The sequence below is a fragment of the Haliotis rubra genome, unplaced genomic scaffold (genome assembly GCF_003918875.1).
Source record: "Haliotis rubra isolate DU_JTF1 unplaced genomic scaffold, ASM391887v1 Scf307, whole genome shotgun sequence".
In the NCBI taxonomy this organism is placed as follows: domain Eukaryota; kingdom Metazoa; phylum Mollusca; class Gastropoda; order Lepetellida; family Haliotidae; genus Haliotis; species Haliotis rubra.
In genome coordinates, this window is record NW_025766977.1 from 926974 (window position 1) to 999062 (window position 72089).

At 40.6% G+C, this 72089-nt stretch overlaps 3 protein-coding genes across 3 annotated transcripts; 2 read left to right on the forward strand and 1 right to left on the reverse strand.

Annotated features, from left to right (window-relative positions):
* Positions 1 to 2431: 2431 nt before the first annotated feature.
* LOC124282918 lies at positions 2432 to 3460 on the reverse strand. Its single transcript, XM_046718965.1, has 2 exons — positions 3101 to 3460; positions 2432 to 2761 (listed from the first exon to the last, which is right to left on the reverse strand). The coding sequence occupies exons 1-2, from the start codon at positions 3456 to 3458 to the stop codon at positions 2565 to 2567; spliced, it is 555 nt and encodes a 184-aa protein (XP_046574921.1). The 5' UTR covers positions 3459 to 3460; the 3' UTR covers positions 2432 to 2564.
* A 9191-nt stretch (positions 3461 to 12651) lies between these two features.
* LOC124282942 (E3 ubiquitin-protein ligase TRIM56-like) lies at positions 12652 to 49165 on the forward strand. The gene is made up of 3 exons (XM_046718994.1): positions 12652 to 12723; positions 15928 to 16219; positions 48270 to 49165. Exons 2-3 carry the CDS (start codon positions 15928 to 15930, stop codon positions 49163 to 49165), a joined length of 1188 nt encoding a protein of 395 aa, XP_046574950.1. The 5' UTR covers positions 12652 to 12723.
* A 15895-nt stretch (positions 49166 to 65060) lies between these two features.
* On the forward strand, positions 65061 to 69564 carry LOC124282943 (E3 ubiquitin/ISG15 ligase TRIM25-like). The gene is made up of 6 exons (XM_046718995.1): positions 65061 to 65147; positions 66362 to 66653; positions 67382 to 68303; positions 68530 to 68554; positions 68845 to 68988; positions 69088 to 69564. Exons 2-6 carry the CDS (start codon positions 66362 to 66364, stop codon positions 69562 to 69564), a joined length of 1860 nt encoding a protein of 619 aa, XP_046574951.1. The 5' UTR covers positions 65061 to 65147.
* Positions 69565 to 72089: the final 2525 nt, after the last annotated feature.

Consider the following 72089-nt stretch of genomic DNA (forward strand, 5'->3'; position numbering starts at 1 on the left):
GACTCACTCACTAAACACACACACACACACACACACACACACACACACACACTATATATATATATATATATATATATATATATATATATCGGCTCCCTCGGGTGTTTCTGTATCAGGAGGAAGCATGGCTGCCTTTATTACGTGTTTATTGCGATTTTACAAAAACATTTTTCTTCAATTTTAATCATGTAAGGTGACTATCGGAATGGTTTACCCCTATGGAAAAATAGCTGTTTCTTAGTATTCTCCTTTAGACAAAGGTAATTAGAACTAAAGCAAATATTACATACAAGGGGCTGTTAACAATGACAGAATATCACTCCACCTTGAGAAACAAAACACATCAATGGATTAATTAACAAATTTAATTAATTTCACATTATAGTGGAGGAACCCCTATGTGCATATCATATTCAACAATTAAGCCAAAGGTGACATGCACTGATACCAGTAAGTGTGTCTTTATTGACTATGGCCATGCTAGGCCTTGCATATGTTACCAGTAGTTTACATGATATTCAAATGTTACTCAATGACGACAAAGCATCATTTTTCTTCAGTCACAGAGTTCATTAGATATACTTATATACTGAGTCAAAAAAGAAACTTCACATTCTTTCTTCAGGGCACTATAAAAGAACAAGAGATGGTAAGATGGTTAAATTGTTATTATTTCATTGCTGAGATCTGTGTGATGTAGTCGATACACTGACAGTGCCATAATCAGTTCCATTAGGCTACACCGCCGTTCCAAAACATGGGTATACAGAATGTCAAGTCACAAGAATAAAAATGCGAAATTTCTCAGTTCAATATCGTGTATGGCCGCCCCGCGCATTCACCACTGCCAAACACCGTCTCCTCATCGACTGCCTGATGCTTGTGAACACGTGATTGGGGATTCTGCGCCATTGCTCTTGCAAGGCAGTGCCAAGTTCCTACAAATTCTGAGGTTGGTTCCTAAGACCACGAAGCCTTCTCCCAAGTGCATCCCAAACGTGCTCTATTGGATTAAGGTTAGGGGACCTCGATGGCCAGTCCATGACGTTGATGAAGCGTTTTGAAGGAGATTTCGTGTCAACATCGTGGTATGCGGCCGAGCATTATCATGCTGGAACTGTAGACCTGGCCCATGAGCCGCCATGAAAGGAACGAGTTCAGGGGTGAGCACCTGGTCGCGGTAAGCAGCAGCTGTGAGGTTTCCACGGATGACCCGAAGTCGGGAACGGTTGTTCCAACAGAAAGCACCCCACACCATGCAACTTCCGCCCCCGAATCTGTCGACTTCCTGTACACAACATTGGGCATACCGTTCACGACGTCGTCTCCAGACTCTATGCCTGCCGTCCGCGAATCTGAGGGTAAACCTGGATTCATCGCTAAAGACGACTCGATTCCAGTCTCTCTGGGTCCATCGGAGGTGACGTTGGGCCCACAGCAGACGTTGACGTTGATGAAACGGCGTCAATATCGGCCCACGATATGGACGTCGAGAATGGAGATTGGCAGCCCGCAACCGATTTCGAATGGTTTGTGAGGACAGTCGACCTCTGAACATCTCAGCCCTGGTTCGTGTAGCCGGCAGAAATCTGTCACGTAGGTGACGTAGGACGATTTGACGGTCTTCTGCTCGTGACGTCACACGTGGACGACCCGACCTTGGGCGATCAGAAGTGGTGCCAGTTTGTTGTAGACGACCTCGCAAGTCATACACTGAACAACGGCCGGATCCCATTGCTCTTGCGACGTCAATAACTGATCTTCCCGCTTGCAACATGCCAACGGCACGTTCACGTGGCACATTTGACAATCGTGGTATTTCAAGTACCGTTAGAACTGTGGTTTAAAACTTCGATGAGAAGATCACGTGATCAACTGCACGTGCTAAACCTGATTTGGCACTACTGTCATTTGCACGACGAATGGATGGGTTTGAGTGGGTTTTGCTAACGTTTTTCTAGAGTCGAAAGATACGGATCCCATTTCGGATGCATAGATGTATCATCAGAGAAAATGTTTTCATTATTTTTCAAATTACATTTTGTGAAGTTTCTTTTTACACTTGTTATACCCAGCCACACTATATGTTACTCACACTTAATGAAGCTATACAGTAGGTATACCCAGCCACACAGTATATTACTCACGCTCAATCACACTATACATTACACACCTTGGGATGATATGGTCTTTACAATAGATAGCTGTTTATTTTTCATATCAACCTCTTGTGACGTTATCAGAGGCTGGTTGGCTTTAAACCCCGGATGACGTTACGAGATCAGTCTAAACAGCCTGACAAACGTAGCCTCGTCCGGATACATAAAAATTCGACTACGCCTCAGTTTTGTATCCTCCCTCTGTTAAAGGTACGTCAGGATTTCTTGAATATTACTCTCGGCTTCGCCTCAGTTTTGTATCCTCCCTCGGTTAAAGGTACGTCAGGATTTCTTGAATATTACTCTCGGCTTCGCCTCAAGCAATATTGAGTTGAAGTAACATTGAGTTGAAGAAACGACACACTTCATATTTTCTTTCTTGATCACTACATTGATGGTGCAATTTTATGCCAAAACGATTCCGCCTGGCATTGATGGAGGAACATCACTCGTGCATCTGATGTCGCTCGGGGCTGCGGTATCAGTCTTCTCACTCACATCTATACTACAGTCAGTTGCTGTTGCACTGGCCGGAGAAATGTTAATCACGGCGCTGACCTCGATCTTCTGGCCTTTTGATGTCCGTCTGTAGTTACGACAACCTGCAAAATAAAGAGTTGGATGATAATTTGTAGTATTTGTGTTATTCAAGATATGTCAATTAATTTTGATAAATGATTTATTACAATGGATTTTTCTATGCAATTTGTGACAAACATGAACATGACTAAACGATACGATATGAACATATTAACTCAGTCCACATACGCCCATTTATAAAATTCAAACAAGTTCATTGATACTTATATTTATTTATTTCCGCCTCCCGATAAAAAACCCCCAAATCTTAAATAGTAATTTTCAAAAAGTTTCATGTTGTCAATTCAAAAGGATTTAGCATGAACTGTGTACATTTGTTAATCAAACACGAAACAACTTACCTTGGACACTCCTGTGCCCAGTTCGTTCCATTATGTGTTGTTCGGGGATCCCTTTCTCGTAGAGTTTGGTTGCTGTTGTCACCCTCACGAACCTAATCAACCAGAATGATAGTTGTGCGTCATCCATGACATCAAGCATGGTAAGAATCTTCTCTTCTTTAAGGCGTTTGTTATTCCTCCAAATAGTCCAGTCGCTGAAGGTATTAACCACCCATTTGTTCCTCCGACGTGTGTTCTTGGGTACGGCGTGCTGTGCGCGCTCTTCAATATCCAAGTCAGTTGACAGGAACTTGTAACGGGTATTTTCAACGGTGTCTTCATCGTCACTAATATCGGAGTAATTAGACGAAATATCCATGCTTTTGGTAGTCTCCGGTCCAAACACTTGATTTAAATGCTCAATATTCTGTCTTGCTGCAACCAGCTCATCATTCGACTAAGTCGACATCTTGCATACGAGTGATCTTGACTATTCTAAACACCATGTGCTCCCAACTGAGTTGTATTTCTGTGATGTGTTTTTGTTTTCGTTTCGTTTTAAAAAGTTGTATTTCGTTTAGTTATAGAAATGTAAACAACCTAAAACTATTATCCCATAATTGCAACATTTGTTTTCTTTCAAAATGGAAATTACATGATAAAAACTCCCCAAATGTATAACTTATGGCGGTACTAGCAAAGTGCGAGAAATATCCCAACGATGTTTAAAATAAACTATGTCTGAGCGCCAGCACACACCCGCAGTGTTGACGCAGTGCTGTCACTGCATGATGTGCACGTGAAATTGCTGACGTTTGTCATGGTGAAATTGACATAACCCTGGCTGCTTCTGCTTTCAAACTTGCAAATAAGTAAAAGTATTTAGACTGATTTTAGAAAAGTCTAGTCAGTCGTTAACCGCAATGTGTAAGTCAAATAGCAACTCATCCCGCGGTTCATATGTAAAAGAACACCCTCGCTCCGCTCAGGCGTTCATTTTACCTATAAACCTTGGGATGAGTTGCTATTTACTACGTAGCTATACCCAGTCACGCTATATATCTTGTGATCTGTCAACACCAGGTCAGTCAGTCTGCAGTTTACAGGTCATGGTAAATATAGTTACTTATCTTATCTTCATATGGAATAATAAGTTGATCGAACATCAGTGATCTATACAATGACATTGCAGGTGAAAACTTGAATTTCACCTGAGATGTGATTGCATACATACACACACCCACGTCCATCTACACAAACGCCGAAAGGGTACAAGACGCCGTCCACAGAAGTGAGTATGTTTCTGACAAACTTTCCCGACTCAGTCAGATGAGCAACAGTGTGTTGATCGTAGTCAGTTACCAGGATGTCACCTGTGCTGGTACTTGTGATGCCACAAGGACTTCCCAGTCTCAGTCCTGTCGCAGGGTAGGTAAACACAACGTCCCCTTCAGCTGTAAGGCACAGGACACGCCCGGTACTGTCATCTGACACCAGGATGTTTTTTTTTCTTGTTGTACAAAGAAAGTTTGGACCGTGTATAATTTCCACCCCACTATCTACAAGGCTAATTGACCTTAGTACGTTTCCTGTCATGTCCAGAATATCCACACATCTTTCAGAACCTGCTGCTAGTGTTGATGGTGTCAGACACGTTATACCCCTGTACTGCTTGATGGTTGTGATGGTTGACATCAGAACAAGTCCAGGGTTGCTTCGCACTGTTACAATCTGACTGATGTTCGGCACAGTGACAGCCACCTGGTTGTGTTTCAGCCTTGTTACACCCAGCGGTCCACCTTCCAGTGTGACACAGGAGCAGCCTTCAGGTCCAGTACGTTACCAGTGTCTTGTGACACAGGAGCAGCCTTCAGATCCAGCACGTTACCAGTGCCTTGTGACACAGGAGCAGCCTTCAGATCCAGTACGTTACCAGTGTCTTGTGACACAGGAGCAGCCTTCAGATCCAGTACGTTACCAGTGCCTTGTGACACAGGAGCAGCCTTCAGGTCCAGTACGTTACCAGTGTCTTGTGACACAGGAGCAGCCTTCAGATCCAGCACGTTACCAGTGCCTTGTGACACACGAGCAGCCTTCAGATCCAGTACGTTACCAGGGTCTTGTGACACAGGAGCAGCCTTCAGGTCCAGTACGTTACCAGTGTCTTGTGACACAGGAGCAGCCTTCAGATCCAGTACGTTACCAGTGTCTTGTGACACAGGAGCAGCCTTCAGATCCAGTACGTTACCAGTGTCTTGTGACACAGGAGCAGCCTTCAGATCCAGTACGTTACCAGTGTCTTGTGACACAGGAGCAGCCTTCAGGTCAAGCACGTTACCAGTGCCTTGTGACACAGAAGCAGCCTTCAGATCCAGTACGTTACCAGTGTCTTGTGACACAGGAGCGGCCTTCAGGTCCAGCACGCTACTGGTGTTTTGTGACACAGGGGCAGCCTTCGGGTCCAGCACGCTACCGGTTTCTTGTAACACAGAGGCTGCATTTAGGTCCTGCATTCAATCATAATAGACAACAATCTCACCCAGCTGTAGATCAGCCAGTGCTCTACTTAGCTTGTCTGTGTTCTGTCTGAACATGATTCTGACTATTCTTCCAAACTCCTTCTGGTCTACGTCTCCATCAACCTCCACATCACCGGCCTCGCACCCCTGATACATCTCATACACATCCATGTCACACTCAGATTGTAGAGCCTGGTCGATCAGCTCAGTCTGTTGTTGGTACATCTGTACTGACATTTCGCCCGTCTTCAAGTCAGCTGCCAGTTGTTCAATGTGCTTTTCCGAAACATCTTTCAGTTCATCTAGCAGTTTATTTTCCATTTGTGTTATCTTCTCTCTCGCTTTGGTTCCAAAAGACTTGATGTCCTGTTCCATTTTTCGATATCGATGTTTTGCAGAAATTATGTTCACTGTAACAACATCAACTTTTGTTTTCATTTCCATTTGCTTCTTTGAAATAGTTTCCTTCTTATTCAACAGCTGTGACTTCAATGCAGGTAATTCCGACTCCAGTGTGACAACTGACTGACATTTCCTGTGATAGATAACACAACAGGTGTGACAGGTGACTTTCTCGCAATCTTTGCACAGGAATTTGATGCACTCATCTTTGTGTTCATTACACATCACTTTACGTCTCCTGGAGATATTGACCTCAGACCCAGAGAGATCAAGTACGTCATGGTGACGAGTGGCTGGAAAACGTCTGTGTGCCCTGGCACATGCTTCACACAAGGCGTCATTGCGTGCCGAACACCACACAGTCGCAGGAGTTGTCTCCCCTTCTCCCCGACAGCATGTGCAATCGTTTGCCTCTGCACGAAAAACGGATAGATTGATGAAAAGAAACCAGCAATGCATATTGCCATATTTTATCACATACACCTGATGTGAATGAGTATTTGTCATATGCTGATTTACCTAAACCTTAATATCTGTCAACTTTGTCACACATAAAGAAAATCTCAAAATTTGTAAACATTTCACATATGAAGAATATTTGACAAGTATATATCTAAATGACTGTAATGTGAGTGAATAGTTTGACCCTATCATTTTCATCTGATTATCCTACAGATTTCAGAAGTGACAATCATGCAGCGGCGCAGCATTCAAGGGTATACATCAGGTAAAAACAACTGATTAAAGTAGCTATCGGTACTCTTTATGTTTACAATTACACGTTGTTACACTGAAGGGAACATACGCAACAGTGGAACCTAAGAAGAACACTTTTTGCATGTACCTCATGATATTTACAAAAGCAAAGTCACTATCATCATACAGCCACCCCACGCTATCCCTTACGTAACTTTAAAACAATCAGCGAATATTTGTGTTTATCATACAATGGATAGTGTTCTCGGGAGGATAAAGCCAACGAATATTTTCGGTATCAGTTGGGGTCATATACGGATATCGATGCAAATTAGAGAGGTCATATGCACATTTTAGGGACTACTTTCACAGTGTAAACAATCATGGCGTCAATGGTCGGCGGTCGTGTCCGGATTGACGGTCGTGGTAACGGAACTGTCAGTGCTTTGATCCAAGAAAATTCGTGCCTGGTTATTATTCATGGAGTAGATTACAAAGCGAAGATAGAAATTCATAGGTTTACAAAGATACCAACATCAGTTCCCCGACCGACTGTTAGTGTTAGCGAGAGAATGGCACCAGGAATCCAGGTGCACAACGCGAATATTAAAGTGTATTTGCTGTTCAAAAGGTTAATTAAAGGTTTCTGAAGTTCCACGCGAGTTTGTTGGCAACAATATACGTGCTTTAACATAAAAACTGACTAGGAACTATATGACGTAACGCAGTCAAATGAGTGTCCAGTAGAAAATTGCGTCACCGAGCTTGTGACGTCACGTTTTACTACGCACATATTTGTGACGTCATAGATATGTGGGCACATTTCATGATTTGTGGTAAATTAAATCGTATTTTTTTAAACTATAAAGTAAGAATGACATTGTATTATAAAAAAGGTTATCACACTCGTGTGTTTTGGGATGGTTGATATCCTGCATTAGGAATAACCATTGTATTTAGCGAGCCTTGGCGAGATAACCTATATGTCTTTCTTATCTATTCATGTTGGAACAAACAAGCTCATTGAATGTCGTTTATTACATAGCCGGTTTGAGTATGGTTTGTAGTATTACCTAATTGCTAAGAAGGAAAGTAGCTTGATAGCAAATGTACTCAATGCTGTCTGTATCTACCTTTACATCCGGGGCCAAAAGAGTCCACCAGTCCTTGGATGACAAAGCTCGGTTTGACGTCATCCGCCCACTCATCTATTGGTCTCTCGGGGGCACTCACTTTCGTCATTTTGCTGCAGAAACGACACAGCAGAGACTTGGCACTGATGGCTTGTGGTTTGGTTTTGGTATAGTTGACGACACATTTCCGACAGAACGTGTGATAACAGACAAGGGTGCATGGATTGTCAAACATCTCTGTACATATGGTGCATGTGAGGAAATATTCCTGCAGTTTCTGAGACGTCGCCATCTACAAACAGAAGATGCACGTGAAATACAGAAAAATATCTACACGATAGTAAGTGTTTATTTCAAATTTGTAAATATACAAGCGGTTCCACTGATGAATATATGCATGGCATTTGTTCTGGAGAAGTGGGGAGAAAGTAAACGTCAAAGATCAAGGCCTTCTGCAATCAGTATCTTGTGTGCCCACCCTGGGAAAGAACAGCCTGATATCTCTTCCGAAAGAATCCATGAAAGTACTAATTCGGGAATGGTCGTCCACTTGGCCGCGACTGTGGTTGAAGCTGTCGCTCATTCTGTGTTTGTCTGGGTTGAGATTTGGTGAGGAAAATGGTCTGAATATGTCGTGTTGGTTAAGCTGTGAATCGTTTGGCTGTTTGGTCTGGTGATATCATGCTGGAATCCACGAACATTAATCAGATTGATTCTGGCATTGTGTATAATTGGTGTCAACATAATCACTCTACTTCCGCTAAACACGTGGACGTTCAAGGGGACGTCTAAACATCTTCAATCTTCACCATGGGGCAAAATACGTGACTTATGCACATGGCAACAATGACGTTGTAGATGATGAATCTTTACAAGCAACACAGCATAGATGCATTATGTTTAACCAATCAATCCATTGGCCATTTTCCATCTGATAAAATGTGATACGAAATAATAAGCTTCTTATTTCTTTTGACGTGTCTCTCATGGAAGTTATCACCACAGTCGCATTTAACAGAGCCATATACGTGTATTGTCACGCAAGCAAACACTGCACTTAACCTATTTGCATTAGGTAAAATAGACCTGCCCAAATAAACGCAACATCACTAGCCAGTATGAATCATTGCAGGCTTGGTGACAGCCATGGTAGTTTACAGACTGGAGGCAATGTGCCGTTATGCTCACAGATCGACCCACCTCAGATTAGACTGTAGATATCCATACACCTGTATATGACGACAGCAGAGAAGGCAACACAGCAGAAGGAAGGACTCGAATACAAATTATAAGATCATTACCATCTTGTCGATTCTAAATTTACTAATGATGTCGTTATACCTGTCGCTGGTCATTGGTAGAATTGTAGTGAACCGAGAATCTGGCAAATATCACCCGCATGCCAACTTACCTTCACTTCCTCGTTCCCCCCAGTAGGTGTAGGGGGAGATTGTACCACGTGACGAATACTGGTTAGAGTCAGGTTAGAGACAGGACAACTACCCGTGGTTGAGCTTTTGGTTCTAGGGTCTTTTTGCCAGGGGTCCGATGTGTCACGGGAACAACACGATAATGTAATGTTTTGTCATTGCTTTCATTCTGTGTGTCTATTCTTCCGAATATTTTATATCCTGATTTCAGAACTTTGGTTAAACTGCATTCCTGAATATTTCGCGAAATCCGTAGAACATAGTGCCGTGGCGGGGTGGAGGAGTAGCCCAGAGTAGGCGACGTCGGGTCGGGTTCGAATCTCAGCATGGGTACAAAGCCCATTTGTGGTGCCTTTTAGCCGTCAGACTGAGCCATTCACTCAATCACCCAATCAGAGTAAAAGATAAACATGTTTTTTTTAAATTGTTTAGGTCCCTTCCTAGGAAAGTTGGAAAAGGCATTTCGTAATGATTAAAAAAATATATTATATGTGACACCAGAGCTGATAAGAAAAGTTATACAAGTGTGTTGTTTGTCAAGAAAGTCCAATTTCCACTGTTAAGATTTCCTGTCGACTGTGGTAACACGGACCTCGACCCAGATTGTTCCTCCGTACAATACTAGGTGCATTTGCTCAGAGCAGTTCATAAAAAGAATATGTTTAGTACAGGCAACTGTCTCGTGTAAGTATGTTACAGATTGCATGCTTGGGAAGCACACATTCGAACTATTCCCTTTGTGATCTTGTAAACAACGTTCCAATGGGTTGTTCAAACCTGATCTTTACTGATATCAGATATCTGTGCAGCCATAGAGAGGGTACAGCCGGGGTTACCCTATCTCTGTACACAATTTCGATATTGAGACCAACCGACTGTTTCGAGATGTGTTTTTGATAGATCTGTACTGCATCACACGTTATATGCTTTAGCAAAGTATATATATATGTGTCGTGGTCTAACCACAAATTAAGCATTATTTATTGTCTCTGTAATTCATCTGCTATTGCTGACAGATTTCATTAGCTCGTTCTCGTTCATATACAGAACCACAACCAAAGTTCGTCAATCCACATTAATATCATTTTCCTAACCCGTATGAATTTAAGAACCTTCTAAGCTCAAACGATGTGTCCGTATTAAAGAAGCTGTGTGCATTTGCTGCAGTTATAAATTGTACTCTTGGACCAAACTGTCGTTAACTGTCATGTCGGTCATGTTGCTTGTAATACTGCTGTTTGAAAATATGCTCTTGTACCACCGTTGCAGGTTTTTGAGAATAGTTCAAGCTTTTAAACTGTCTTTGAAACCTATTGCCACAGTTTGTATCTGGATCAAACTTCCCTTACCTTGTGCTTCTTCTGTAACGAAAAAGCATGAATTGAATACTTGATTTTCCGCCATGTTACTAGGCCGCCTTTTCTGCTCAAGTCGAGTATTTGTTTCTATTTAGCGTCTCCATTTAACACTGGCGCAATGTCCCCACATGCACCACCAATAAATTCTGCACTGACCGTTTTGTTATTGAATGTGTCAGAGCACAGTGCAAATGAACTACTGCACAGTGGTTGTTTGCATATATCGTCTACAGGTAACAGGTTGGGATTCAACAGTCGACTAAAATACTTATCAGAAAGAGAATTCACCAGAAGCTTGAATTTATTCCTTGGCCTATGGACAAACCAACGCTGTATTGGAATCAGTTATTCAGAGACTTTCACCTTTTTTAAGTTGAGTGCAACTCGCTGCTCACAGTGATTTTGGTATCAAGGGGGATAACTCTAATTGGGGACGTTATGAGCGGAAGTTGACGGTTAAAAGAAAGCCAAGCGTATTTTGTCTTGAAAATAGATAATTTTGAAGATTTATTTTGCAGTAAAAAGCAGGTTAAAGTCTGTATTCGCCAGGAAAGTTTCACCTAACGTTTCAAATCACTTTAATCTATTACTGCACTAGGTTATGCTTGAGTTTCAACGCAGTTACATCTTTGTCTCATGAATGTTTCATCAAGTCGCATGTGACTTTCATGTATGTGTTGGAACCGTGTTGTAACAGTGGAGTTCTGCATTAAACAATTTAGACTTTGAGTTGATATTCCATGAATACGAAGAGGCTGAGCCATACACCCACATCGCAAAACAATACAAACGCATTGTCCACTCCCTCATTCAATCAACCACTTCACCAACCAAACAATCTCTCAATCAACCATCCTCTGGACCAACAAACCTTCAACCTATAAACCTTTCAACCACCGAAACACTCACAAATTATCAGGAATTCAGCCATTTCAACACAAATAACCAGGAATGATAAATTCACAAAATTTCAAAACCTTATTTCAAAAGTGACTTCTTTTTTCGCTAGCTTTGCATAGATGTTATGCAGGTCACAGGTTGGGATTCAACAATCAACTAAAATACTTACCAGAAAGAGAGTTCGGCATGGATCCCCAATCAAGCCTTGGGTCTAGTTTTAGTGAGCCTGATCTTTATATCGATCCAGGAGCCTGTTTTCCGTGAATGTTTCGTTAAGATGCGTCTCCAACCATAATTATGGAAACGTGTCAGTGAGACACCACATGTGTCCACAGTTGTATTTAAGACAACAGGTGATAAGGCGAGTTGCTGCAGTCTTTAGAGGATAATGTAATTTGATTTGACTGTTGGAAAATAGGTCTATGGAATTTATTATAAGAGAACAGTGTAGTAATCATGTATGGATGGGACTTGGCGTGGACAGAATATAGGAAGAGACCCAAATAGCCAAAGTTAAAAGTCGAAATGAACATTGACTACATGTAACAATGCAGATGAGTCAAGGTACAAGATGTGTCAAGGTCATGCCAGAATTCTGCTTTGCCCAATTATGTGGTATCTCGTGCATGTGGGTTTCGCCCAGTCTAGGACCTGTTTCAGTGCAGATGTTAATTATAAATTGCTTTCATCACGAACTAGGATTGATGTTCTTTTGCTCTGTAATATAGTAGATCGTCAGCATGATAAAGACACAGACACAGATATCAGGTACTAGAAACAGATCACCCCTGAAGACACCAGAAATGGGCTCCACACATTTTATCTACGTGGGGCTTCGAACCCGACCTCGGGCGTGACGGGCCAGACCTTAACCACTATGCTTATCCTTCCCCCTCCACGGCCTCTATGTCCTACGGTATTCGCGAAACATTCAGGTGTGAAGCTTAAAGAAAGGTTTGAAATCAGGTTACATACTCCTGTATTCGAATGAAACGATGCGCAAAATGAAAGCAACGACAAAGCGATGTGTGCAATATCGTGTTATTCCCGTAACAGCTCCGACCCTTGCCGCCTACATGCTTTCCCTTAAGCAAATATATTCGCAGCCTTGAGCTCAATAACGGGTGGTTGGCGTGCTCGGTGATAACCCGTCGCTAACCAGTCCAATGTCACTCTACACCGACTCGGTGGAACGAGGAAGTTAAGGTAAGTGGGCGTGCTGGCGATAGTTGCCAGATTTCATGTTTCATTTCAATTCTAACAATGTTAAGATAGAGAGACGTCAGTACGCCGTGATTGAACGACCAGGTGTGAAATAATACGGTGGTAATAGTCTAAAATTTCAGCCATGGTGTTGTTTTCCCTGTGTATGACCTTCCCACTGAGGGAACCGACTACCCTCATCTCAAACAAGTTGGTGTGTAGACTTACCGATACACTGGCGTCAGCTAATTTCTATGTCTATCATATGTACGTATAACACAGTTTTGAGACAGTATGGGTGTATAGTGTCAAGTGTAATTGCATTTGTTGGGGGGAAACCTCCTACAGCTTGCTTTCGTTTTGGAGATGAGTTTTGCAATCTTTGTCAGTACATCATATACGCGACAATAAACGTAAATGCACCAATTGGAATAATACTAATATGAAAAGCCTTTACAGGGGGACAAGACCAAACTAAAATATTATAGAATCTGAACGTAATAAAGTTTACATGTTGTATAGGGGTGACACCATACTTGGGTTGTTAGGTGACGTCATGGAAAACCCATTCTTATCAGTATGCACGTGATTCTCTATATCAATTTATCAATGGTTATTTACACAATATTGACAAGAGTGATTAATTTTGTCTTCTTTATCAATAGTAATAGATAAGACGATACGGGAATGTGAGAACAAGTGACAACATACAAATGAATCATTATTATTATAGGATATTTATATAGCACACATATCCACGCAACTAGTAAATGCACAAGGCGCTGGAGTGTTCCCTTGATCAACGGATGTCTTTTTTCTGGCATTGTTTTAACCAACTCAACTCCCCGGGGAGTATTCAACTCATGCAGCCTGTTACCTCACAGGGTACTGTCGCGTTTGGGTGTTAGTAAACCCTACCCCAGTTACCTATTGATTATGGTCGTTCCACATTGTCAGGGGAGATTTAAGCTCCAGCTCTGCACTCGCTTGGTCCATGGGGAATGCTCAGCCAAGGAGTGAGGGGTCGGACGACCGTGACTCCTAACTAACTACATCACATTCATGTACTGGCTTACATACATTCAAGGATAAACGCAACACCAAGTTCTATACTCACATAGGTTTACTGTCTCTCAGTTCATATATCTCAGTACAACTCCAACACAAGACAGAGCAGGCTCGTATCCTACGGGGAACTTAGTAAAGTGGATTGGCTTCTGAAATGTTGAGCTAGTACTCTCCGCTCTCTCTCTGCGACCAAACATGTCTTTGTAAATGAGACGAGCCTGACCTTATCTTGATCACATATTTCAACATATTGTTTTGATTCGTTAATAACTGTATCTGTCCTTTCACTCATGTGTATTATAATTAGAGGGGTCTCGGACAGCACCGTTCAGTGACTCTCCCCTTTTCACTGATTTGCTACTTCCGTCTCCGCCCTTCAACTCATGTATTTCGTAACCTTCCTCTTACGACCTTGTCGTGTCCTTGCCTCAAGAAAGTTTTAGCCAAGTTCATATCTCAGTGTTTATCTTTCTCTTATTCCCGACTTTCTGTCTCTATTATGTGTTTAACCGTTCTTAGTCATGAGCCAAAGGTTATCAGTTCTGAGTCATATTGGTAATCGAAATACGGAATCTGCTGTAATTTTCATACTGCTTTAGGGATGCATTTTCACCTTATAACAGTACCCATTTCAAGCTGGGTGAACTGGGCCCCCAATTCATGTAGTCACAGTATTTTGTCCAATGATGCTGCACGTTACTATACCCGCAACTTGGTGTCTGTATGTGTTCGTGTGTCCACCATCTGGTCACCTGTCATCGGATGATATTTCTATATCAACATAAGAATGATGTAAATCACATGACGTATTACTATGACAACTTTTGTCTTTTTGTTCCCTCATAATGTCATGTGTTATGCAGTATAGTTTCTTTATCTTTAACCACATGGGAACAATGTGTGGAGTCCATTTCTGGCGTACCCCGCCCTGATATTGATGGAAAATTGCTAAAAGCGGCGTCAGAATACACTAAACTCAATCAATCAATCAATCAATCTTTACCTTTAACAGGAAATTGTTTAATCCAGTTTTACTTATTTAGTACAAAAAGAGGCGTAACTTTGTCAGTGACCACATCCTCCTCACACTGTTCATGAAATTCATGTCACTTGGAATTTGAGGATTACTTCTCACAAGTTACTTACTTACCAAGTTCTGACTGTTTTTGTCAGGTGTTGTTACAGAAACAAAGACACGCAAAAGTAAACATAAATCATCAAGTAAATTGATTGGCTGTTCAGACGTTAAAACAAACATAACTAGACACACTTGGTACAGCGAGGTCAGGGCCTCATCAACATTGGTTCCCCGTCAAAACCTAGCAGCCGGGAGATACGTATATACTCAGAGATAACTTTGAAGATGACTAAATACAGTTACTCAAACATTTCAACCTACATAGACTGGGTTGTCGTCTCAGTTACATTATTTTCATGTCGTCTTAGGTTAAACTTCTTTTCAATAAATGAATTGGTAGAGGATAACGATATGGTTGGATTATCCATTGATGAGGTCTTAGCAACCAGAGTATAGGTCACGTGAGAGGCTTATCTATTGATGACGTCACGTGTTGGCGATTAAATAATCATTAATCAAACTCATCATTTTAAATAGGCCATACATGCCAATATAGACATAACTTGGTAATCCGTGTGAGAAGTAATCAACTTACTCCAAGTTATTTCAAGAATTTCATGAACAATGTGATGGTGATGTGGTAACTGATAAAGCTGCCTGTCTTTTGTACTAAATCCGTAAAACTGGATTAAACTAGTTCTTGTATAGGTAAAGAACCCCTGGGGAGCAAGGGTAAAACCATATGTGTCACGTGTGCTTCACAAGATACTGACTGCAGGTGACCTTGTCCTTTGACGCTTGAGTTTTGCCCATATATCTTACAGTAAATATAAAAAAAATAAAATATGTATAATGTCTGATTCACTCAGTGATTATACATAACCGCTGAAGTTTTCAGGGATTATACATAATCACTGAGAAAAAGACTAAAATTTTAGACATTCATCTGCGACGCTTGTCATCTGTGGAAGCACTGGTATATTTACAAATTTGAAATGAACACTTGCTATCGTTTATATATTATCATTATCATGTATTACATCTGCATCTTCTGTTTGCAGATGGCGACGTCTCAGAAACTGCAGGAACATTTCCTCACATGCACCATATGTACAGAGGTGTTTGACAATCCGTGCACCCTTGTCTGTTATCACACATTCTGTCGGAAATGTGTCGTCAACTACACCAAAACCAAACCAGAAGCCATCAGTGCCAAGTCTCTGCTGTGTCCTTTCTGCAGCAAGATGACGAAAGTAACCTACCCTGAGAGACCAATAGATGAGTGGGCGGATGACGTGAAACCGAGCTTTGTCATCCAGGGACTGCTAGACTCATTTGGTCCCGGATGTAAAGGTAAGGATCAATGGTAAACTGGTACTGCAATGCACGATGGTCTATTGGATGTGTCTTGCACCACACTCAAAAGAAAGGAAGGATAGACACGTGTAAAATCTGTTAAATATTCGTCTGTGGTCGTCGTATAAAGTTTGTAGCCGTGCCATGTTCGACTCTTAACCTTTGCGAAGGCAACACACTCCCTTACTCAATGTAAAAATAACTGATCTAAATCTACATGTAATTGCAAATACATTCATTATTTACTGATGCAAATTTGAATTTGTACCACCACAATACTCATGAATGTAGTGGTCCTGCATAGCTGTTTTCTAAATATCTTGGTTGAAGTTAAAAGGTAGGGTATTTAGGGTTCAAGTGATACCTCATTTTTCATTATGTCAAACTAGTCATTCAAGTTCCCGAAATCTGAAGTCAGTCTTGCAGATATCTTTGTAATATATATCGTGTTGTGAGGTAGCTTACACTAAAATTGCAACAACAATTCATAAACCACAACAAATTGTGCAATTACGTACACAGATAGAGTGAGTGAGTTTAGTTTTATGCCGCCTTTGGCAATATTACAGCAATATCACGGCGGGGAAACCAGAAATAGGTGTCACTAATTGTGCCCATCCGGGAAATCGAACCCGGATTTTCGGCGTGACGATCGAACGCTTTGACTACAAGGCTGGCCTACCGCCCTTAAATAGCTAGACGTGAGAACAAACACGCGATGATACGATGCTGAATGCTTTTCATTCAACCTTGGTTTTTTTGTCCAGATATGAAGAACTGCACGTGCTGTCATCGCGAAGGGGAGACAACTCCAGCGACTGCGTGGTGCTCGGTATGCGATGACGCCCTGTGTGACGTATGTGCTAGGGTGCACAGTCGCATCTCATCCACTCGTCATCACCATACAATTGACCTGACTAGTGAGGCCATTATCCCCAGGAAACGAAACATCAAGTGTAAAGAACACAAGGATGAAAACATTAAATTCCTGTGCAAAGATTGCAAGAAAGTCACCTGTCACACCTGTTGTGTTATCTATCACAGGAAATGTGAGTCAGTTGTGAAACTGGAGTCGGAATTACCTGCATTAAAGTCCCAACTGTTGAATAAGAAGGAAACTATTTCGAAGAAGCAAATCCAAATGGAAGCAAAAGTTGATGCTGTTAAACTGAACGTCGATTCTGAAAAAGATCGATATGCAAGAATGGAACATCACATCAAGTTTTTTGGTACCAAAGCGAGAGAGAAAATAGCTCTCATGAAAAATATACTTCTAGATGAACTGAAAGAAGTTTCTGAAAAGCACATCGAACAACTGACAGCCGACCTAAAGTCGGTTGAAATATCAGTACACATGTACCGACAACAGACTGAGCTGATAGACCAGATTCTACAATCTGAGTGTGACATGGACGTGTATGAGATGTATCAGGGATGTGAGGCCGGTGATTTGGATGCTGTCGGAGACGAAGACGAGAAGAAGAGGGGTAGAATAGCCAGGATCATGTTCAGACAGAACGAAAACATGCTGAGTAGAGCTCTGGACGATCTACAGCTGGGTGAGATAGATGTCCAGTATGACGGTATGCTGAATTTGGAGACAACCCCTGTATCTCAAGACACCAGTAACATTCTGGACCTGATGGCTGCTCCTGTGTTACAGGGCATCATTAGCGTTAAGGTAGCTGGAGATGAGAATCATGTATACCCTGTTGACTGTTGTCTGAATGGTACAGACACAGTGGTTGTAACAGACTTCTACAACAAATGTGTGAAGTCCTTCTACACCAGGAACAAACAGCGACATCACCGCAAGCTCCCACTGGGAAGTGGACCGTGGGGTATAACAAGGCTGAAACACAACCAGGTGGCTGTCACTGTGCTGGATACCAAACAGATTGTAACAGTTGAAGTGAACCCTGACCTGGTGCTGCTGTCGACCATCACAACCAGCAAACAGTACTGGGGTATAACGTCTCTGACACCATCAACACTAGCAGCAGGTTCTGATAGATGTGTGGATATTCTGGACATGAGAGGAAACGTCCTGAAGTTAATTAAACCTATAGATAGTTGGAAGGATATCATACATTCTTCTGAGTTTCTTTATACAACAAGAACAGGAAACATCTTTGTGTCGGATGGCGGTTCGAGGCGTGTCCTGTGCCTGACAGCTGATGGGGACGTTGTGTTCACCTACCCTACACCAGGACACACAACACTGGGATATCCACGTGGTATCACAAGTATCAACACACTGTTGTTCGTCTTACTGAGTCAGGACAGTTTGTCAGAAACATACTCACTAAAGATGATGGTGTATTGTCCCCGCACGGAGTTTGTGTAGATGGACACGGCCGTGTTTATATTTGTAATTACATTTCAGGTAAAGTATTAAGTTTCAGTAACACAATTTAGACCTTTGATTCTTTCTCAAGTGATCATTGCATCTGTAAATTACAATTAGCTACATTTAAAACGACCTCCTGATCGCAGATTGACTGAGCTGGTGTTGACAAATCATCACATGTAAAATACTGTGTGTCTGAGTATATCTAATATATAGTGTGAATGAGTATTTCTGACTGTTTAGTGTGACTGAGTATATCTCATGTATAGCGTGACTAAGTATATCTAAAATACTGTGTGACTAAGTATATCTATCTAATATACTGTGTGTCTGAGTATATCTAATGTACAGTGTGACTGAGTATATCTAATATACTGTGTGTCTGAGTATATCTAGTATACTGTGTCTCTTAGTACATCTAATGTACAGTGCGACTGAATATATCTAATATACTGTGTGTCTGAGTATATCTAATGTTCAGTCTGACTGAGTGTATCTAATGTACTGTGTGTCTGAGTATACATTTACATTTCAGGTAAAGTATTCAGTTTCAGTAACACAGTTTAGACCTTTGATTCTTTCTCAAGTGATCATTGCATCTGTAAATTACAATTAACTACATTTACAACGACCTCCTGACCGCAGATTGACTGAGCTGGTGTTGACAAATCATCACATGTAAAATACTGTGTGTCTGAGTATATCTAATATATAGTGTGAATGAGTATTTCTGACTGTTTAGTGTGACTGAGTATATCTCATGTATAGCGTGACTAAGTATATCTAAAATACTGTGTGACTAAGTATATCTATCTAATATACTGTGTGTCTGAGTATATCTAATGTACAGTGTGACTGAGTATATCTAATATACTGTGTGTCTGAGTATATCTAGTATACTGTGTCTCTTAGTACATCTAATGTACAGTGTGACTGAATATATCTAATATACTGTGTGTCTGAGTATATCTCATGCATAGCGTGACTAAGTATATCTAATATACTGTGTGACTAGGTATATCTATCTAATATACTGTGTGCCTGAGTATTTCTAATCTACAGTATGACTGAGCATATCTAATGTACAGTGTGACTGAGCATATCTAATGTACAGTGTGACTGAGTATATCTAGTATACTGTATGTCTGAGTATATCCAATATACTGTGTGACTGAGTATATCTAATGTACAGTGTGACTGAGTATATCTAATGTACAGTGTGACTGAGTATATCTAATGAACAGTGTGACTGAGTATATCTAATATACTTTATCACTGAGTATATCTAATGTACAGTATGACTGAGTATATCTAATACACTGTATGGCTGAGTATATCTAATGTACAGTGTGACTGAGCATATCTAATATACTGTGTCTGAGCATATCTAATGTACTGTGTGACTGAGTATATCTAGTATACTAAGTGTCTGAGTATATCTAATGTACAGTGTGACTGAGTATATCCAATATACTGTGTGACTGAGTATATCTAATGTACAGTGTGACTGAGTATATCTAATGTACAGTGTGACTGAGTATATCTAATGAACAGTGTGACTGAGTATATCTAATATACTTTATCACTGAGTATATCTAATGTACAGTATGACTGAGTATATCTAATACACTGTATGGCTGAGTATATCTAATGTACAGTGTGACTGAGCATATCTAATATACTGTGTCTGAGCATATCTAATGTACTGTGTGACTGAGTATATCTAGTATACTAAGTGTCTGAGTATATCTAATGTACAGTGTGACTGAGTATATCTAATGTACTGTGTGACTGAGGAGTCTATCCTAAAACTGAGAATATATAATATACTTTGAGACTGGGGAAAACTGATATTAAGTGCCAGTTAGTATCACGTGAATACCCATTGAACTTGTAACGTATACAATTCAGAATACGTTTTATAGTGGTGTATTAGTATATGTAGCAGGACTGAATCAATGAAGGCACACTTACTGGTATCGGTGTGTGTCATCTTTAGCTTAAACTTAGAATGCAAAGCATAATGTGTACTTAGGGCTACTACACTGTTTGTGAAATTACTTAAATATCTAAATTAATCCATTTGTATATTAGGTTCATCAAGGTGGACTGATATTCTGTCATTGTGAACAGTTCCGCGTATGTGACATTTGCTTCAGTGCTAATCACCTTTACCTCAACTTGGAATTGATGTCAGATTCCAAGCCTGTTCTTTGTACCTTGAATTATTTTGCATCGTTATAGATATTCATATTTCGTGAATATAACTTTGATTAATGTATGTAAATGCAAACCTCCTCGCCATTTTGAGCAGCCCGGAGAAAATGTTTAATTCCACGTGGGTAGTACTAGTACTGCTTTCTCCAGCAGTAACAGAGACTTCTGTGTGTGTGAAGATGAATTTACAAGATTTGTGTTCCGTGTGATATGATTTACTACTTCTCGATCATAAGCTGCATCCAATTAGTAGATCAGCGCGTTTCCAATAACCGAGATCAAGAACTTCCTGTTAAACGACTATTCTCAATTGCCTGTCAAAGGCACTGCTCTGTTCCCAAAGTGTGTCTGCGAGTAGTTACACAGAAAAACTTTTTTCCATGTTTATAAGTGCAATCTAGCAGTGTTTTGTATCTATTATTGGGATCTGGAGCTGAAATTGTGTTTCGTTATCACCGTTTGCTGTTGGGTTAACGGGTGACAGGGTTATCAGGGTCACGTGTATCCCTGTGATCTTGGTATGGGAGTTCGTTGTGCAGAGCTGTGTTTATTAGGAGCCGTAAAACCCGGTTCGGTCTGGGTATCATCAAGATTCAAGATTCACTACCATACTAATCTTTGTATAGCGCCAATATCCAGCTCAGCTGCTCAAAGGTACTTTGTTTTTCCCTCTATCATTGGATGTCAATGTCAATGGCACATCGTATTTTTCAATCTCAACTCCCGGGGGGAACATACAACTTTTGCAGCCATTTAGGCGCAGTGTAGACATTACTTGACTATGATAAAGGGACAGTATGACTTAACCTCTATCCATCGACTATCCATGTTTAAGAGGCACAGTGTGGCGTTGTAATTGTGAAGTGAACATTACATTTAAGCTCTATCCACCGACTGTCCATGTGTCAGAGATGCTATGTGACTGGACCAGATAATCCAGTGATTGACTTTGTGACCATCGCTCCATACCGCTCCAGAACACCTGGTCCGTTAATCGCCTCTTCACAAATTATGTTGCTGGGTTGATGATCCAAGTCCCCATGGGTCCTTACAAATTGACTGCAGTTTAAAAGATATGTGAATGGCACCGTCGAAGGTATATTTTGACTGAGCAAATAAATGACGAAATTTACCAAACATATCCCTGGCCTTCTACTATTTGTCATCCACTGCCATACAGAAGGAACAGTTGTTGCATGTTGTTTCAATCATGATCAATACAGCTGTTTTCGGTATGCCTGAAAAGTATTTTCATGCGTTCAAAGCAGTTCAACCTTGATTTTACACCAGTCAATCACCCAACCAACCATTCAACCAATAATCACTTAGTCAACCATCCAACTAGTTAACCATTCAACCACCCACACACTGACTAAACCAACCACTCACTCAACCATCCAAGTACTCAACCACTCAACCACCCACACACTAACTCAACCAGCCAGGAACTCGGCCACCCAACAACTCAACCATATCAACCGCTCGGCCAGAGACAAGACTTCAAAACTTCCTTTCAAAAGTGATTTTCCTTGCCGCTAACTTTGCATAGATCTTGTCCAGGTCACATGTTGGGATTCAACAGTCAACTAAAATACTCACCGGAAAGAGAGTTAACATGGACACACAATCAAACCTAGGTTCTAGTTTCATTGAGCATGATCTTTATATCTGTCCAGTTGCCTGGTTTCCATTGAATGTTTCGTTAAGATGTGTCTCCTGCCCACAATTATGGAGACGTGTCCGTGAGACATCATTACATGTGTCCACAGTTCTATTGAAGAAAGCAGCTGATAAGACGAGTTGCTGCAGTCTTTAAAGAATAATGTAATTTGATTTTAGAATGTGTCGGAAAATAGGTCCATGGAATTAATTCTAAGAGAATGGTGATACAGTTCAGTGGGTAATGATGTATGGAAGGGACTTGGCCTGGACAGAATGTTGGGAGAGGCAAATAGCCAAGACATGAAAGGGGAAATGAACATTGATTACATGTAACATTGTGGATGTGTCAAGAATTGTAAACCTAACCCTCGACCAAGTGTATTGAATTCTGTGGAGATCTCTTCTTTGAGTGGCATTTCTGAAGGTGGGAACTACAATGTAGACACACGTTATGGATAACATCATCTTTCATTTGACTTCCAATACAGATTCTTTTACTGTTGTCTAGCAGTAATGTTTCACAAAGTAAAAATAATTTGTACAGAAACGTCGCACTCACGAAATAAAGAACTTGTTATCCATACAGTTTGTCAATATTTGTGAGGATCACAGTAAAAGGTGTGACCAAATCTTATTCCAAAGTATATTCTTAATGAAGGAACTGACAGACTGACTTATCGAGCAGTCGAAGGCACCACTTTTTGAAGTGAAGGATTATGTCATTTCACCTGTAAAGATCTGCTGTTTGTTGGTTCAAATTTGTTGTGCAAGGCAGATACTGAAATTACTGTCATAGTTGCCAATTACGCAATAAAAATTTCAGTTTGCCAACAGACAACCAGATCGTCAAAAGACTTGCAAAGACTCTCCACATGCAAACTTTGTTATTACTACCAGTAGTTTGGATTGGCCATGGGTGGACCAATTCGCTGAACAGAGTTACATCCCTTGGACATGCCAGAATTCTGCTGTGCCCAATTATGTGGTATCTCAGCTCCCATTCCCGTGCGTGTGGGTTCCACGCAGTCTATGACCTGTATCAGTGCAGATGTCAGCTAAAAATGCTTTCATCACGAGCTAGGTTTGAAGTTGTTTCGAACTGTAATGTTGTAGATCGTAGGCAACACGAAGCCACAGATTTATTATTCCATATGGGAAGGAGGACACAGGGTAGTACTTTTCCCATTCGTGACCAACTCGTGTTCCTACGAGACAAACCGAATAGCCTCTCGTGTCCTTCGGGAAGGATTTCACATTGGCGCATAAACATCAGAACTACTTTAAACAGGAACGATAACACTATTCCTGTTTCATTCCATTGGTACTTAATATCACCCAAGCACACACTGTATTGCTGTTTTTCTATTTGCATATTTACTTTAAAGAATTAAACCTCTTTGATACAACTAAAAGACGGAGAAAAACATATTTGTTAAAGACACATTATGACGTAATTATTACCAGCTGTTCACCTTATGTTTCTAGTTGTATTTCTAAATAGGGTTGAATAATCACAAATAATCACACAATCGTATAATTGTAAGAAAAGATTCAGAATACGTTTTATTTCCGTGACACCTCCGTCCCCTATCGCCAAGATGCCCTCTCCAAAGGAAAATATATTCACAACCCAGAGATCAATAACGGTTGGCTTCCTCAGCGATGAGAAGTTGCTGACCAGTAGCTATTCATCACGGGGTCCAGTCTCCCTCTACACCGCCTGGTTGGAGTGAGAGTGAGTGAGTTTAGTTTAGCCACACTCAGCAATATTCCAGCTATATGGCGGCGGTGTGTAAATAATCGAGTCTGGACCAGACAATCCAGTGATCAACAGCATGATCATCATTCTGCACAATTAAGAACCGATGACATGTGTCAACCAAGCCAGCTGGCGAGCCTGACAACCTGATCCCGTGTGTGGTAATCCAGCCACGGTGTTATGTTTCCTGTGTGTGGTAATTCAGACACGGTGTTATGTTTCCTGTGTGTGGTAATTCAGCCACTGTGTTATGTTTCCTGTGTGTGGTAATTCAGATATGGTGCTATGTTTCCTGTGTGTGGTAATTCAGATATGGTGCTATGTTTCTTGTGTGTGGTAATTCAGATATGGTGCTATGTTTCCTGTGTGTGGTAATTCAGCCATGGTGTTATGCTTCCTGTGGGTGGTAATCCAGCCATGGTACTATGTTTCCTGTGTGTGACCTTCCCCTTGCTGTGTTGACGTGTCGTCAACTACACCAAAACAAGACCGGAAGCTATCAGTGCCAAGTCTCTGCTGTGTCCTTTCTGCAACAAGACGACGAAGTGCACTCCCTTGAGAGACCAATAGATGAGTGGGCGGATGACGTGAAACCGAGCTTTGTCATCCGGGGGCTGCTGGACTCATTTGGGCCCAGATGTAAAGGTAAGGCTGAATGCTGAACCGGTACTGCAATGATGGGCTATTGGATGTGTCTTACATCACACTCATCAGAAACGAATCATAAACACGTGTAGTTACACCTACAATCTGTTAAAGGTTTGTTTATGGTCACTGAATAGTTTGTAGTTTGTAGTCGTACCAATACGGCATGTTGGCCTCTTACCCTTTGCAAAGGCAAGACTTCCCCCTTTTCCAATGTGTACTATGCCTTTTTATATTTGAATACACTCATTATTTATTGGTAAGTGTTTCAGTTTGTACCTGCACAATACTCATGAACGTGGGGACTCTAGTTCTTGAATTCTCGTTAAGTCCGTCTTGCAGATATGTTTGCATTTTATTCCATGTTGTAAAGTAGATTACACTTATATTAAGTAGTAACAACCGTTGACAAATCATGAAAATTATCAGTACATATATAGATAGAGTGGGAGAGTGTAGTTGCAATTATACACGGTCCAGACTTTCTTTGTACAACAAGAACAGGAAACATCCTGGTGTCAGATGACAGTTCCGGGCGTGTCCTGTGCCTGACAGCTGAAGGGGACGTTGTGTTCACCTACCCTACAACAGGACACACAACACTGAGAAGTCCTTGTGGTATCACAAGTACCAGCACAGGTGACATCCTGGTTACTGACTACGGTGAACATACTGTTGTTCATCGGAGCCAGGACAGTTTGTCAGAAACATACTCACTGAAGACGATGGCGTCTCGTACTCCCTCGGAGTTTGTGTAGATGGACGTGGTTGTGCGAATGTTTGTAATTTTATCTCAGTTGAAATCAAAGAAGTTACTTTGAGTAATACAGTATAGACCTTTGATTCAATATCAACTGGTCATTATGTCTGTAAATATTGCAATTAGCTACGTTTACAAGGACCCTCTGACTGCAGATTGACCGACCTGGTCGTTGACAAATCATTACATACAATATGCACTGTGACTCGGTATAACTATTACAGTTCTCCGTATGTGACATTTGCTTCAGTGCTAATTACCTTTACCTTGGAATATGACCTCAGTTCCAAGTTATTATAAGGTAAAGGTAATTAGCACTGAAGCAAATGTCACGTGTGCCTGGAATCTTTGTGCAACATTATAGATATTAATATTTCGTCAACATGTCTTGGATTCGTCTATTTAAATGCCACCTTTCTCGCCATTTGAGCACCTTTGAGAAAATATTTGAACTCCGTGTAAATGATACAGTAGCTGTTTTCCAGCTGAATTTATTAGTTATCCCATAATAAAGGTTCTGTGTTTTGTTTGATGATGATGTTACTACTGCTCGATCCTGAACTGCTTCCAAATGTTTCATCAATGTATTTCCAATAAACAAGGTCAAGTATGCCCTGTTTTATGACCATTCTAAATAACCTATGCCTAATAGAGCTCTGTTTCCCGAGTGTGTCTGAGAGCAGTAACAGATCACATGGCTATCAGGGTCAAGTGTGATCTTTGGTACCGGAATTCGCTGGGCAGTGCTGTGTCACAAATCTGTACCGTGTATTGGAATAAGGAGTTCCCTTTCATAAACGCGGAGGGTAGAACGTGTTCCTCAATTTCTGAAACTCTACAAACTTTACACACAGACATCTAATCCTCTCTACCAAAATTATAGTTTACATAGCTTGTATAGTTTACATATAGCTGCCCACTTTTAAACTGTAAATACGTTTGTACCACGCTTGTCATAAGAAGTGAGTAACAGGTTCGGGTAATGACGCATGGTTGCAGAACCTTTAAAGAAACGATTCATACAGTAAATGGTATCAGAAACAAACTGTTCATATGGACGCAACCAATGAAAAATATCAGAAACCGACTAACGTGGAATTCGTAAGTGCTGTGATACGTTTTTGAAAGTTTGGTCCAGTCGGTACATAGAAGTTGGCTTTTGATGACAAAGCAAAACGCAAACAGAAAATCGTGTATCCAACATGGTTGACAAATCATCTGGCCAAAGACCTAAATGTACCGTGATGTTTATTGAGGGTCTGACATATCTTGTTTAAAGGGTGACGAAAGGAAGTCCGATATCCCAAAACAGCAGCAAAATGAAACATATAGTATACTCAAAACTATTCGAGAGAAAGCCCCAAGACCCACAGGTCCACAAGAGCATCCTCACTTAAACGATTCGCGATTTATATCCCCCAAGTTTCCTATACTTGTGAAAGACATTTGCCGCCTTCTTCAGATACTGAGTGATCTTAATATAACAATTATCCTGATAATGTCTTCAAATTCCTAATGGCGAGTTCCGACTCGATGATAGGCGAAGTTTAAGCCATGTTTTATTGTAAATTTTGAAAGTGGTGTTTTCCTGATCCAGGATGATTTTATATTTAGTAGTAAATTACACCAACAGTTGATTTTGTCTTGTCGATAAACCAACACATTATAAAGTACACATACCTACATCACTGTCTGCTCGGAACGTGAGGATGATGCTTGACTCCCCAACTTTGACACTCTGGTTACAGGAAACATCTTGCACACTGCTGGTTCTTGCCAGAACGGGCTGCTGCAAGGCAACGACACAAGCTGCATCCACCTGACCTTGGATATTTTCATATTTAGTTACACTGAGACCTGGCATTTTCCTGTTTAAAAACCAACACATTGTAAGATAAACCTTCCCATACCATTGGTTGATGGGGACCTTCGCGGGGTGATTGACTTCTTCGCTGTGACAGTGAGGTTGCAGGGCGGGGTCATAATGAAGCCCAACTCCTTGCAGACTGCTGTCTCGGGTGACAACTGCCTACTCCAACACAACTACGCTAGCTGCATCCAGCGGACAGCTCAAACACATCCATATTAGCATGCTGATAATTTGATCGTTTGTTGTTCATGACTGCTGGCAGTGACATTCTAGCTGCATAATGCGCTAAATAATTTAGTTTGGGCATATATATATCGAGAGATTGTCGCACAGAACACTTATATATATATCGGCTCGTATTGGTACGGTCGTACGTCCATGCCAAAAATGATATCTTTCACTCCTTCAGAACCCATGGTTGGCATGGCAAATCAAAGAGGATGCCATTGGCACATATGCTCAGTAACTCGCGGGTGTGTCCGTATCAGGAGGAAGCATGACTGCCTTTATTACGTGTTTATTGCGATTTTACAAAAAGCATTTTTCTTCAATTTTAATAATGTAAGGTGGCTATCGGAATGGTTTACCCCTATGGAAAAATAGCTGTTTCTTAGTATTCTCCTTTTAGATAAAGGTAATTAGCACAAAAGCAAATGTTACATACAAGGGGCTGTTAACAATGACAAAATATCACTCCACCTTGAAAAAGAAAACACATCAATGGATTAATTAACAAATTTAATTAATTTCACAATATAGAGGAACCCCTATGTGCATATTATATTCAACAATTAAGCTAAAGGTGACATGCACTGATACCAGTAAGTGTGTCTTCATTGACTCTGGCCCTGCTAGGAAAACCAATTTGCATATGTTACCAGTAGTTCACATGATATTCAAATGTTACTCAGTGACAACAAAGCATCATTTTTCTTCAGTCACAGAGTTCATTAGATATACTAATATTATACACTGGTTATACCCAGCCACACTATATGTTACTCACACTTAGTGAAGGTATGCAGTAGGTATACCCAGCCACACAGTATATTACTCACGCTCAATCACACTATACATTACACACCTTGGGATGATATGGTCTTTACAATAGATAGCTGTATAATTTTCATATCAACCTCTTGTGACGTCATCAGAGGTTGCTTAGCTTTAAACCCCGGATAACGTTACAAGAGATCAGTCTAAACAGCCTGACAAACGTATCCTCGTCCGGATACATAAAAACTTCGCTCGGGCGTTCATTTTACATATCAACCTTGGGATGAGTTGCTATTTACTACGTAGCTATACCCAGTCATGCTGTATATCTTGTGATCTGTCAACACCAGGTCAGTCAGTCTGCAGTTTACAGGTCATGGTTAATATAGTTAATTATCTTATCTTAATATGGAATAATAAGTCGATCGAACATCAGTGTTCTATACAATGACACTGCAAGTGAAAACTTGAATTTCACCTGAGATGTAAGTGCATACATACACACGGCCACGTCCATCTACACAAACGCCGAAAGGGTTCAAGACGCCGTCCACAGAAGTGAGTATGTTTCTGACAAACTGTCCCGACTCAGTCAGATGAGCAACAGTGTGTTGATCGTAGTCAGTAACCAGGATGTCACCTGTGCTGGTACTTGTGATACCACAAGGACTTCTCAGTGTTGTGTGTCCTGTCGCAGGGTAGGTGAACACAACGTCCCCTTCAGCTGTCAGGCACAAGACACGCCCGGAACTGTCATCTGACACCAGGATGTTTCCTGTTCTTGTTGTACAAAGAAAGACTGGACCATATATAATTACCTCCCCACTATCTACAGGGCTAATTGACCTTAGTACGTTTCCTGTCATGTCCAGAACATCCACACATCTTTCAGAACCTGCTGCTAGTGTTGATGGTGTCAGACACGTTATACCCCTGTACTGCTTGCTGGTTGTGATGGTTGACATCAGAACAAGTCCAGGGTTGCTTCGCACTGTTACAGTCTGACTGATGTTCGGCACAGTGACAGCCACCTGGTCGTGTTTCAGCCTTGTTACACCCAGCGGTGCACCTTCCAGTTTGAGCTTGCTGTGACCTCGCTGTTTGTTCCAGGTGTAGAAGGACTTCACACTGTTGTTGTAGGTATCTGTGAAAACCGCTGTCTGAACCATGCACCATCAACACCGTTACGTCACTTAGGTATACCTCATTCAGGTCTCCCGCTACCCTAACGTTAATGGTGTCCCGTAATACAGGGGCAGCCTTCAGGTCCAGCACGTTACCAGTGTCTTGTGACACAGGAGCAGCCTTCAGGTCCAGCACGCTACTGGTGTTTTGTGACACAGGGGGCAGCCTTCAGGTCCAGCACACGCTACTGGTTTCTTGTAACACAGAGGCGGCATTTAGGTCCTGCATTCCATCTTAAGAGACAACAATCTCACCCAGCTGTAGATCAGCCAGTGCTCTACTTAGCTTGTCTGTGTTCTGTCTGAACATGATTCTCAATATTCTTCCCATCTCCTTCTGGCCTACGTCTCCATCAACCTCCACATCACCGGCCTCGCACCCCTGATACATCTCATACACATCACACTCAGGTTGTAGAGCCTGGTCTATCAGCTCAGTCTGTTGTCGGTACATCTGTACTGACATTTCGCCCGTCTTCAAGTCAGCTGCCAGTTGTTCAATGTGCTTTTCCGAAACATCTTTCAGTTCATCTAGCAGTTTATTTTCCATTTGTGTTATCTTCTTTCTCGCTTTTGTTCCAAAAGACTTGATGTCCTGTTCCATTTTTCCATATCGATGTTTTGCAGAAATGATGTTTACTGTAAACAACATCAACTTTTGTTTTCATTTCCATTTGCTTCTTTGAAATAGTTTCCTTCTTATTCAACAGCTGTGACTTCAATGCAGGTAATTCCGACTCCAGTGTCACAACTGACTGACATTTCCTGTGATAGATAACACAACAGGTGTGACGGGCGACTTTCTCGCAATCTTTGCACAGGAATTTGATGCACTCATCCTTGTGTTCATTACACATCACTTTACGTCTCCTGGAGATATTGACCTCAGACCCAGAGAGATCAAGTACATCATGGTGACGAGTGGCTGGAAAACGTCTGTGTGCCCTGGCACATGCTTCACACAAGGCGACATCGCATGCCGAACACCACACGGTCGCAGGAGTTGTCTGCCCTTCTCCCCGACAGCATGTGCAATCTTTTGCCTCTGCACGAAAAACGGATAGATTGATGAAAAGAAACTAACAATGCATGTATGCTATATTTTGTCATATACACCTGATGTGAATGAGTATTTGTCATATGCTGATTTACCTAAAGCTTAATTTGTGTCAGCTATCTCACACATAAAGAAAATCTCAAAATTTGTAAACATTTCACATATAAAGAATATTTGACAAGTATATATCTAAATGACTGTAATGTGAGTGAATAGTTTGACCCTATCACTTTCATCTGATTATCTTACACATTTCAGAGGTGGCAATCATTCAGCGGCGCAGCATTCAAGGGTATATATCAGGTAAAAACAACTGATTAAAGTAGCTATCAGTACCCATTATGTTTACAATTACACGTTGTTACACTAAAGGGAACATACACAACAGTGGAACCTAAGAAGAACACTTTTTCCATGTACCTCATGATATTTATAAAAGCAAAGTCACTAACATCATACAGCAACCCCATGCTATCCCTTACGTAACTTTAAAACAATCAGCGAATATTTGTGTTTATCACACAATGGATAGTGTTCTCGGGAGGAAAAAGCCAACGGATATTTTCGGTATCCTTTGGGGTCATATACGGATATCGATGCAAATTAGAGAGGTCATATGCGAATTTTAGGGACTACTTTCACAGTGTAAACAAACATGGCGTCAATGGTCGGCGGTCGTGTCCGGATTGACGGTCGTGGTAACGGTACTGTCAGTGCTTTGATCCCAGAAAATTCATGCCTGGTTATTATTGATGGAGTAGATGATAAAGCGAAGATAGAAATTCATAGGTTTACAAAGATACCAACATCAATTCCCCGACCGACTGTTAGTGTTAGCGAGAGAATGGCACTAGGAATCCAGGTGCACGACGTTACGCGAACATTAAAGTGTATTTGCTGTTCAAAAGGTTAATTGAAGGTTTCTGAAGTTCCACGCGAGTTTGTTGTTATTTTTCAAACGTAAGCTAAGATTTGTTGGCAACAATATACGTGCTTTAACATTAAAACTGACTAGGAACTATATGACGTAACGCAGTCAGATGAGTGTCCAGTAGAAAATTGCGTCGCCGAGCTTGTGATGTCACGTATTACTACGCACATATTTGTGACGTCATAGATATGTGGGCATATTTCATGATTTGTGGCAAATGAAATCGCATATTTTAAAATTATGAAGTAAGAATGACATTGTATTATAAATAGGTTATCACACTCGTGTGTTTTGGGATGGTTGATATCCTGCATTAGGAATAAACATTGTATTTAGCGAGCCTTGGCGAGATAACCTATATGTCTTTCTTATATATTCAAGTTGGAACAAACAAGCTCATTACAAGTAGTATTACCTAATTGCTAAGACGGAAAGTAGCTTGATATCAAATGTACTCAATGCTGTCTGTATCTGCCTTTACATCCGGGGCCAAAAGAGTCCATCAGTCCCTGGATGACAAAGCTCGGTTTGACGTCATCCGCCCACTCATCTATTGGTTTCTCAGGGGAACTCACTTTCGTCATTTTGCTGCAAAAGGGACACAGCAGAGACTTGGCACTGATGGCTTGTGGTTTGGTTTTGGTGTAGTTAACGACACATTTCCGACAGAATGTGTGATAAGAGACAAGGGTGCATGGATTGTCAAACACCTCTGTACATATGGTGCATGTGAGGAAATATTCCTCCAGTTTCTGAGACGTCGCCATCTACAAAAGATGCATGTGAAATACAGAAAAATATCAACACGATAGTAAGTGTTCATTTCAAATATATACATGGCATGTGTTCTGGATAAGTGGGGAGAAAGTAAACGTCAAAGATCAAGGCCTTCTGCAATCAGTATCTTGTGTGTCCACCCTGGGAGTCAAGAACAGCCTGATATCTCTTCCGAAAGGAGCCATGAAAGTACTAATTAGGGAATGGTCGTTCACTTGGCCGCGACTGTGGTTGAAGCTTTCGCTCATTCTGTGTTTGTCTGGGTTGAGATTTGGTGAGGAAACTGGTTTGAATATGTCGTGTTGGTTAAGCTGTGAATCGTTTGGCTGTTTGGTCTGGTGATATCATGCTGGAATCCACGAAAATTAACCAGATAGATTCTGCCATTGTATATAATTGGTGTCAACGTAATCACACTACTTCCGCTAAACACGTGGACGTTCAAGGAGACGTCTAAACATCTTCAATCTGCTCCATGGGGCAAAATACGTGACTTGTGCACATGGCAACCATGACGTTGTAGATGATGAATGTTCATAAGCAACACAGCGTAGATGCATTATGTTTAACCAATCAATCCATTGGCCATTATCCATCTGATAAAAAGTGATACGAAATAATAAGCTGTTTATTTCTTTCGACTTGTCTCTAAAGAAAGTAGTTATCACCACAGTCGCCTTTAACAGAGCCATGTACGTGTATTGTCACGCAAATAAACACTGCACTTAACCCAGTTGCATTAGGTAAAATAGACCTGCCCCAATAAACGCAACATCACTAGCCAGTATGAATCATTGCAGGCTTGGTGACAGCCATGGTAGTTTACAGACTGGAGGCAATGTGCCGTTATGTTCACAGACCGATCCACCTCAGATTAAGGTGTAGATATCCATACACCTGTATATGACGACAGCAGAGAAGGCAACACACCAAAAGGAAGGACTGGAACACAAATTATAAGACCATTACCATCTTGTGGATTCTAAATTTACTACTGATGTCGTTATACCTGTCGCTGGTCATTGGTAGAATTGTAGTGAACCGAGAATCTGGCAAATATCTACCGCATGCCAACTTACCTTCACCTCCCTCTTCTCCTCCTCACACACACACACACACTAGGTGTATGGGGAGATTGTACCACGTGACGAATACTGGTTAGAGACAGGTTAGAGAAAGGACAACTACCCGTGATTGAGCTTTTGGTTCTAGGGTCTTTACTTCAGAGAAGGCATGTAGGTGGCAGGGGTCAGATGTGTCACGGGGACAACACGATAATGTAATGTTTTGTCATTGCTTTCATTCTGTGTGTCTATTCTTCCGAATATTTTATATCCTGATTTCAGAACTTTAGTCAAACTGCATTCCTGAATATTTTGCGAAATCCGTAGAACAGTGCCATGGCGGGGTCAAGGAGTAGCCCAGAGTAGGCGACGTCGGGTCGGGTTCGAATCTCAGCATGGCTACAAAGCCCATTTGTGGTGCCTTTTAGCCATCAGACTGTAGCCATTCACTCAATCAGAGTAAAAGATAAACATGTTTTTTTAAATTGTTTAGGTCCCTTCCTAGGAAAGTTGGAAAAGGCATTTCGTAATGAAAAAAAAGTATTTAAATGTGAGACCAGAGCTGATAAGAAAAGTTATACAAGTGTGTTGTTTGTCTAGAAAAGTCCAATTTCCACTGTTAAGATTTCCTGTCGACTGTGTTAACACGGATCTCGACCCAGATTGTCCTTCCGTACAATACTAGGTGCATTGGCTCAGAGCGGTTCATAAAAAGAATATTTTTAGTACAGGCAACTGTCTCGTGTTAGTATGTTACAGGTTGCATGCTTGGGAAGCACGCATTCGAACTATTCCCTTCGTGATCTTGTAAACAACGTTCCAATGGGTTGTTCAAACCTGATCTTTACTGATATCAGATATCTGTGCAGCCATAGAGAGGATACAGCCGGGGTTACCCTATCTCTTTACACAATTTCGATATTGAGACCAACCGACTGTTTCGAGATGTGTTTTCTGGTAGATCTGTACTGCATCACACGTTATATGCTTTAGCAAAGTATATGCGTCGTGGTCTAACCACAAATTAAGCATTATTTATTGTCTCTGTAATTCATCTGTTATTGCTGACAGATTTCATTAGCTCGTTCTCGTTCATATACAGAACCACAACCAAAGTTCGTCAATCCACTATAATATAATTTTCCTAACCTGTATGAATTTAAGAACCTTCTAAGCTCAAACGATGTGTCCGTGTTGAGAAGCTGTGTACATTTGCTGCAGTTATAGATTGTACTCTTGGACCAAAATGTCGTTAACTGTCATGTCGGTCATGTAGCTTGTAATACTGCTGTTTGAAAATATGCTCTTGAACCACCGTTGCATGTTTTTGAGAATAGTTCAAGCTTTTAAACTGTCTTTAAAACCTATTGCCACAGTTTGTATCTGAACCAAACTTCCCTTACCTTGTGCTCCTTCTGTAACGAAAAAGCATGAATTGATGTACTTGATTTTCCGCCAAGCTTCTAGGCCTCCTTTTCAATTCAAGTCGACTATTTGTTTCTATTTAGCGTCTCCATTTAACACTGGCGCAATGTCCCCACATGTACCACCAATAACTTCTGCACTGCCCGTTTTGTTATTGAATGTGTCAGAGCACAGTGCAAATGAACTACTGCACAGTGATTGTTTGCATAGATTGTCTACAGGTAACAGGTTGGGATTCAACAGTCGACTAAAATACTTATCAGAAAGAGAATTCACCCGAAGCTTGAATTTATTCCTTGGCCTATTATGGACAAACCAACGCTGTATTGGAATCAGTTATTCAGAGACATTCACTTTTATTAAGTTGAGTGCAACTCGCTGCTCACAGTGATTTGGTATCAAGGGGGATAACTCTAATTGGGGACGTTATGAGCGGAAGTTGACGGTTAAAAGAAGCCAAGCGTATTTTGTCTTGAAAGGAGATAATTTTGAAGATTTATTTTGCAGTAAAAAGCAGGTTAAAGTCTGTATTCGCCAGGAACGTATCACCTTACGTTTCAAATCACTTTAATCTATTACTACACTAGGTTATGCTTGAGTTTCAGCGCAGTTACATCTATTTCTAATGAATGTTTCATCAAGTCGCAAGTGACTTTCATGTATGTGTAGGAACCATGTTATAACAGTGGAGTTCTGCATTAAACAATTGAGACTTCGAGTTCATAATCAATGAATACGAAGATGCTTAGGCACACCCACATCGCAAAACAATACAGTGAAGCTTTCTAAAGGAATGTGTAACATAAAGAAGTCTGTGAAGTTAAGTCAAGTCAAGTCAAGTAATGAAGTCAACTCAGTGTACTATGTTGTATAACTTATGTCACAACACACTGGTAACGTGCTGGACCTGAAGGGTGCTCCTGTGTCACAAGACACCAGTAACGTGCTCGACCTGAAGGCTGCTCCTGTGTTACAAGACACTGGTAACGTGCTGGACCTGAAGGCTGCTCCTGTGTCACAAGACACTGGTAACGTGCTGGACCTGAAGGGCGCTCCTGTCTCACAAGACACTGGTAACGTGCTGGACTTGAAGGCTGCTCCTGTGTTACAAGACACTGGTAACGTGCTGGACCTGAAGGCTGCTCCTGTATCTCAAGACACAGGTAATGTGCTGGACCTGAAGGCTGCTCCTGTGTTACAGGACTCCATTAACGTTAGGGTAGCAGGAGACGAGTATGAAGTATACCCTGTTGACGTAACGGTGTTACCGGTGAATGGTACATACACAGTGGTTCTAACAGACTACGACAACAAATGTGTGAAGCCCGTCTACACCAGGAACAAACAACAATGTCACAGCAAGCTCAGCCTGGGAGGTAGACCGTGGGGTATAACAAGGCTGACACTCGACCAGGTGGCTGTCACTGTGCCAAATACCAGACAGATTGTAACACTTCAAGTGAACCCTGACCTGGTGCTGCTGTCAACCATCACAACCAGCAAAGAGTTCTGGGGTATAACGTCTCTGACACCATCAACACTAGCAGCAGGTTCTGGTACATGTGTGGATATTCTGGACATGACAGGAAACGTCCTAAAGTCCGTGAACCATGTAGATAGTGGAAAAGAGATCGTATGTTCCTCTGACTTTCTTTGTACAACAAGAACAGGAAACATCCTTGTGTCAGGTGACAGTTCCGAGCGTGTCCTGTGCCTGACAGCTGAAGGGGACGTTGTGTCTACCTACCCTACAACAGGACAAACACCACTGCGACTTCCACGTGATATCACAAGTACCAGCACAGGTGACATCCTGGTTACTTACTACGGTGAACATACTGTTGTTCATCTGACTGAGTCGGGACAGTTTGTCAGAAACATACTCATCGAAGATGATATTGCCCTGCGTTCGAACGGAGTTTGTGTAGATGGACGTGGCCGTGTGTATGTCTGTGATGGGTACACGGGTGAAATTAACGTATTCAGTTTCAGCAACACAGTATAGAGCTTTGGTTCTTTATCAACTGCTCATTGTCTCTGTAAATATTACAATGAACTACATTTACAACGACCTCCTGCCTGCAGATTGACTGAGCTGGTGTCAACAAATCATCGCATACAATATACCTTGTGACTGAGTATAACTACTGTATAGCGTGACTGATTATATCTAATATGTAGGAAATGTATATATGTACGTACCTCTCAATCTAACCTGCTTCACTTTCACAATAGCATAGTCACCTTTTATTGTCTTGCCCCAGCCCCGGCACCCTTGTATTTAACAGCAGGGTGCTTTGTGGGTCAGCTGCCAGTTTCTTCATTGAAATATCAGTTGTTAACTCACATATTTAACTTTAAGTCAATCACAATAATGCTGTCTGCACCGCTGCAGTCGTAGACGTTGCTGAAGTAATGCAAAATCTGGCAGGACGTCTAGCACGTGTGGTGTCAGCCCGGGACCGCCACATTTCCCAAGTAGTATAGTCCCAGGAGCGCCACAATTGATTTCACTGCAGTTTGTGGCATTGTGGGGATTATATGGTTGAGTGATTACCGTTTTCTGAAAAAAAGAGCTCACTGCTTAAGTCTTAATGACCACATGTTATCTCTGCCTTTGGTTGTTACAACACTCATTAAGTTACATTATTGGGTAACCCCCCCATTACCCCTACATGCCACTACCTCTACAGCTTATAACAACATAGTTGACGGTCTGTTGCACTGTTAATCCACTGCCTGTTACCTATTCCACACAATGGACTAATCCACTTAAGAGACATAACAACACACAACTAAAAGGTTGAGAGAAAGTGATCATCATTTGTCATCATCAAGATTTTAATAAGAATTAACAATAATTCGTCATCATGATTCTTTGATGGACATTAACAATTAATTGTTAACATTCAATGTTACATAGTCCTTTGTGTCAAGTGTTTCAGTCTATGAACATTCAGTGTTTCAATCTATCCCAGCTTAAGCAGATAGCCGACGGCGTCCAAGAACTGAAGAGGTGATTTCTGTCCAAGCTCAAGCTGCTCCTTGAGTCTACACAGGCGATTGTCAATCGCCCTGAAGACTCGCTTTCTGCTTCTTGTCGCAGCACCAAAGTCTATTTGTGAAATGTTCACCCTCTCAGCAAGTTCAATTCTCCTAATGACTTCTACAAATCTGTATATGTTCGGATGCCTGTGTGGAATTTCACGGTTCAGTCGGTTGTGAAAACCTTCTAGATTGTTGTTTGTCCTCGGCCCAGTTGTCAGGTTGTGGTTCCACAGGGGAAGTAGAAATCTGGCTGTGTCGTCGACCCAGGTTGTCACGATGTAATCGTTGAAGTCGACTGCTCTTGGGACGTCTGGAGTGTCGTCCATGGCTTCTCACCTTCTCATTTCCCTCCACTTCTCAATAATACTTTGTATCTTTTATCATGGCACTAAAACAACTTAATTTCAACATTTAACAACCTACACATTATCAAGTTTGTAAAATTGTTCTACTCACTAGAGGTTTATCTTTCATCATGAAACTAAAACAACTTTTAGCTAATCCCAAATTTCCTTGACACAAAACACTAAAGAACATTTGAATCCCTCCCTTGATCTCATCTGTATACTCTATGCACTAATCTCTCTTTGGGTCAGTTCATATTATGCTAGACAGGTAAATGCCGTGTGTTGTTTTAACTAATTGTAGGGGTACTGGGCTGTAGGGGTAGTGGCATGTAGGGGTTATGGGATACAACCCATTATTGATCAAAGAGCCGATGGAAAGAATCAGTTTGGCATCGAGTTAATGTTGCTAAGTAAGCAAGTATATGTATATAAAGACAAATCTGTTTGACACTGAGTTAAAGTTGCTCATAAAAAATCAGTTTGGCACTGAGATGATATTGCTAAGTAATCAGGCGTGTATATAAAGACAAATCAGTTGACACTGAGTTAATGTTGCTAAGTAAACGACCATATAAAAACTTTTCTATTTCAAACACTTTTCACCATTACGGCTAATGTACAAGTGCAAATAACAATATTCGAGAACGTAAGAGGTGGCCACAGTATTTTCTTTGATGGCCACAGATGCCGTTGTCGCAGCATGGGCTTCACTTAAGCTAAGTAACTATCCACATCGCCTTCAGTTTGAGTTTCGAAAACATCTTGGAGCTTATACAGCTGCACTGACATTGATAGAAACAATATCATACTTTAAAGAAAGGAAATCTCCAGTGAATCGTGTATTTCTCGATAATGAGAAGGCTTTTGACCGAGTTTGGTTGGATGGACTGTTTCTTAAACTGTAAAATCACGTGATAAGAGGTAAAATATGGAGACTGCTTGGAATGTCATACTTGTCCATGCAATCATGTGTTTCCTATGCTGGTTTCCTGGATGATGGCTTTAGAATTAGTCAAGGTGTAGGGCAGGGGCGAGTGATTTCCGCTGGCTATTCATCCTATACATCAACGATCTAATACAGAGTTTAGATAACTCGGGTCTAGGTCTCCAGCTTCCATGTGGACACTGTCCAGGTATTCTTCTTGCTGATGATACTACTTTAACTTCCAGCAATCCACGTAATTCTCAGACTCTTCTAGAAGTTGTGTATGATTATGGTTTGAAGTGGAAGTTGAAGTATATGTCAGTAAAAGTGCCTTGCTTGTATTCAATACAGACAGATCTCTCACACCAGTTAGTCTGTATCTTGGTTCTGTGGCCATCCCTCTCATGCAATCTGTTACGTACGCTGGAGTTCAGTTGTCTTCATGTAATAAGTCGTATGATAGAACAATGTCATCATGTGAAAAACCCAGTAAACTAGTTATATGTATCATGACCTTGGCTTGTGCTATGGTTCACTCAGTCCTGTTTGTGTGTGTCGTATATGGAACAATGTCATTTTACCATGTGCTCTATATGGTTGTACTGTCTGGACCAGGTTAACATCAAAAGTATTGGATATGTTGGAGTTAACGGAAAGGTATTTCTGTAGAAAGGTACAAGGTCTGCCTAAACGCATTGCCTCTCCTGTGCTTCTAGATACCCTTGGTCTACTGACAATTCAAGGGTATATGGAAAAATCTTGTTTGCTTATGTTTGGTAGAATCTGCCGGCGAATAGTCCTTGGCGATATTCTGTTGACACCAGGAACTGTTGGCGCTGATTGGTGATTCGAATCCAGCTATCGTTGCGTGGCGTGGTTACAGGTTGACGGCCACCTCGGGGACGGTCTGCAACGACGGCGTTTTGTTGATAACATCTCCACAAGCGGCATATGGTGTTCCTGTGCACGTTAAACTGCTTTGCAACGTTGCGTGGGGTGTTCCGGTTTTAAGCGTTCCAATGGCTCGCCACCTTTCATTTTCAGTTAGCTGTGGTATACAGAAATGCAAGCAGATTCTTCCAAATTTGTGTTTTTCAGACCCGTCGACGTCTAAACAATGATTTGGGTGACAATGATTCGAGGTTTAGAGCCACACTTTTTAAAGGGCACGTTTTATGCCTTTTTATGACTTCTTGAAAGCACGAAAAACGCATGCAAAACAAAAACTACCTACAGGACCCTCTTTGGGTTTCAACCGTTATGGATTAAGTGTATTATAGAAAATATTAAAACGCGTTATAAAACTTTTCTCATTTACATAAACAAATGTGTTGATCACACTAACTTTAGCCTTTGGGTTTGTAAATCAAATTAACTATGTGATATATGCAGCTTAACTCGGTCTCAGCAAAACTTTAAGTATGTAAATTTATTGTGTTGACCTTGCGTTCTGTTGTCATTGGGGTGGAAGTGGTCCAGTTGATTGTGAAATCTATGTTCATGGGTTCAAAGCAGTTTCAAACTTGATTTTATTCCTTGGGTAAACCAAAGCACTCAACCACTCAACCAACCAACCATTCAACCCATCGATCGCTCACTCAACCAACTATCCACTCAACCAACAAACCTTTCAACTACTCAACCACCCAAACACTCAAGCAACCAGAAACTTCAATTACTCATCCTACTATCAACCGCATGATCATAATGATAAATTCACAAGACTTCAAAACCTTACTTTGAAAGTGATGTCTCTTGTCGCTAACTTTGCAAAGATGTTTATCCAGGTCAAAGGTTGGGATTCAAAAGTCAACTAAAATACTCATCAGAGAGGAGTTCATCATGGGACAACATTCAAGTCTAGTTTGAGTGAGCCTGATCTTTACATTGATCCAGGGGCCTGTTTTCAGTGAATGTTTCGTTAAAACATAAAACACAACTTTGCAGATTCTGATACCTTTTGGTATGGACTTACCGAAACAAATCGTCAAAAATGCAAATTCAACTTATAAAGTTGAAAAATAACGCGATGAAAAAAACGTTCTACGTTCAAACGTTTCACTAATTTTCCCCCGACTTTTCTGCGGAAAACGGGTTTCAACAGCTGGGCTGCGCTAATAACAGGTGCGCAGTGAAATAGGTTCGCGCAGCTTGGAAGCGGGTTGTCCGGTGAATACTCGGTGAAGGCTTTGGTGTGAGTTATTTTTCTAATGTTTTGTCGATATCCTACTGGCGCGAGCTTTGTATATGTTATGACAGTAAATTAACTGTTTATATAATTTCATTTGTCTATTTCACCACACGTTCTTCTTACCGAGTCACTTTCTCAGTTCGATACTTAAAAGCAATGTCATTATTTAGCGTTGACAGAATTTCTAACTGTGATATAGATATGTCGTTGTCACAGACAAAACTCAATGTCTTGTTTTATTGACACCTGTGTGTCTGCCTGCCTGCCTGCTAATGACAATATTCAATACACAGCTGCGATCACTGACCACATGCAATTTGAACTTAACACCATTCAGGCTATACACCATAAACAAAATGCATTGATTTATGGCCCGAGTTCGGTATCTGTCACATTATGTAATTACACAGACAGGCAGGTGTGATACTTGAACACATGACATGTTATGATGTCTGTTGATTGTAAAATGTTATAGACAAAAAAATGAGCATGTATTTACAAAACCCAACATCTCTATATATACACACACACACACAATGCGCCGTGAGGGCATCTGCAAATGAGCCAGCCGTTACACTTGACTGCACACCCACCCGCTCTGACTGGGTTCGGTATCCCGGCTGCTTCGTTTCTTGCGAAGTAAACCCATTTTGATTTGCGATTGTACGCTTATTATTTTGTTTAGATGTTTTTTTCATAACCAACAATGTATATTATATGTCATGAATAAGTGATAATTGTGTTTTAATTATGTTTGATTTTTTGGTTGCATGTGACCTTTAAGATGTGTCTCCTTCCCATAATTATGGAGACGTGTCCGTGAGACATCATTACATGTGTCCACAGTTCTATTTAGGCAGCAGGTGCTAAGAGGAGTTGCTGCAGTCTTTAAAGGATAATGTAATTTGATTTGACTGTTCGAAAATAGGTCGATGAAATTTATTACAAGAGAATGGTGATACAGTTCAGTGGGCCCTATATCTGGGAGTAATCATGTATGGTTGGGACTTGGCGTGGACAGAATGTCGGGAGAGACGCAACGAGCCAAGACATGAAAGGGCGAATGAACATTCACTACATGTAACAATGTATAGATATGTCAAGAATTGTAAACCTGGACCAAGTGTATTGAATTGTATCATACTGATAGGTGTGAACAAATCTGTTTCTGAAGTGTTTTCTATGTGAAGGAACAGACCTTTCAACTGACCAAACGGTTGAAGATCACTGTATTGAAGTGTGTCATTTTACGATTTGCTGTTTGTGAGTTGAAGGAAGACAGGAAAATTATGGCTGCCATTAAACAATTAAACATTTCAGATTGTCGACAGCTAATGATGTTGTCAACAGATGCACTCTCCACTTTCAAACTATCTGTTAGATTTGATTGGTTTTGGTTGGACCTGTCATATAAAACATCCCCATTCGCTGAACAGAGTTGCATCCCTTGTACACGCCAGGATTCTGCTGTGAGATATGAGGTATCTCAGCACCATGACCGTGTGTGTGTGTTTCACCTAGTCTAGGACCTGTATCAGTGCAGATGTCAGCTAAAACATGCTTTGATCACGGACCAGGTTTGAAGTTGTTTCGCACTGTAACATTAAAGATCGTCAACAAAATAAAGACGCAGACACTGATGTCAGGTACTACAAACAGATAACCTCTGAAGACACCAGAAATGAGCTTCGCCTATTGTACCCAATACAATATGGGGCTTCGAACTCGACCTACGAATCTTCACCACTAGGTTTCCCCTTCTCACTCCAGGCACTATGTACTATGGTTCTTGCGATATATTCAGGCATGCAGATTAAGGAAAGATTTCAAATGAGGTTACATACACCTGTGTTCAAATGAAACGACACGCAGGTTTGAAGTTGTTTCGCACTGTAATATTTTAGATTGGCACCGTGATAAAGACGCAGACACAGATGTCAGGTACCACAAACAGATCACCTCTGAAGACACCAGAAATGAGCTTCGCACATTGTACATATGTGGGGCCTCGAACATTACCTCCAGGCGCAGTAGCCAGCCATTTTTTCTTGTAAGCCCGATGTTAATGCAAGAACACAAGAACTGATACTCGCATCAATAAGGTTTATTGTATTGATATTATAGGAGTTACAGTTCATAATAAATGGCTGCTGCTGAGGACTTGTTAAATATTATTGTGTTCACTTGAGGAGTAAAGTTGCTGATGAGTTGCTGAGGATCAGAAAACTACAACAAACAATAGCTTTCGATGAAATTCAGAAAATGTACAAATTTCATAGCACATAACATTCAATATTTCATTCGAATGATATGTGAATACATTGAAATTGCAAAATTAACAACCACAAATTTACAAATAATTGTGTGAAATATATTAACAATTTTTGCACTAACCAATTAACATTTTGGCATATTTACAATTTCATTGTAATTTAGAGATAGTACAACCTAGCAATGAAAGGGTAAAGTACTCACATATGTGTCTTTACATAGTTCAGCTTACAGTCAGCTGGGTGACAACCAGGCAGCATGGAGGTCCAGTACACACTGGCAAGCATGTGCTCCAAAATGCATGAGCTTTGGAGAGGTCACGATGTGACCTGTGGGCTTTGACATCACACATGAAGGTTAAGGCCACAGGGTAGTGGAAATTTATTGGGCCACATGTAAACATTGTTTACACTTTTGACTGATAAGGATTTAAATGGAAATGAACTTTAGATAATAAAGTGTTTTAATTATTGGACCACCATGGATAAAATAATTAACTCCAATTGTAACAACTTAGCAAACAATTTAATTTTACAGAGTTTGTACATTGAAATGTATGTAAGGGAATCGTGCATTTAGACCTGATAGGTTGCCAAGCTTTATTTTTATAGTATTGAGGGCTAGCCCAGCTTTCATGGCGATCTTTAGCAAAAATAATGTGTAAGCCCGGGCTTTTTTTATAATGGTAGCTACGCCCCTGACTTCGGACGTGACGAGAAGGATCTTCACCACGAGGCTTCCCCTTCCAACTCCAAGCACGATGGACTACGGATTTTGCGATACATGCAGATGAAAGGGTGTTTTGAAATGAGGCTAGACACTCGTGTGTTGAAATGAAACGACACGCAGAATGAAAGCAACGACAAAACGCTGTGTGCATTATCGTGTTATTCCCGTGACACCCTTGACCCCTGTCGCCTACAAGCCTTCTCTGTAAGAAAATATACTTGTAACCCAGAGCTCAATAACGGGTAGTTGGGTGCTTACCGACAACCAACCGCTAACCAGTAGCTATTTATTCACGGGATCATCTCCCTCTACACCGCCATGGTGGAACGAGGAAGTAACGGTAAGTGGGCGTGCTGGCGATATTTGCCAGATTTCACGTACAGTACAATTCTAACAATGACCTGGTATAGCGATATCATTACTCCGTGATTGATGGACAAGGTATGAAGAAATACGGTGGTAATACTGTACTAATTCGGCCATGGTGGTATTTTTCCTGTGTGTGACCTCCCCACTGCTGTGTTGACGTGTCTACTTTCGTTATGTACAGGGAACCGACTACCCTCATCTAACACAAGTTGGTGTGTGGACTTACCGATACACTGACGTCAGTGAATTACTATGCGTATTATATCTACACATAACACAGTTTTGAGACAGTATGGGTGTATAATGTCAAGTGGCACTGCATTTGTTGGGCAATCTCTTACAGCCTACCTTCGTTATCGACATGAGTTATGCAATCTAGGTCAGTACATTATACAGGCGACAATAAACGTAAATGCACCTGTATAACGCGACTCTGGTGATACGAAAGGCCTTTATAAGAGACTAACTAAAGACAAAGTATATCATTAAAAGTAAACGTATCAAAATCTACATTTTGGAAATAAATTAGGCTAAGGCTTAGTCTCTGAATAGATATAATTTTGATAGTAACAAACAAACCTATTATAAATTGAAAAGGAGCCCCAGGGAGACCAGAGATTCAGAACCAGGGGAAATCTAGACTTGCTTCAATTAGGGCTTTAGCACTGCAGGGGAGGCTAGGCTGTAGGGAAAATAATGTGGTTCAGGGACTGTGAGACAGACTAGAAAAAATATATGTCAAATTAGTTTTAAAAGTCGTACATTGGGAGGAAATGACTGAGAGATAAATGAACGTAAGCAATGACAGAAGTATATGTGCTTTATCGTGTTGTATATTTGACACGTGAACCCTGACCCCTCGTGTCTTCTCGGAGGGTGTATTTACGTCGTGTTGTGTGTCGTTGCTGACCAGTAGCCGTTTATTATGGGGCTCAACCTCACCCTTCACCGACTGGCTGGAACGAGGAAATGAAGTTGAGTAAACGTGCAGGCGGTATTTGCCAGACTTCACGTACACTACCATTCTAACAATGACCAGGTATAGCGACATAATTACGCGGTGATCAAACGACAAGGTGTGAAGAAATACGGTGATAATGGTCTTAGAATTCGAGTCCTTCCCTATGTGCTCCGCTACTTTTACTATGTACGAGTATATCGTTATGTACAGCCTAATCTAAGGTGACTCGGTCTGTGGTCATAATGGTACATTGACTCAAGATGGAAAACTATTAGGGCTGTCATTTCTACATTTAATAAAATATTTAGACAGTAAATATTCATAGCTGGAGTCGGGTATATCGATATGTACAGCCTAATCTCAGGTGACTCGGTATGTGGACATAACGGTTCATTGACTCAAGATGGAAAACTATTAGGGCTGTCATTTCTACATTTAATAAAATATTTAGACAGTAAATATTCATAGCTGGAGTCGCGTTTGTTGGCGCAAGCAGTTGACACCAGCCTAGCTACTTTCGTTATGGAAATGAGCGCTGATATCGAAGTCAGCGCTGTATGTGCCAAGTCCACGAGTCATTGTTGCTTCTAGGTGTAAATGGCGGGTGTGTAGTCGTCGTCATAACGTTTTGCGTCAAACGTAAGCTGGACGTCCACGTAGTTGGCGGAAGCAGTGTGATTGTTTGGACACCAAGTTTACACAATGGCAGAAACAAATGTGTTTCATCTTTGTCACTTCATCACAGTACCGAGATCACGCAAGCTGAAAACAAACCTGTCAACCATCCAAGGACTCTCTGTGTACAACATTGCTTAACTTTGACTGATTAGTGACCTGGGGTATATGCACAAGACGACACCCCAACAGGCTGTTCTTGTCTCCCAGGGTGGGCACACAAAATATTGATTGCAGAAGACCTTGATCTTAGAATTTTCAGTCTTTATCCAGAACACATACACACACACACGTGCACGCACGCACGAACGTACGATCGCACATACATCTGTGAGGCTTGTCGGCTGTGGTTGCGCTGGTATGTTCAAAAATTTGAAATGAACACTTACTATAGTGTATATTTAGAGAGAGAATACTAAATGGTGTCCCGTATAATACCTTATTCATTCGTTAAATATTCATTTATTACCCATCCAACATTAGCACAATAATATATCAGAATTCAACTTACAGAACGAGTGCATTACGCCGTCATAACAGGGGTCACGCGTATGAATACATTTCATTTATGATTGTCAACAATAGTCTGTTTAATTTGATTGTTTTTAAATGAACAAGGGGTTATGAAAAAGGGTCCAAATAACTTCAACCAACATATCATTTATTTTGTATAAATGCTATTACACGCAACCGTTACTTTGGCCATATTGCCTAGTGCAAATAGTCCCGGCAGCATGCAATGCGTAATAACATTGTAGATTTAATGCATCTTCCGTTTGCAGATGGCGACGTCTCAGAAACTGCAAGAACATTTTCTCACATGCACCATATGTACAGAAGTATTTGACAATCCATGCACCCTTGTCTGTTATCACACATTCTGTCGGAAATGTGTCGTCAACTACACCAAAACCAAACCGGAAGCTATCAATGCCAAGTCTCTGCTGTGTCCTTTCTGCAGCAAGATGACGAAAGTGAGTGCCCCCGAGAGACCAATAGATGAGTGGGCGGATGACGTCAAACCGAGCTTTGTCATCCAGGGACTGCTAGACTCATTTGGCCCCGGATGTAAAGGTAAGGATCAATGGTAAACTGGTACTGCAATGCACGATGGTCTATTGGATGTGTCTTGCACCACACTCAAAAGAAAGGAAGGATAGACACGTGTAAAATCTGTTAAATATTCGTCTGTGGTCGTCGTATAAAGTTTGTAGCCGTCCCATGTTCGACTCTTAACCTTTGCGAAGGCAACACACTCCCTTACTCAATGTGAAAATGACTGATCTAAATCTACATGTAATTGTAAATACATTCATTATTTACTGATACAAATTTCAATTTGTACCCCCACAATACTCATGAATGTAGTGGTCCTGCATAGCTGTTTTCCAAATATCTTGGTTGAAGTTAAAAGGTAGGGTATTTAGGGTTCAAGTGATACCTCATTTTCATTATGTCAAACTAGTCATTCAAGTTCCCGAAATCTTTCAGAAGTCTGTCTTGCAGATATCGTGTTGTGAGGTAGCTTACACTAAAATTACTAGTAACAACAATTCATAAACCACAACAAATTGTGCAATTACGTATACAGATAGAGTGAGTGAGTTTAGTTTTATGCCGCCTTTGGCAATATTACAGCAATATCACGGCGGGGAAACCAGAAATAGGTGTCACACATTGTGCCCATCTGGGAAATCGAACCCGGATTTTCGGCGTGACGATCGAACGCTTTGACTACAAGGCTAGCCTACCGCCCTTAAATAGCTAGACGTGAGAACAAACACTCGATGATACGATGCTGAATGCTTTTCATTCAACCTTGTTTTTTGTCCAGATACAAAGAACTGCACGTGCTGTCATCGCGAAGGGGAGACAACTCCAGCGACTGTGTGGTGCTCGGTATGCGATGACGCCCTGTGTGATGTATGTGCTAGGGTGCACAGTCGCATCTCATCCACTCGTCATCACGATACAACTGCCCTGACTAGTGAGGCCATTATCCCCAGGAAACGAAACATCAAGTGTAAAGAACACAAGGATGAAAACATCAAATTCCTGTGCAAAGATTGCAAGAAAGTCACCTGTCACACCTGTTGTGTTATCTATCACAGGAAATGTGAATCAGTTGTCACACTGGAGTCGGAATTACCTGCATTAAAGTCCCAGCTGTTGAATAAGAAGGAAACTATTTCGAAGAAGCAAATCCAAATGGAAGCAAAAGTTGATGCTGTTAAAGTGAACGTCGTTTCTGAAAAAGATCGATATGCAAGAATGGAACATGACATCAAGTGTTTTGGTAACAAAGCGAGAGAGAAGATAACTCTCATGGAAAATAAACTTCTAGATGAACTGAAAGAAGTTTCTGAAAAGCACATTGAACAACTGACAGCCGACCTAAAGTCGGGTGAAATATCAGTACAGATGTACCGACAACAGACTGAGCTGATAGACCAGATTCTACAATCTGAGTGTGACATGGACGTGTATGAGATGTATCAGGGATGTGAGGCCGGTGATGTGGATGCTGTCGGAGACGTAGACGTGAAGAAGAGGGGGAGAATAGCCAGGATCATGTTCAGACAGAACGAAGACATGCTGAGTAGAGCTCTGGACGATCTACAGCTGGGTGAGATAGATGTCCAGTATGACGGTATGGTGAACTTGGAGGCAACACCTGTATCTCAAGACACCAGTAACACTGGTAACGTACTGGACCTGCTGCTCCTGTAACGTGCTGGACCTGAAGGCTGCTCCTGTGTTACAGGACTCCATTAACGTTAAGGTAGCAGGAGACGAGAATAAGGTATACCCTGCTGACGTAACAGTGTTGCTGGTGAATGGTACAGACACAGTGGTTGTAACAGACTACAACAACAACAGTGTGAAGTCCTTCTACACCAGGAACAAACAACGACATCACAGCAAGCTCCAACTGGGAGGTGAACCGTGGGGTATAACAAGGCTGAAACACAACCAGGTGGCTGTCACCTTGCCAGGTTGCAGACAGATTGTAACAGTTGAAGTGAACCCTGACCTGGTGCTGCTGTCGACCATCACAACCAGCAAACAGTACAGTGGTATAACGTCTCTGACACCATCAACACTAGCAGCAGGTTCTGATATTGATAGATGTGTGGATATTCTGGACTTGAGATGTCACGTGCTGAAGTCAATTAAACATATAGATAGTGGAAAAGCAATCATACATTCTCCTTCCTTTCTTTGTACAACAAGAACAGGAAACATCCTTGTGTCGGATAGCGGTTCGAAGCGTGTCCTGTGCCTGACAGCTGAAGGGGACGTTGTGTTCACCTACCCTACACCAGGACACACAACACTAGGATATCCACGTGGTATCACAAGTACCAGCACAGGTGACATCCTGGTTACTGACTACTATCAACACACTGTTGTTCATCTGACTGAGTCAGGACAGTTTGTCAGAAACATACTCACTAAAGATGATGGTGTCTTGTACCCGTTCGGAGTTTGTGTAGATGGACGTGGCCGTGTTTATATTTGTAATTACTGGTTCAGGTGAAATCAAAGTATTCAGTTTCAGTAACACAGTATAGACCTTTGATTCTTTCTCAAGTGATCATTGCATCTGTAAATATTACAATTAACTACATTTACAACGACCTCCTGACTGCAGATTGACTGAGCTGGTGTTGACAAATCATCACATGTAATGTACTGTGTGTCTGAGTATATCTAATATATAGTGTGAATGAGTATTTCTGACTGTATAGTGTGAATGAGTATATCTCATGTATAGCGTGACTAAGTATATCTAATATACTGTGTGACTAAGTATATCTATCTAATATACTGTGTGTCTGAGTATATCTAATATACTGTGTTCTGAGTATATCTAATATACTGTGTGTGACTGAGTATATCTAATATACTGTGTGTCTGAGTATATCTAATGTACAGTGTGACTGAGTATATCTAATATACTGTGTGACTGAGTATATCTAATGTACAGTGTGACTGAGTATATCTAATATACTGTGTGTCTGAGTATATCTAATGTACAGTGTGACTGAGTATATCTAATATACTGTGTGTCTGAGTATATCTAATATACTGTGTGACTGAGTATATCTAATGTACAGTGTGACTGAGTATATCTAATATACTGTGTGACTGAGTATATCTAATGTACAGTGTGTCTGAGTATATCTAATGTACAGTGTGACTGAGTATATCTAATATACTGTGTGACTGAGTATATCTAATGTACTGTGTGACTGAGTATATCTAATGTACAGTGTGTCTGAGTATATCTAATCTTCTGTATGACTGAGTATATCTAATGTACAGTGTGTCTGAGTATGTCTTATATACTGTGTGACTGAGTATATCTAGTGTACAGTGTGACTGAGTATATCTAATATACTGTGTGTCTGAGTATATCTAATGTACAGTGTGACTGAGTATATCTAATGTACAGTGTGACTGAGTATATCTAATGTACAGTGTGACTGAGTATATCTAATATACTGTGTGACTGAGTATATCTAATGTACAGTGTGACTGAGTATATCTAATGTACAGTGTGACTGAGTATATCTAATGTACAGTGTGACTGAGTATATCTAATGTACTGTGTGACTGAGTATATCTAATATTCCGTATGTCTGAGTATATCTCATGTATAGCGTGACTGAGTATATCTAATATACTGTGTAACTAAGTATATCTATCTAATATACTGTGTGTCTGAGTATATCTAATATACAGTGTGACTGAGTATATCTAATATACTGTGTGTCTGAGTATATCTAATATATACTGTGTGTCTGAGTATATCTAATGTACAGTGTGACTGAGTATATCTAATATACTGTGTGACTGAGTATATCTAATATACAGTGTGACTGAGTATATCTAATGTACAGTGTGACTGAGTGACTAGCATATCTAATATACTGTGTGTCTGAGTATATCTAATGTACAGTGTGACTGAGTATATCTAATGTACAGTGTGACTGAGTATATCTAATCTACTGTGTGACTGAGTATATCTAATGTACAGTGTGTCTGAGTATGTCTTATATACTGTGTGACTGAGTATATCTAATGTACAGTGTGACTGAGTATATCTAATATACTGTGTGTCTGAGTATATCTAATGTACAGTGTGACTGAGTATATCTAATGTACAGTGTGACTGAGTATATCTAATGTACAGTGTCACTGAGTATATCTAATGTACAGTGTGACTGAGTATGTGACTGAGTATATCTAATGTACAGTGTGACTGAGTATATCTAATGTACAGTGTGACTTTGTATATCTAATGTACAGTGTGACTGAGTATATCTAATGTACAGTGTGACTGAGTATATCTAATATACTGTGTGACTGAGTCTATATCTAATATACAGTGTGTGAGACTGAGTATATCTAATGTACAGTGTGACTGAGTATATCTAATGTACAGTGTGACTGAGTATATCTAATGTACAGTGTGACTGAGTATATCTAATGTACAGTGTGACTGAGTATATCTAATATACTGTGTGACTGAGTATATCTAATGTACAGTGTGACTGAGTATATCTAATGTACAGTGTGACTGAGTATATCTAATGTACTGTGTGACTGAGGAGTCTATTCTATAACCGAGAATATATAATATATTTTGAGACTGGGGAAAACTGATATTTAGTGCCAGTTAGTATCACTTGAATGCCCTTTGAACTTCGTGTTGTATGCACTTGTTCGTTTACAAATCAGAACATAGAAGTTTTATTGTGGTGAGATTAGCCAGTCGGAAAACGACATTTATGTAGCAGTGCTGAATCAATAAAGACACACTTACTGGTATCGGTGTATGTCATCTTTAGCTTAAACTTAGAATGCAAAGCATAATGTGTACATAGGGCTACTACACTATTTGTGAAATTACTTAAATTTCTAAATTAATCCATTTGTATATTAGGTTCATCAAGATGGACTGATATTCTGTCATTGTGAACAGCTCCGCGTATGTGACATTTGCTTCAGTGCTAATCACCTTTACCTCAACTTGGAATTGATGTCAGATTCCAAGCCTGTTCTTTGTATCTTGAATTATTTTGTATCGTTATAGATATTCATATTTCGTGAATATAACTTGGATTAATGTATGTAAATGCAAACTTTCTCGCCATTTCGAGCAGCCCGGAGAAAATGTTTAATTCCATGTGGGTAGTACTAGTACTGCTTTCTCCAGCAGTAACTGAGACTTCTGTGTGTGTGAAGATGAATTTACAAGATTTGTGTTCCGTGTGATATGATTTACTACTTCTCGATCAACGAGCTTCCAATTACATGTACTACATCAACACGTTTCCAATAAACGAGATCAAGATTTCCTGTTAAACGACTATTCTCAATAGCCTGTCAAAGGCACTCCTATGTTCACAGGCTGTGTCTGCGAGTAGTTACATAGTAAAACTTGTTTCCATGTATATAATTTTAGTCAAACAGTGTTTTGTATCTATTGTCAGGGTTCGGGGGCTGAAATTGTGTTCCCTATAACCGTTTGCTATAGGGTTAACGTATGACAGGGTCTTCAGGGTCACGTGTATCCCTGTGATCTTGGTATCGTAGTACATTGTGGAGAGCTGTGTTTATTAGGAGCCGTAAAACCCGGTTCGGTCTGGGTATCCTCAAGATTCAAGATTCACTAACATACTAATCTTTGTATAGCGCCAATATCCAGCTCAGCTGCTCAAAAGCACTTTGTTTTTCCCTTAATCATTGGATGTCAATCTCAATGGCACATCGTATTTTCATTCTCAACTCCCTGGGGAACATACAACTTTTGCAGCCATTTAGGTGCCGTGTAGACATTACTTGTCTATGATAAAGGGACAGTATGACTTAACCTCTATCCACCGACTATCCATCTGTTAGAGGGACAGTGTGACGTTGCAACAGTGAAGTGAATATTACATTTAACCTCTATCCACCGACTATCCATGTGTTAGAGGGACAGTGTGACGTTGCAACTGTGAAGTGAACATTACATTTAACCTCTATCCATCGACTATCCATGTGTTAGAGGGACAGTGTGACGTTGCAACTGTGAAGTGAACATTACATTTAACCTCTATCCATCGACTATCCATGTGTTAGAGGGACAGTGTGACGTTGCAACTGTGAAGTGAACATTACATTTAACCTCTATCCATCGACTATCCATGTGTTAGAGGGACAGTGTGACGTTGCAACTGTGAAGTGAATATTACATTTAACCTCTATCCACCGACTATCCATGTGTTAGAGGGACAGTGTGACGTTGCAACTGTGAAGTGAACATTACATTTAACCTCTATCCACCAACTATCCATGTGATAAAGGGACAGTGTGACGTTGCAAGTGCGAAGTGAACATTACATTTAACCTCTATCCACCGACTGTCCATGTGTCAGAGATGCTATGTGACTGGACCAGATAATCCAGTGACTGACATTGTGAGCCCCGCTCCATGACGCTCCAGAACACCTGGTCCGTTAATCGCCTCATCACAAATTATGTTGCTGGGTTGCTGACCCAAGTCCCCATGGGTCCTTACAAATTGACTGCAGTTTAAAAGATATGTGAATGGCACCGTCGAAGGTATATTTGGACTGAGCAAATAAATGACGAAATTTACCAAACATATCACTGGCCTTCTACTATTTGTCATCCACTGCCATACAGAAGGAACAGTTGTTGCATGTTGTTTCAATCATGATCAATACAACTGTTTTCGGTATGCCTGAAAAGTATTTTCATGGATTCAAAGCAGTTCAACCTTGATTTTAGACCTGTCAATCACTCAACCAACCATTCAACCCAACAATCACTCAGTCAACCATCCAACTTCTTATCCACTCAACCACCCAAACACTGACTCAACCAACCACTCCCTCAACCATCCAACTACTCAACCACTCAACCACCAACACACTAACTCAACCAGCCAGGAACTCGGCCATCCAACAACTCAACCATATAAACCGCTCGGCCATTGACAAGACTTCAAAATTTCCTTTGAAAAGTGATTTTCCTTGCCGCTAACTTTGCATAGATCTTATCCAGGTCACATGTTGGGATTCAACAGTCAACTAAAATACTCACCGGAAAGAGAGTTAACATGGACCCACAATCAAACCTAGGTTCTAGTTTCATTGAGCCTGATCTTTATATTGGTCCAGTTGCCTGGTTTCCAGTGAATGTTTCGTTAAGATGTGTTTCCTGCCCATAATTATGGAGACGTGTCCGTGAGACATCATTACATGTGTCCACAGTTCTATTTAGACAGCAGGTGATAAGACGAGTTGCTGCAGTCTTTAAAGGAAAATGTAATTTGATTTTAGAATGTGTTGGAAAATAGGTCCATGGAATTAATTCTAAGAGAATGGTGATACAGTTCAGTGGGTAATGATGTATGGAAGGGACTTGGCGTGGACAGAATGTGGGAGAGGCAAATAGCCAAGACATGAAAGGGGAAATGAACATTGATTACATGTAACAATGTGGATGTGTCAAGAATTCTAAATCTAACCCTCGACCAAGTGTATTGAATTCTGTGGAGATCTCTTCTTTGAGTGGCATTTCTGAAGGTGGGAACTACAATGTAGACACACGTTATGGATAACAACATCTTTCATCTGACTTCCAATACAGATTCTTTTACCGTTGTCTAGCAGTAATGTTTCACAAAGTTAAAAGTATTTGTACGGAAACGTCGCACTCACGAAATAAAGAACTTGTTATCCATACAGTTCGTCAATATTAGTGAGGATCACAGTAAAAGGTGTGACCAAATCTTATTCTAAAGTATATTCTTAATGAAGGAACTGACAGACTGACTTATCGATCAGTCGAAGGCACCACTTTTTCAAGTGAAGGATTATGCCATTTCACCTGTAAAGATCTGCTGTTTGTTGGTTCAAATTTGTTGTTCAAGGCAGATACTGAAATTACTGTCATAGTTGCAATTACGCAATAAAACATTTCAGATTGCCAACAGACAACCAGATCGTCAAAAGACTTGCAAAGACTCTCCACATGCAAACTTTGTTATTACTGCCAGTAGTTTTGATTGGCCGTGGGTGGACCAATCGTGTGAAGCACCGCGATTCGCTGAACAGAGTTACATCCCTTGGACATGCCAGAATTCTGCTGTGCCCAATTATGTGGTATCTCAGCCCCATTCCCGTGCGTGTGGGTTCCACGCAGTCTTTGACCTGTATCAGTGCAGATGTCAGCTAAAAATGCTTTCATCACGAGCTAGGTTTGAAGTTGTTTCGAACTGTAATGTTGTAGATCGTCAGCAACATGAAGACACAGATTTATTATTCCATATGTGAAGGAGGACACAGGGTAGTACTTTTCCCATTCGTGACCAACTCGTGTTCCTACGAAACAAACCGAATAGCCACTCGTGTCCCTCTGGAAGGATTTCATATTGGCGCATGAACATCAGAACTACTATAAACAGGAACGATAACTCTATTCCTGTTTCATTCCAATGGTACTTAATATCACCCAAGCACACATTGTATTGATGTTTTTCATTTTGCTTATTTACTTTAAAGAATTAAACCTCTTTGATACAACTAAAAGACGGAGAAAAACATATTTGTTAAAGACATATTATGACGTAATTATTACCAGCTGTTCACCTTATGTTTCTAGTTGTATTTCTAAATAGGGTTGAATAATCACAAATGCGGTTTGTTTTATTCAACAAACAGCTACATTAAATCCCAAAGCAGATACTCAAAAATGACTTTAAAATATTTCTCAAATGAACATTCGCGTAACCTTGCTGTCATACCCCAAGTGGAACTTTAAATGAATTTGTTGATATATATAAGAATGAACAAAAAAACCCAAACACGTCAGACTAAAAGGGTTCAGGCTAAAACGTCACCACAGCAAAACGGCACCTGGCGAAAACGGCACCATTTGGACATAACAGAACCTCGACTTGGCGAAAACGGCTACAAATATAAGGCACCAACTAAAATCTTATGGGGAAACTAGTTTGTCATTAGATCATTCTGATAATTCTGATTGCAGAATGTTTAGAAAGTAAATACATCTACTCTGCCGACAGTGAAAGAAAAGGGCATCCCAATTTAGCGTGAAAACATCGCAACATTTGATTTTTAAGTACATTTACTCGACTGAAATCGCCCAAACTCAGTGTCAAAATGAAAGTGTATTTAAAGCGCAACAAAAGTACTATTACATAACATTCATCACAATGTCTCACCACTGTGTTGTATGCGAGACGACCGTAAGAAAGAATCAACATGCTGTATCTTGTGACGAATGTGAATTATGGATTCTTGTGTTTGTGGTACCGGCTTTTCTGTATCACGGTACTGTGGGATTTGTCAATATGAAGACTTCCCTTTCGTATGTGTGGGCTGTCGCACGAATTCCTTTGACAACATGATGGACACGGTGAACTCGGACTACACCTTACCAGCTGCTGAGCAACCACAGACATTAGGCAGCACAATTCTGTTAGCTATATTCTTAGTACTTTCAATATGACGATGCATATTTTTCATGATTTTTTAAAGAATGACATAATGCCATAAACGATTTAATTACTCGGGATAATTTTTATCAAAGCACCGCCTTCATTACGCGCGTTCTTATTGGATTTTCGTATCTTTACACATAGCAAGCATCGAGACGGGGACGAGTTTTCTTGGAAGTTACGGAAAGGGTTAAGGGCCCCCTGAATCAAACACACATGGGCTTCACACACACGGGGGCTTCGAACCCGACCTCGGACGAGACGAGCCTATGTTTCACCACTCCGCTTACCCTTCCCCCTCCATGGCCCTGTGTACAGCGGAATTTGTGAAATATTCAGATTTGAAGTTTAAAGAAATGTGTGAAAATAGGTTACACAATCCTATAATTGTAAGAAAAGATACAGAATAAAAGCAACGTTTTATTTCTGTGACACCTCCGTCCCCTGCCGCCCAGATGCCCTTTCCGAAGGAAAGTATACTCACAACCGAGAGATCGATAACGGTGTGCGGTAATTCAGCCATGGTGTTATGTTTCCTGTGTGTGGTAATCCAGCCAAGGTGCTATGTTTCCCGTGTGTGGTAATTCAGCTATGGCGTTATGTTTCCTGTGTGTGGTAATTCAGCCATGGTGTTATGTTTCCTGTGTTTGGTAATTCAGCCATGGTATTATGTTTCCTGTGTGTGGTAATTCACCAACGGTGTCATGTTTCCTGTGTGTAGTAATTCAGCCATGGTGTTATGTTTACTGTGTGTGGTTATTCTGCCATGGTGTTATGTTTCCTGTGTGTGGTAATCAGGTACACGACTACCCTCATCTCTCACAAGTTGGTGTGTGGACTTACCTATACACTGACATCAGTTAATTACTATGCCTATCATATGTACACATAACACAGTATTGAAACAGTATGCGTGTATAATGTCAAGTTGCACTGCATTTGTTGGACAATCTCTTACAGCCTACTTTCTCTGTGGAAATGAGTTTTGCAATCTAGGTCAGTCCATTGTATACGTGATAATATACGTGAATGCACCTGTTGATAGCGCCTCTGGTGATATAGGAGAGGCCTTTATGAGAGACTAACTAAAGACAAAATTCAAAAGTGTATTGTCAAGTTAGGTTGTAAAGTCGTATATTGGGAAGAAATGACGGAGAGATAATGTATGCAATGACAGTAGTACATGTGCAATATCGTGTTGTATAGTTGACACGTGAACCCTGACCCATCGTGTCTTGTCTAAAGGTGTAGTTACGTTGTGTTGTGCGTCGATACTAACAAGTAGCCGTTTAGTACTCGGTGATCAATGGACACAGTGTGAAACAATAAGGTGGTAATTGTCTTATAATTGGTGTTTGAGTCCTTCCCTCTGTGTTGCCAGGTCTACTTTCCCTATAGCTATGTTCAGGTATATGGATGTGTACACCCTAATCTCAGGTGACTCAGGCCTGTGGACATAACGGTACAGTAACTCATGATGGAAATCTATAATGGCTGTCATTTCTACATTTAATACATTATTTAGACAGTAACTTAGTTGATGTCACGTTTGTTGGCGCAAGCAGTTGACACCAGCGTACTTTTGTTATGCAAATGAACCCTGGTATCAAGGTCAGTGCATTATTTGCTCGTACAATGCACGTACATGGACCTGGTAAAGGCGACTGTGGTGATAACTACTCTGCCTTCACGAGAAACAAGTCAAGGTGAATGAGAAGCTCATTATCAAAATCTGAAATGATAATGATTCTTAATATGGTTACAATGTATCACATGTTGTGTGTGTATGGATATTGGCCATGTATGTATTGCATTTGTTTGGCAATCAGCAACAGCCTACTTTCGTTATCATAAGTTTTCGTTATGAGTTTCACTGTTCAGATCAGTACATCACACGACAATAAACGTACATCTATGCACCTGTTGAGAGGGACTCTGGTGATATGAATTCCTTTTACGAGAGACTAATAAACCCACAAAAGTGAAAAGTATATTATCAAATCTAAACGTATTGTAATGTGAGGCTCTAAAGTCGTATAATGGGTAAAAATGACGGACAGGTACAGAGAGCAATGAAAGAAGTGCATGTGCATGTCCTTCCCTCTGTGTTGCCTGGTCTCCTTTCACTATGTACAGGTATATGGACATGTACACCCAACTGTCAGGTGTCTGTGGACATGAGGATACATTGATACAAGATGGAAAATTAATAGGGCTGTCATTTCTACATTTTATACACCTGTTCAACAGTAAGTATTCATATGGCTAGTGCTGTTGCTGGCGCAAAACAGTTGACACCAGTCTACTTTCGTTATGCAAATGAGAGCTGATATCGATATGTGGTAATACACGTACCTTGACCTGGTGAACGCGACTGTTCTTCTTTCACAAGAGACAAATCGAAAGAAATAAGCACTCTATCAAAATCTGAACTCAATAAAATATTATTGATTCTCAAGTTGGTTTTGTATCACATTCTGTGTATGTATGTACATGGGGCAAGTGGTTGACTGAATGAGTGGAATTTGTTTTACGGCGCTTTTAGCAATATTCCAGCAATACCACGGCGGGAGACACCAGAAATGGGCTTCACACATTGTACCATGTGGGGAATCGAACCCGGGTCTTCGGCGTGAGAAGCGGACGCTTTAACTACCAGGCTACCCACCGTCCCTGTTGACTGATTGAACATCATTCTGTCTGTGATAATTGATCATGGACAACGTCAGTGTTGCCAAGTGTACGAGTCATAATTGTTGCCTGTAGGTGGAGATGGAAGATGTATAGACGTCTTCATGAACGCTTTGCGTCAAACTTTAGCTGGACGTCCTCGTAGTTGGTGGAAGTAGTGTGATTGTTTGGACACCAACTTTACACAATGGCAGAAAGAAATCTGGTTCATTTTCATCACAGAAAAAAATACCGGGCAGTTGTTTAACCTTGACTGATTTGTGACCTGGGATCTATGCACAAGACCACAAACCACCGGGCTGTTCTTGTCTTCCAGAGCGGGCACACATGATACTGATTGCTGATGACCTTGATCTGTCGACTTCTCCATATACCATTCCTGTCATCATCAGTGAAATTTGTCGGCTGGAAGCGCTGATATGTTTAAAAGTTTGAAATGAACACTACTATAGTTTAGGTATTTCCCTGTATTCCACATGCTTCTTGCAGATGTTTGCAGATGGCGACATCTCAGAAACGGATATAAAAAGGCATAGTACACATTTGAAATAGGGGAAGTCTTGCCTTTGCAGTCTCGTGCCCGCTCGGAGTTTGTGTAGATGGACGTGGCCGTGTGTATGTTTGTACTTGGTACCAAGATGAAATCAAAGTATTCAAAGTAAACCAAAGATATTATGGAAGCTGTATCCATTGTAGTGAATCTAAGGTATATTTTCCAGCACAACAAACGAACCTTCTTTCTTTCACACCTGTCAGTGAGAAATTATTGTGATATTACTGGTATCAAACAGATGTATGAGGTAGAATTATAGATCCGTGGTTACTCCACAGTGATGATCTGAGACATTTTTCGATTCTAATTTGTATAATAGTTTGTTGCCTTGGTAATGTATTGATTAATCAATAATACTTGTGTAAACAATTATGTGTATATTGCAGGTTAAGTCAAGGCGCGTGTTATCTCCACTGTGGATCCTCTTGGAACACATAATGTGTACAACTTTAGTAAATTTACTGGTGAGATGCGTCAAATGTCATCCATCCTCTTTCAAAAAAAAACTCACATGGTAACGTCAGTGTCTGTCCATGATGAGATGGATTTACCGAGTGGTGTGATTGATGAAATGATGAAGAATGACGTTCTTTGTTGATAAGCATGATGAAAAAAGATGTTAGATGTACTAGCAATGATGATGTGTTGTGTGCAATCAAAATTTAACACTCGGGTGCTTTAGACATTTTTAACGATCTAATTTTGACCAAAGTAGATCTCAATACAGCGGAAATTAACATTCCTGTTTGGGATATATCATGGAAATACATTTTGCTCAGTCATAGAAAATAGACAAAATATATCAAATAACTTGACCATCTATGGGACATTTCAAAACGATTCAAATTAAGTATTATAGTTAATTATCAAAATCTGATCTACAAAAGTAATCCTGAACCCTCCAGAGACTCCAAGTCAGCCATTTCAGAACAGACCCAACCCCATTCAGGAAGCCAGGCGGCCAAACTGCAGGATAAGAAAACTCACCTAGACAGTCTACATCAAACGACCCAACCCGACAGTCAGCAGAGATAATGGTTATTACATCCCTGCAGCTTACGATCATCACTTAAAACACCCAAATTTAGTTAACTACTGTTTGATACTTTAGAAAACATAATCAACTTCGTTGAAATAACAAAATCTGCATGATCTATGAGAAGCCCAGGTATTGGTGGATCCTTAATGCAGCAGTGACGTTTTCACGTATTTTTACATTGTAGTTTGTTTATTTAAAAATCAATAAAAAAGTTATACGAAAACATTTCCTTATTATCGTGTTATACAGTTTTGTGGGTAACAGTATCATTCATGGTATTCTCTTTACCTGTTGTCTTTGTAGGTCAGGTTGATGAATATGCATATCACGTGCATTTCATGTTAGTGGGAATCTTTGAGATAATATTGAGGATTTGGCTGATTAGATCACCTGTTTCAATAAGATGATACCTCATGGTGCCTTGTGGTTGTCATTGAGTGCCGAATATTTAGGCTAAACCGGAGTTGTCACCAGGTTAGTTTAGATATGGTTGTACAAATGGTTTATAAAGTTGTCAGGTTATAATGTATTAGTGATGAAGTTAAACTACTGTTCTAGGCTAAAAACGTCTTTTGAACAGTCATTAATATTAGCAATATAAAAATGTAAACGTTATGCTTAGCTAAACTGGTTTAGGCAGTAAAGTATTAACACCAAATATTGTATTCTCATTTTATTCACATATGAATTCTTTGCAAGTCATCTCGTGTGTAGAATGTACGCGCTGTGATGATGGCTGCTAAGAATGAGAATGCATGGCGTGTGTCAGTTATGGATGCGTGTAATATATGTACATTTGACATGTTGTGTTCCTAAGGTTTATCATCACGTTGCCGTCGGGCAGGGAGGTAAAGGCGTTGCTTTGTCTTATAGACGGGTGAGCTAATTTTGAATAATTATGAAATGTTAAACATAAACCTTTCATTCTCATATGGAGAACATACCTATTATATTGAATTCCTATTACAAACCCAGTATCATTATCTAAGTGAAATAATTCAAAGGGAAAACAGTTTGCTATTAATATATTTATTTTTTGTTCAGTGTGATCATGCGTTACATGTTTTTCAGTTTTTATCCCCCTTTTCTTTTCTCATAATATACATGCTAATTAATCTGTGATACTACTGTGATATCAAACATACTGTGATTTATATTTATAAGGAAATGTTTACAGGGTATTTTTCTTCTGCTAATCTGCTCGACAATAAACGGATTCACGCCCCACATCGAGTTGTGTTTTCTCGGCGTGAGCTGTTACATTAAGGGAGAATTTTGCATTGTTTTCACCACCAACATTTTGAATATCAGTGCGTGGTATACTTTCTACTTTTAGTATAGATTTCTTTTGAATATGTAAGGTTTTTGGTCTCTATAGTTAATCAAATATAAGATAAAAGTGAAAGCTTTTGACACCATTCCTGATATTACTAGCTCTATTAAACATACCCAAAGATTAGATTTATATTTATAATTGTGTTATATGTAATCAACATTCAAGAACATGTCTGGTGACACGGGGGGTTTAGATAGTTTTCATGATGGATAGCTATGACCAAAGTAAATCAACATGTGAAAATACAAAGACATTTCTGTCTAGGATATATCTCAAAGAAAAGGTGTTTTTCTCAGACATAGAAATTACACAAAATATTTCAAATAACTCGATTTTCAATAGGAATTTATCCCTCGTACCATCTATTGGAAAGAAAGAACGATTAATATTAAAATGTGATGCTATAAATCTGATCTAAGAAAGAAATTTTGAATCCTCTCTTCATGTTCATGTACAATGTATTTTGGTCAGAGAGTGAGTGAGTTTTGGTGTCATATCTAGTTACAGTTATGACGCAGTTGTAGGAAAGCCCGAGGTAATGCAGATCTCAGACATTTGTGTTTTTGTGAAACCCAGGAACACGTGTGTGGCACTGACCCATATAGAAACTCAACTGGGGAAAAGTGAGATTCGAACCCACAATCTCTAGCGTCTGGTGTGCCAATGGGACACAACTCTGCAGAGTACATAGTCGACTGAACCCCCGTGTTTGTTGGTTCAACTTTGTGGTTCAAGACAGACAGTGAAATTACTGTCATAGTTGCCATTACACACAAAGAAAAAAAAAACAAACAAAAAAAAACATATTTGTTGTCAACAAAGAATCAAATTGCCCAAAGACATTCTCCACTTGCACACGTTGTTAATAGTTTTGATTGGCCGTGGGTGGACCAATCATGTGAAGCACCGCTATTGGCAGAGTTGCATCCCTTGGGCATGCCAGAATTCTGCTGTGTCCAATCATGAGGTATCTCAGCACCAGTCCCGTGCGTGTGGGTTTCACCCAGTCTTGGACCTGTATCAGTGCAGGTATCAACTAAAACATGCTTTGATCACGAACGAGGTTTGAAGTCGTTTCGCTCTGTCATATTCCAGATCGTCAACAAGAGTGAGTGAGTGAGAAAAGTTTAACGTCACATTGGCAATACTTCAGCCATTTCGTGACGAGAACAATATAATTTATATCAACATTAAAATCAATAAATTTAGAACATTAAAAACTGCCATGAAAGGACAGTAAAACTACTAGAGTACCACAGCTCTAAACCATAAAACTAGTACGTTATCATAAACAAAATATAACTATAGACAACACTACAATATAAAAACGGGCTATAGACCACCAGCAACTGAATCGTCAGCATGATGAAAACGCAGACACAGATGTCAGGTACTACAAACAGATCACCTCTGTAGACACCAAAAATGGGCGTCACACATTGTATTTATGTGGGGCTTCGAACCCAACCTCGGACGAGACCAGCCGCTTACCCTTCCCCCTCCACGGCACTACGGATATTGCGATATGTTTAGGTATTCAGTTTAAAGAAAGGTTTGAAATGAAGTTATATACTCCTGTATTCAAATGAAACCTCACGCAGAATGAAAGCAACAACAAAACGCTGTGTGCGTTATCGTGTTATTCCCGTGACACCCTTGACCCCTGTCGCCTACAAGCCTTCTATGAAGGGTAGTTGGCGGCTCGGCGACAACCCGTCGCTTACCAGCAGCTATCACGGATGGATGAAACGAGGAAGTTAAGGTAAGTGGGCGTGCTGTCAATATTTGCCAGATTTCATTTACACTACAAATCTATCAATGTCCGGCCATAGCGAATTCATTACTCCGTGACTGATGGACAAGGTGTGAAGGAATACGGTGGTAATAGTGTACTAATTCAGCCATGGTGCTATTTTTCTTGCGTGTGGTAATTCAGCCATGGTGTTATGTTGCCTGTGTGTGACCAGCCCACTGCTGTGTTGACGTGTCTACTTTCGTTATGTACAGGGACACGACTACCCCGATCTCACACAAGTTGGTGTGTGGACTTACTGATACTCTGGCATCAGTTAATTACTATGTCTATCATATCTACATAAAATACAGTTCTGAGACAGTATGGGTGTATAGTGTCAAATGTTACTTTAATCTCTTACAGCCTACTTTCGTTATGGAAATGAGTTATGCAATCGAGGTCAGGCCATTATATACGTGACAATAAACTCAAATGCACCTGTTGACAGCGACTTTGGGGGAAATGGAAGTCCTCTATGTGAGACTAACCAAAGAAAAATGCAAATCTATGCGTATTAAAGTTTACAGTTAAGTTATGTTCTAAAGTCGTATTTATGTCGTGTTCCAATACGGGGTTATACGTAGTCGCTAACCAGTACCCGTTTGTTATAGGGCCTAGTCTCACCCTTCACCGTCAGGGTGGAACGAAGAAGTGGAGGTGAGTTGACTTGCGATCGATATTTGCGAGATTTCTCCTCTACAATTCTAACAATGGCCAGATATAACGACGGCATTACTCGGTGATCAATCTACAAGGTGTGAAGTAATACGGAGGTAATGGTCTTATAGTTCGTGTTTGAGTCCTTCCCTCTGTGTTGCTTGGTCTCCTTTCACTATGTACAGGTATATGGATATGTACAGCCTATTATCAGGTGCCTCGGTCTGAGGACGTAAGGATACACTGACTCAAGGTGGAAAACTATTAGGGCTGTCATTTCGTCATTTAGTACACCTGTTATACAGTAATTATGGCCCGTGTTGTTGCTGGTGCAAAACAGTTGACACCAGTCTACTTTCCTTATGCAAATAAGTGCTGATATCGATATCTGATATTTGATTGACAATACACGAACACTGACCTTGTAAACGCGACTGTGGTGATAACAAAATCGCTTAAAAATCACGAGAGACAAGTCAAAAGGATTAAGAAGCACACTATCAAACTCTAAACTCAATTAAAAGATAATGATTCTCAATTTGGTTTTGTATTAAATGTTGTGTATGTATGGATATTGGCCAAGGGGTTGATTGGTTGAACATCATTCTGTCTGGGCTAGTTCATCATCCATAACGTCAGTGTTGCCAAGTGCACGTGTCATAATTGTTCCTTCGTGGTGTAGATGGAAGATGTCGGGTGTGTAGAAGTCTCCATGAACGCATCAAACGTAAACTGGATGTCCAGGTAGTTGGCGGAAATAGTGTGATTGTATGGACACCAATGTTAAACAGTGGCAGAATCAGTCTGGTTCATTTTCGTCACTTCATCACATTACCGAGATCCCACAACCTGAAAGAGTCGATCACCTATCCAAAGACCCCGTGACCAACGTTGACTGATTTGTGACCTGTGGGATATGCACAAGACAACACACCACCAGGCTGTTCTTCTCTCCCAGGGTGGGCACACATAATACTGATTGCAGATGAGTCCCTGGTGTTGTGATCTACCTTCAGTTGTTGGTGATCTCCAGCCCGTTTATATTTTGCATTGTCCATAAAAAATTTGTCGAATTTTACAGTTACATGCTAGTTTTAATTCCCTATCTGTGATAGTCTAGTTAGTTTACTGCTCTTCGTTGGCAGGTTTTCCAATTTAATCGTGTCTATTATGAATTAATAACTTTCAAGTCACGATGTGGCTAATGTTCATCAGTGTCTACAGTGGTAGCGCTGGTATGTTTACATTTGAAATGAACTCTTACTATAGTTAAGATATTATACGGTATTACACGTGCTTCTTCTGTTTGCAGATGGCGACGTCTCAGAAACTGGAGGAACATTTCCTCACATGCACCATATGTACAGAGGTGTTTGACAATCCATGCACCCTTGTTTGTTATCACACATTCTGTCGGAAATGTGTCGTCAACTACACCAAAACCAAACCGGAAGCTATCAATGTCAAGTCTCTGCTGTGTCCTTTCTGCAGCAAGATGACGAAAGTGAGTGCCCCTGAGAGACCAATAGATGAGTGGGCGGATGACGTCAAACCGAGCTTTGTCATCCAGGGGCTGCTGGACACTTTTGGCCCCGGATGTAAAGGTAAGGCTGAATGCTGAACTGGTTACAGCAATGATGGTCTATTGGATGTGTCTTGCATCACACTCAACAGAAAGGAAGGATAAACACGTGCAGCTAGACCTACAATCTGTTAATTATTCGTCTGTTGTCGTCGTATAAAGTTTGTAGCCGTCCCAACACATGTTCGCCTCTTACTCAATGTGAAAATGACTGTTCTAAATCTACATGTAATTGAAAATACATTCATTATTTACTGATAAGTATTTCAATTTGTACTTCCACAATACTCACGAATGTAGTGGTACTGCATAGTTGTTTTCCAAATCTTTTGGTTGAAGGTAAAAATGTAGGGTATTTATCGTCAAAATGTCAATCACTAAAATTTCCGAATTCTCTTGAAGTAAGTCTTGCAGATATCTTTGTAATTTTTATCCTGTCGTGAAGTAGCTTACACTAATATTAACTAGTAACAACAATTCACAAACCACAAAAAATGTATCATTACATATATAGACAGAATGACTAAGTTTATTTTAACGTCGCCTTTAGCAATATTACAGCAATATCACAGTGGGGGAAACCGGAAATGGGCTTCACACATTGTGCCCATCTGGGAACCCGGATTTTCGACGTTACGATCGAACGCTTTGACTACTAGGCTAATCCACCTTCCTTAAATAGACAGACATGAGAACAAACACTCGATGATACAATGCTGGCTGCTTTTAATTCAACTTTGTTTTGTCCAGATACGAAGAAATGCACATGCTGTAATCGTGAAGGGGAGACAACTCCAGCGACTGTGTGGTGCTCGGAATGCGATGACGCTATGTGTGACGTATGTGCTAGGGCACACAGTCGCATCTCATCCACTCGTCATCACGACACAACTGACTTGACTAGTGAGGCCATTATCCCCAGGAAACGAAACATCAAGTGCAAAGAACACAAGGATGAAAACATCAAATTCCTGTGCAAAGATTGCAAGAAAGTCACCTGTCACACCTGTTGTGTTATCTATCACAGGAAATGTGAATCAGTCGTCACACTGGAGTCGGAATTACCTGCATTAAAGTCCCAGCTGTTGAATATGAAGGAAACTATTTCGAAGAAGCAAATCCAAATGGAAGCAAAAGTTGATGCTGTTAAAGTGAACGTGGTTTCTGAAACAGCTCGATATGCCAAAATGGAACATGACATCACGTCTTTTGGTAACAACGCGAGAAAGAAGATAACTCTCATGGAAAATAAACTCCTTCATAAACTGAAAGAAGTTTCCGAAAACCACATAGAACAACTGACAGCCGACATAAAGTCGAGTGAAATATCAGTGCATATGTACCGACAACAGACTGAGCTGATAGACCAGATTTTACGATCTGAGTGTGACATGGACGTGTATGAGATGTATCAGGGATGTGAGGCCGGTGATGTGGAGGTTGTTGGAGACGTGGACGTGAAGAAGAGGGGGAGGATAGCCAGGATCATGTTAATACAGAACGGAGACATGCTGAGTAGAGCTCTGGACGATCTACAGCTGGGTGAGATAGATGTCCAGTATGACGGTATGGTGAACTTGAAGACAACACCTATATCTCAAGACAACAGTAACGTGCTGAACCTGAAGGCTGCTCCTGTGTTACAGGACACCAGTAACGTGCTGGACCTGAAGGCTGCTCCAGTGTCACAAGACACTGGTAACGTACTGGACCTGAAGGCTGCTCCTGTGTTACAAGACACTGGTAACGTGCTGGACCTGAAGGCTGTTCCTGTGTCACAAGACACTGGTAACGTGCTGGACCTGAAGGCTGTTCCTGTGTCACAAGACACTGGTAACGTACTGGATCTGAAGGCTGCTCCTGTGTTACAAGACTCTGGTAACGTGGTGGACCTGAAGGCTGTTCCTGTGTCACAAGACACTGGTAACGTACTGGACCTGAAGGCTGCTCCAGTGTTACAAGACACTGGTAACGTACTGGACCTGAAGGCTGTTCCTGTGTCACAAGACACTCGTAACGTGCTGGACCTGAAGGCTGCTCCAGTGTTACAAGACCCTGGTAACGTACTGGATCTAAAGGCTGCTTCTGTGTCACAAGACACTGGTAACGTATTGGACCTGAAGGCTGCTCCTGTGTCACAAGACCCTGGTAACGTGCTGGACCTGAAGGCTGCTCCTGTGTCACAAAACCCTCGTAACGTGCTGGACCTGAAGGCTGCTCCTGTGTCACAAGACCCTGGTAACGTGGTTGACCTGAAGGCTGCTCCTGTGTCACAAAACCCTGGTAACGTGGTGGACCTGAAGGCTGCTCCTGTGTCACAAAACCCTGGTAACGTGGTGGACCTGAAGGCTGCTCCTGTGTCACAAAACCCTCGTAACGTGCTGGACCTGAAGGCTGCTCCTGTGTCACAAAACCCTCGTAACGTGGTGGACCTGAAGGCTGCTCCTTTGTTACAGAACACCATTAACGTTAAGGTAGATGGAGACGAGAAAAATGTAAATCCTGCTGACTTAACAGTGTTGCCTGTGAATGGTACATACACAGTGGTTGTAACAGACTACAAGAACAACAGTGTGAAGTCCTTCTACACCAGGAACAAACAACGACGTCACAGCAAGCTCAGCCTGGGAGGTAGACCGTGGGGTATAACAAGGCTGAAAGATAACCAGGTGGCTGTCACCTTGCCAGGTAGCAGACAGATTGTAGCAGTTCAAGTGAACCCTGACCTGGTGCTGCTGTCGACCATCACAACCAGGAAGCAGTACAGGGGTGTAACGTCTCTGACACCATCAACACTAGCAGCAGGTTCTTATAGATGTGTGGATATTCTGGACATGGAAAGGAAATCATATATACTCCTAACGTTCTTTGTACAACAAGAACAGGAAACATCCTTGTGTCGGATGGCGGTTCCGGGCGTGTCCTGTGCCTAACTGCTGAAGGGGGACGTTGTGTTCACCAACCCTACACCAGGACACACAACACTAGGACTTCTAGGTGGTATCACAAGTACCAGCACAGGTGACATCCTTGTTATTGACTACTATCAACATACTGCTGTTCATCTGACTGAATCGGGACAGTTTGTCAGAAACATACTCACTAAAGATGATGGTGTCTCGTTCCCGCTCGGAGTCTGTGTAGATGAACGTGGCCGTGTTTATATTTGTAATTACCGTTCAGGTGAAATCAAAGTATTCAGTTTCAGTAACACAGTATAGACCTTTGATTCTTTCTCAAGTGATCATTGCATCTGTAAATATTCCTATTAACTACATTTACAACGACCTCCTGACTGCAGATTCAATGGGCTGGTGCTGAGAAATCATCGCATTTCATGTACAGTGTGACTGGGTATAACTACTGTATTGTGTGAGTTAGTATATCTGACTGTATAGTGTGTCTGAGTATGTCTCATGCATGGCGTGACTAAATATATCTAATATACTGAGTGACTAAGCATATCTAACATACTGTGTGACTAAGTATATCTAATATACTGTGTGTCTGAGTATATCTAATGTACAGTGTGACTGAGTATATCTAATATACTGTGTGTCTGAGTATATCTAATACACTGTTAGACTAATTATATCTAATATACTGTGTGTCTGAGTATGGCTAATGTACAGTGTGACTGAGCATATCTAATACACTGTGTGTCTGAGTATATCTAATATACTTTGTGTCTGAGTATATCTAATGTACAGAGTGTCTGAGTATATCTAATGTACAGTGTGTCTGAGTATATCTAATATACTCTGTGTTTGAGTATATCTAGTATACTGTGCCTCTGATTATATCTAAGGTCCAGTATCACTGAATATCGCTAATATACTGTGTGTCAGAGTATATCTAATATACTGTGAGACTCAGTATATCTAATATACTCTGTGTTTGAGTATATCTAAAGTACAGTGTGACTGAGTATATCTAATATATTGTGTGTCTGAGTATATCTAATATACTGTGTGAGTAAGTATAGCTAATATGCTATGTGTCTGAGTATAGCTCATGAACAGTGTTACTCAGTTTATCTAGTATACTGTGTGCCTGAGTGTATCTAATATACTGTGTGTCTGAGTATATCTAGTATACTGTGTGTTTGCGAATATCTCAAGTACAGTGTGTCTGAGTATATCTAATGTACAGTGTGTCAGAGTATATAAAATATACTGGGTGTATGAGTATATCTAGTATACTGTGTGTCTGAGTTTATCTAATGTTCAGTGTTACTGAGTATATCTAATATACTGTGTCTGAGTATATCTAATGTACTGGGTGACTGAGTATATCTAATATACTCTATGATTGAGTATATCTAATATACTGTATGACTGAATATATCCAATGTACAGTGTGACTGAGTATATCTAATGTACAGTATGACTGAGTATATCTAAGGTGCAGTGTGACAGAGTATATCTAAAGTACAGTGTGACTGAGTATATCTAATGTACAGTGTGACTGAGCACATCTAAAGTACAGTATGACTGAGTATATCTAATGTACAGTATGACTGAGTATATCTAAGGTACAGTGTGACTGAGTATATCTAATGTACAGTGTGACTGAGTATATATATGGTACAGTGTGACTGACTATATCTAATGTACATTGTGACTGAGTATATCTATGGTACAGTGTGACTGACTATATCTAATGTACTGTGTGTCTGAGTATATCTAAGGTATAGTGTCACTGAGTGTATCTTAGGTACAATGTGACTGAGGATATCTAATGTACAGTGTGAGTGAGTATATCTAAAGTACAGTATGACTGAGCATATCTACTGTACAGTATGACTCAGTACATCTAAGGTACAATGTGACTGAGTATGTCTAAAGTACAGTGTGACTGAGTATATCTAATATACTGTGTGGCTGAGTATATCTAATATCCTGTATGACTGAGTATATCTAATGTACAGTGTGACTGAGTATATCTAATGTACAGTGTGACTGAGTATATCTATGGTACAGTGTGACTGAGTATATGTAATATACTGTGTGTCTGAGTATATCTAATGTACAGTGTGACTGAGTATATCCAATGTTCTGTGTGACTTAATATATCTAATGTACAGTGTGACTGAGTATAACTAATTTACTGCGTGACTGAGTATATCTAATGTACAGTGTGACTGAGTATATCCAATGTTCTGTGTGACTTAATATATCTAATGTACTGTGTGACTGAGGAGTCTATTCTACTTCCGAGAATATGTAATATACTTTGAGACTGGGGAAAACTGATATTTAGTGCCAGTTAGTATCACTTGAATGCCCTTTGAACTTCGTGTACCTTATACAAGTTATAATAATTTTTATTGTGGTATATTAATATATGTACGCTTTAACCACTAGGCTAACTTCCCGCCCCTTGTTCGTTTGTAAGCGGAGTACATTGAAAACAATAGGAGAGCGCTCAGCCAGTCGGAAAACGACATTTATGTTTG

Excerpts from the sequence above, each read along its gene's own strand:
- LOC124282918 (XM_046718965.1), bottom strand. The coding sequence starts at position 3,458 with ATGGATATTTCGTCTAATTACTCCGATATTAGTGACGATGAAGACACC. Across the intron at positions 2,762-3,100 it reads TGGGCACAGGAGTGTCCAAG|GTTGTCGTAACTACAGACGG; the intron begins GTAAGTTGTTTC and ends TTTATTTTGCAG.
- LOC124282942 (XM_046718994.1), top strand. The coding sequence starts at position 15,928 with ATGGCGACGTCTCAGAAACTGCAGGAACATTTCCTCACATGCACCATA. Across the intron at positions 16,220-48,269 it reads ATTTGGTCCCGGATGTAAAG|ATACAAAGAACTGCACGTGC; the intron begins GTAAGGATCAAT and ends TTTTTTGTCCAG.
- LOC124282943 (XM_046718995.1), top strand. The coding sequence starts at position 66,362 with ATGGCGACGTCTCAGAAACTGGAGGAACATTTCCTCACATGCACCATA. Across the intron at positions 68,555-68,844 it reads TCCTGTGTCACAAGACACTG|GCTGCTCCTGTGTCACAAGA; the intron begins GTAACGTACTGG and ends CTGGACCTGAAG. Across the intron at positions 68,989-69,087 it reads TGGACCTGAAGGCTGCTCCT|AACACCATTAACGTTAAGGT; the intron begins GTGTCACAAAAC and ends CCTTTGTTACAG.